The sequence below is a fragment of the Euphorbia lathyris genome, chromosome 3 (assembly GCF_963576675.1).
Source record: "Euphorbia lathyris chromosome 3, ddEupLath1.1, whole genome shotgun sequence".
NCBI lineage: Eukaryota > Viridiplantae > Streptophyta > Magnoliopsida > Malpighiales > Euphorbiaceae > Euphorbia > Euphorbia lathyris.
This window is the reverse complement of record NC_088912.1, coordinates 62,777,208-62,849,296: the sequence shown is the minus strand read 5'-3', so window position 1 is coordinate 62,849,296 and position 72,089 is coordinate 62,777,208. Positions and strand designations below refer to the sequence as shown.

Here is a 72,089-nt window from a genome sequence, read left to right as displayed (position 1 = left end):
TCGTTTCCCTCCAATGGTTATTTTGATTTTTGAAATGATTGAAGGCTAAAGGTGTCACTATAAATAGGCCTCTCATTTGCTTCAATCCATACAGATCTTCACCAAGTCGAATCGCTGACCAAATTCCTACTTGAAGTTTCTGTGCAAAAAGCAAAGCAATCTTACACCAACTCTCATCTTTGTGTAAACAATTAGAATAGATCTTACTAGTGTTCTTTGTTAATAGAACAAAAATCTTATCAATTCTTAAATTGTTAGGAGACTTTGAGTTGCTCAGTTTTAGCACTCAGAGGTAGATAGTGTTGAGTATAAGATATAGAGGAAGGTACTCTGTATACTCACTGACTATTGTAAGGGGTTTGTGCTCTACCAAAAAGAGCTCAGTAGTAGATTAAAGCTCGAAAGGATTCCGGGGACTAACATTCTCTAACGTTTAACTCTTTTATCTGCTTGCTTTTTATTGTGTCAGGTAAAACGCTTAACTGAACTAATAATGAGTTGTGTGAATTGGTGTTGAGCTCAGGAATAGACTTCCTAGTGCTATCTCCTGACTCAACGTTAGAAGCAGCCTTAGTCTTTGATTAACTAAAGCTGCCTCTGGCCTCACTCAATATCACTGTGCCAAGAATTAAGTAAAAAATCTTAAGTGATAAAAGAAACAAGTCAGCCTTTAAAGAGAAATTTTTTAAATAGTTCCTTAACCCCCCCATTAGGAACTAATTCTTATATCACAAGGGATCAACAAAAATTGTCCAAGTCGTGTCTCTCTCTCCCATATTTCTCTTTGAGAACCCGAACCCAAAAGTTTATGGTTCCACCAGTATTCGCCAGCCTAGTTTTTCTAAAACCGCCTCATTCATCTTCTTAACTCGTTGGACACCAAGCCCGCCGCGCTCTTTTAGTCAACAAATCTTATTCTAATTGACATAATGTATTCTCATTGTGGTTGTCGTGAAGCCCCATAAAAAAATCCCAATTACATGCTTCAAAACAAACTTTTATATATGTATAGATAATACTTTTATATATTTATTGTGAATAAAATGATTTAATCTGTGGATGTCTATAAGTATAACTATTGCAATTCCTTATTTCTTTATTGTTGTAACTCAAACCTTTATATTTCTTATGTAACTTATTGATATAAGGTGAATATAAACTCGTCATGTGGTATTTACAAAGCTCAAACTATCACCTGGGGAAAGAGAACATGTGGAATCTGAAGGAGAATAGGCTAACGTTTGGCAGCGGAAATATAAAAATTTTAACATTTTTCCATTAACCCAAGATCCGTTAATCGTTATTTCATATAAAGGGGGATAGAAGGAAATACCTTTCGAAGTTCTATCTACCATTGCAATTGATGTGCCCACAACTCTTACTCCGAGTTCCCGAGCACAAGATAAAAACACAAATCAAAATCAACTTAGAACTCAACCGTGTATAAGCAATCAAGAATAGATTGCCTCTAATTAATCAACACAAGATCAAGGAATAAGAGAAAGAGATGAAAATCGATCGAATCGGAAGGAAGCGGTGAATGATCTCGTCCTCAACAAGGGGGGTCGAAATTCTCTCTCTTCGGTAGACTAGGGCTTGGCCGAAATTCTACTATAAGGGGGGTATATATACTCTCTTGTATCTAAACCCTAGTTAGATAGAATTAGGTTACTGAATAAGAATTTAATTCGGAATAAAATTCTTATTAGTTATTATCCATAGTTATATCTAAATATAAAGATAATAATAATAACCTGACAGGATAATAATAGAAGCAATTTAATCTCATTAAACCTCCTAACTTATTTATCCTTTAATTAATTTAATTCACAATCATAATCTAATTAGAATTGTTAAAATCAAATTAATTATTTATGTATTTTACATACATAAAATCGCCCCCTATATACTGGGCCTTAGTGGACTCAGTTGGGCTTCCATCAATTAATTAACATCTGTTTCTCTTTTGGGCTCCAAGTCTTATGTATGACCCATTAGGTTCTTATTGCTTCTAGCCGTATGCAACTATTTAAATTAATTTTCACAGAATTATATTTAATCTTTGCATAACGGAATGAGTATGCAAAATGTGATTAGCAAATCCGAAACATTCTCCCAGAGCTATAAGAAGACAGGTTGATTCTGCCGTTGACCTTTCCGTATTAGTTACAGTATAATTCGATCCTTTATCAACTACATCCTTGAACTGAATCTTATGACTATGGATAATGTCAAGTCACATATAGCGAGACGTTCGTTTTACTTGTACAGGCCGAGTTAACTCCAATTAGATAGGTTAAGTGAAATCTGCATTTCAAGTCTTAAGCTATCACCTTGCAAGGATTTAGAGTCAAGTCTTCCACAAGCGATCCTTGGACGTGTCTCCCATTTATCGGGAGTGACAAATGCTCAATCCAATGTATAACTATCCTGCAATTACTTCCTGTGATACCCAACGTCTTCCGTTCACACCCCAGAGTCATCTCTGTTATGGATCGTGTTACAATAGGATCAAAGCATCACATTCCATAATCCAGAATCACTAATTAACATTCCTTTGAGTCTGAGGATTACTTATACCTATTAACACCAATGAGATGAACAAGTGACAAGGATAAATCTACCCATCCTGTTATCTCAAGTCGGGTCCCCAATCCTAATGAACTCCCTTTCATTGCATCCATGTAACTGTCCAAATATCTGCATATCTGAAGCTTGTGAGATCAGCTCTCTGTCTCGACAGAAGACATTGTTACATGCAAGTCTCAGCAGTGATATGTCAATCCTATTTCTAAACATATTACTTGACTTGGGGTGATTTTAAGTTTATTAGTTTATTATAAAGTTTTGTCTCACTTCATGCTTGTATGAACACTTTATAATCACTTTAAACAAACTTAGGGATTTCCTTTTATTAGACTTATTTAGTTCTTAAAAGAGGTTGCCTTTATATAGTTATGAAACCATATCTTATTAAAATAAATGATATAAAGAACACTTCATTTATATTAAGTTTATATCCTAGAAAAATTGTCTATAGGACACTAAACCCCAACAGAATCACCACGACAAAGCTACTTAATACGACTCCTTAAAGGCCTTGACTTGGGAATAGTTAGATGAGTCACTCATGCTATTTGAAACTTGTGGCAAAATGGTTGGGATTAATATTAAAACCTATTAGTTGCTAATGTGACTAATAACCCAACAACCTAAGAATTATATAGGAGATATGATCGATTACATGAATCTACTTATTAAATTATTGAGCCACTCAAGGTGAAACTTTATCTAGATAGGATCCTAACTCATTAAAGAGTTTACAAAAAAAAATTGAATTAATAGAGGGTTATTAATTTTATAAAATAGTGGGAGTAGTTTACACAATAAAAGTCATATGTTTAAATTGAATATGTAAATCAAATAAATAACATAAATCATTCTATCTCACTCTCAGGTTAAAGTAAATGTTCTATATCATCATGTCTAAAATGAATTTGCATAATATTTTGACAGATAACAAATTGACTAGTTCAAATTTCATCGATTGGTTTCCCAACCTCAAAATTGTTTTGAAGTTCAAAAAGATTAGGTGTGTATTAGATACGATGAGACCCAACATCCCTGCTGATGATGCTTCTATCAAGGAGATTAATGTTTACCAGAAGTAGGGCTGTAAATGAGTCGAGCCGCTCATGAGCGGCTTGGTGGTCGACTCGATAAAAGCTTGGCTCAACTCGACTCGATTTATAAATGAGCCGCTCGTGAGCATGATTTACTCGCTCGTATCATAAATGAGCCGAGATTGAGCAGACCAAAGCTTAGATTGAAAGCTCGCGAGCAGGCTCGATTAGAACATTTATAAACAAATTTTAGTTTTATAGAAAACTATATAGTTTTGTGTTAGTTCACAAATATCTAAACTTCATATTATCTGATTTGCTATTAGGTGAGTTTCTTCACAAACATAATAAATGAGTAATAGACAAACTATTTGTAAGCATCTTGTTTATTTATTCACGAACTTCGCTTATGAGCTTGTTTATGTATACAATTAAAGAGCTATTTGCTATCAAACTTCATAAACATAATTAACGATTTACTCACAAATAATTCATGGTTAGATAATTTTCTTAATGGACTAAGTTCAAAAAGGATTTTGGGCTCGAAACAAACTCGAAGCTCGGCTCGAGCTTGTTTATTTTATAATAAGATGAGCCGAGCTTGAGCAAGCCAAAGCTCGGCTCGGGCTCGAGCTCGTTAATTTTATAGCGAGCCAATGTTGAACAGGCCAAAACTCGGCTCGACTCGATTACAACCCTAACTAGAAGCACCAATCAGATGATGAACATGCAAAATGCATCCTACTTGCAGAAATGACTCCTGAGCTACAAAGACAACATGAGAGCATGGATGTGTACTCAATGGTTATGCACTTAAAGGAGCTGTTTAAGAAACAGACTCGATGCGAATATTATGAGATAATAAAGTTATTGTTTCACTCTAAGAAGCAAGAAAGATCTCCTATTGTGGCGCATTGCGTCAAGATGATTGGCTATATCACTAAACTTTCTAACATTGGTTTTTATCACGGACCATGAGTTAAGTGTCGACTTAATTCTACAGTCCCTCCTAGAAAGTTATTCATAATTCATCATGAATTATCAGATGAATAACTTAGAGACCTCTTTGGAAGAGCTCTTGAATATGCTTAAGTCTGTTGAGCCCAATGTGAAGAAAAAGAGGGTGACATCTGCACTTGTTATTGAGGGATCTAGCAAGAGAAAATGGAAGTTTCCCGATTCTCAGCACCCTAAGAAAAACAAGGGCAATAAGCTAAGTCAAGCTAAAGGAAAACAAGTCAAGAAAAGCAAGAAGCCCAATGGGGGGTGACACCATTATAGTAAAGAAGGGCGTTGGAGGAGGAAATGTAAGGAGTATATAGACTCTCTCAAGAAGAAGGGTCGGGATGGTTCTTCTACATCTGATATGTTGTATATTGAAATAAATTCAATTCAACAGCCCGATTCTTAGGTATTAGGATGCGGATCTCATATTTATACAAATATTTAAGAACTAAAGCAGACTACAACTTGAAGAAAGGAGAGGTAAATCTGTGAGTTGGAAATGGAGCAAAGGTTGATGTTCTCGAGATTGGAAATAATCTCTTGAGATTACCATCTGGACTTGTATTAGAATTAAGAAAACTATTTGTATGATCCAGATATGTCTTGAAACACTATTTTTATTAGTTTCCTGGTGAATGATGGTTTTAATATTTCAATTAAGAATTCAAGTTGTATTTTCCATAGAAATGGAATTTATTATTTCTCGGGAATTTCATTAAATGACATTTATATTTTAGATGATAATGTTTTTATTTACACAATTGATACCAAAAGATAAAGGATATATAATTCAACTTATTTGTGGTATTGTCGCCTAGGCCATATAAGAGAGAAACAAATGTCTAAGCTTTATCAAGATGGGCTTATAGACTTAGTTGATTTTGAATCATTAGGTACATATGAATCTTGTTTAAACTGTCAGATGACAAAGACATCCTTTAGCAGTAAATGGGAACGTGTATCAGACACTCTAGAACTAATACATTCAGATGTATGTGGTCCTATGTCAACACAAGCATCGAGAGGGTTTAGTTACTGCAATAGCTTAGTGGACAATCATACTAGATATGGATTTGTCTACTTGATGAATGATGCGCCTCACGGCGTTCGGTACCGCAAGGCTCACTAAGGGATAAGTGTACCCCGTCGTTATCAAGTAATAAAATATGGAAAGTCCAGGTATCGAATCCACAGGATTTATTTACTACAAGTATCGAGCTACTTGGTCTCAGGTGTTATCTAGGCTGTGTGGGTTTTGAGTTTGTTTTGATTAAGTTAATCTACCCCTAGTTGAATTATGCTACTCCTAGCTAAGTTATACTAATTCGATCTAAGTTATTCTACTCCTAATTAAGTTATTCTACTCCTAATTAAGTTAAACTACTCCTAGGTGATCTTTCACTAATGCAATTCCCTGAAGGAACATGGTATGCACGATAATAATGAAGTTAGGTTATTAGGTCAATAGATTAAAAACCTAATCTAAGTCACTTGTATTCAAGGCGATTAATCCTACTTACCCTCCTGAAGTCTCTAGTGCGTGATTCCCTTGTAAGGCCGAAACTAGGTCTAAGGCTCAGTAATTTGGGCAAAATCAACTAAGAGGTCGTCAACCTCCTAGGCTCTGACTAGGTCAGATTCAACTCACAATATGTGCCTACTAGATTTTGGGGCTTTTGAATGAGTTAAACCAATTGAATAAAGCGTAAGACAAAGATTAAATAAATGAATCATAGAACAAAACAAGAGCTAAAATATTATTAAAGGCAAAGAATATTGTCACAAGATACAATTAGCCTAGGATTCATAGACTGTATCAAAGGGTACAAACATGGTAAGATAAAAGGTGATAAGAAAATCCCTTTTAGGGAACCTGTCTACCCTGCAGCCGGCTTCCTAGGTCTTAAAGACGAACCTTGAACAATCCTCGGTGGATGGAGCTTCGGAAGTTCTTCAATGGAGGTTGAAGGAGATGGAGGAGGTGGAGAGGATTTTTCAAGAGGGAAAGCTAAGAAAATTACAATAATGAAACATGTCTAATTTACAATCGGAAATTCCTATTTATAGACGCGGTTCGGGCCCTCTTTCTAACCTAATTCGTATCCTTTTGCAGGTGGGAAGTCGTGGGGTCGATCGTGTCTTCGTGGGGCCGAGAATCAGTCTTTTGACTGATTCCCGCAGGGCAACTCGCCGAGCTGGCCTTGCGCAGGCCAGCTCGTCAGGAGCTGGCCTCCAGCTCGCCCGAGCAGGCCCCTAAGGGCCAGCTCGGTGAGCTGGCGAGCTGGCCCCTGTTAGACAAGGTGCCGAACGGCCTCGCCCAGGCGGACCGGGGGGTGGACACCTCATGGCGACGTAAGCGGTGATTGGCGCCGAAAGCAACCAATCGTGGAATCAAGCTGCTCGGTAGGACCGGAGCTCGGAGTATGGAAGAGTCGCCACCCACGAATGGGAAAATGAACACCGATCCCTTACGGGAGACCGGTGAGGGTTCGGGAAACTTAGGTACGAGCCGAGAAGGCTAGCTCCTTTCCGGAGAAAGGCTACTAGGCACCCCGACATCGCCCGGTTATGAACCACCGGCCTCCTACTCAGCGTGTTAGGCGATAACGGACTAATCGCATATTTCTTTAAGTTTAAAATTCATTTGAAACCTTTTCTTTCTCGCTTTGAAAACCGTTTTGAGCATATTATTGAAGCCATTTTAGTAAAGAATCACCCATTTTGCATAAATTTAAAGTATACAGGAGAGAGAGGGGGAGAAGAGAGAATTGATTTATTCACAGTGTGATTTTATGCTTTAGACTATACACTAACTCTAAGCTAATCTCACTCCCCGAAAAACGAGTTTATTTACATGGTTCGTACCTTAATCGCCGTTGGAACGATTTAGGTACGTTTCAAAACCCCGTTAATTTACATGACATCGACTCGAATCGCCGTTGGAACGACTCGAGCGTTTGAAAACGTTTGAACAAGAAGTTTTAACCAAAAACGTTATTAAGCATACAAGTTCATTTATTTTTGTACAAATCCATTTGAATAAGAAAACGATTCAAAACTCTATTATTTACAACAACACGATTTTAATTACAAGGTTCGCTTAATCCGTCGTTGGAACGAATTAAGGTTTCAACACGTGATATTTTGGAAATGGTTTAAAAATGACAAGAAAACGTTATTTACACTTTAGGAATATCTAGAAAAGCTTTAATTTAAACAAACAAATTAAACTCTCTTTTTTGTGGTTTATTTTCCCCTTTTTCACTCAATTATCCTTTATGTAAATAAAATGACAACAAGTAATGAATTAAATCTCAAATTCACCCACATCAAATACATTTGAAAGAGTATATATATATAAGTAGGAAAATAGAGTAAATATACATAGATATACATATGTACAAAAAGTGAGTAATAATACCTACTAAAATAAAATAGAGAAAATAATACACATTAATAAGTAAAAAAATAGTGATGAAAATACTACTAGGTATAATATGTTTTTTTATTCTAACTAAAAACATGTAAAGGAAATGAATAAGGTTCATAAACAAGAAAATAGAATTTAACCCCCAAAATGGTTTATGATGAATATGTATAGAAAATACCCCTAATAACCCCAAAATAACAAATAGGTATAGTTTAAATGAATTAAATGGCAAAATCTATATATATATACATATAATTTTATTAAATCAAATTAAATGAAAACAATATATAAACACATTGAGTAATATATATACAAAAGATTTACAAATAGCTTGAAAGTAAATATTACATAACTATACCTATATATATAAAGGACCTAATGCCTAAAAGTTGAGAAAGGATGACCAAAACAGCATTTTTTACATTCCAGCAGCTTTACCGACGGAAATCCATCGGTAAACAGCCTTTAGTGACAGAAAACGGGAAATTACAGAAACAGTCCAGAAGTTTCCAGATTTATTCCAAAGCTTTAAATTAGATCTATTCTATCGTTTTGGGTCCCCGAACTACCAAAATTGGATTATAGTCTACAACGGAGATCCCTAAAACGACGTTTTATTTTTAAAACAGTATTTAGAAATATTTCAAAAACTTATAATTACAACGTTTTTAATTCCCGAACTACCTTTGAATCGGATCACGGTTCGTATTGGGATATTAAAGCGAGGTTTTTATTTCAAAACAAAACCGAACGTTTATTTAACACGTGACGAAAATTAAATAAATACGGAATAATAAATAAAACGTGATAACTAAAAGACTAAATAAATAAAAAAACTATAACATAAAAATAAATAAAGAAAAATAATTTAAATAAAATAAAACGAGTCTAGTCCTCGGATAATACCTTAAGATCGGTATCTGACAGTCGAAGTCGTTTGATTCCACGAGTTATGATTTTCCGGCGTTTTTTGTGTTTTCGATAAAATATTCAACTTTGGAAAATTTGGATTTTTCTGGGAAAAAAAATATTTTCTCCAAAAAATTACCTCTCTCTCTAAAAATGTCTAGAGTGAGAAAGCTCCAAAAATTCCCTCTTTTCCTCTCCTCTCTTTTAAATGCATGGGGATCCGTGCCTTATATAGGCACGGATCCCGGAGACTTTGGGCGTCGCCTAAAGCAGGTTGGGCGGACGCCCAACTTACGTTAGGCGAACGCCCAACTTTCGTTGGGCGAACGCCCAACATGTGTTGGGCGAACGCCCAACTCTCGTTGGGCGCACGCCCAACTTTCGTTGGGCACGCACCCAACAGGCGTTGGGCGTTCGCCCAACGTCGTTGGGCGTCCGCCCAATGGACGTAGGGCGCTCGCCCCACCTACGCTGGGCGTTTGCCCCACGTCGTAGGGCTCTCACCCAACGGCCGTCGGGGGCGCGCGTCCAGCGGACGTCAAGCGTGCACCCCGCGCTGTCGGGCGCGCGTCCAACTGTCGTCGGATGCACGTCGGCTGCCGCTAGGCATTCGCACCACGTCGCTGAGCACTCGCGAGCCGTCCACTCGACAACCACGACTCCCACTAACTTCTTCTTTTTTTATTATATATTTTTGTTTTAAAACTTCCGGAACCAACCGCTTCGACCGTTTTGTTACAGGTTTTCGTCACAGGTCCTCCGACTCAGTGTCTACAGCCCCTTAAAGGTCTGCTCAACGGGCTGGCAATGCCAGCTCGCCGATCTAGCCCCAAAAAGGCCATTTCGACGAGCGGGATTGCCTAGAATGCCTTGCGCGACTACTGGATATCCCGAAACACAACTTTCACCCAAACTCGTTCCTGTTTTAGCCTGCACATGCACGAAAACTCCAAATAACATTAGTTCCGAGGCTAAATTGACCCGTCAATCGATCATTTTGAGTAAACACTCCGTTTGGTGTGACTTTTAGCGGACCAATTATCTATAAAAGGTAATGGAAATTTAACGTACATGCTATTTTGGCCATATTTGCCTAAAATAATCAGAAAACGAGCCTAAACAACGAAAAGTAAATAAAACATTTCTAATTTCTAACTAACTCACATAAAAGCATATAAATGCGAGAATTGCTCGCTTATTCATGAAAAAACGCTCAAACCCGTCCTAAAACCGTACCCAAAGATAGGGGTTTTTGACCCTTATCAATGAAGCATAAGTCAGAAGCTTTTGAGAAGTTCAAATGCTTTAAGAATGAAGTATAAAAACAAACAGGAAATCATATTAAAACATTTCAATCGAATCGAGGTGGAGAATATCTTTCAGATGATTTTATGAATTATCTAAACAAACATGGAATTTTCTCACAATGGACTCCTCCGTCTACACCACAACCATCTGAAAGGATAAATCACACTCTATTACATATGATACGATCCATGATGAGCATATGGTTAAATAAGAATGAGAGCGACTGAAGCTATTTGGAGAAAGCAGGAAGTAAAGTAAGCTCGAAAAGCTAATACCTCTCATTTTAGTCGAGCTACTTCATTCCTCTCTAATAGCTGACTTCTAAGCTCTTTACCTCGGGAAATACTAGTAAGCTAGGGTTAAAAAGGCAAGACGAGCCTCAGATCACGAAGCAGAGTCGACTCAATGGTGCTTAAGCTTTCTCTTACTACTTCTATCTTACCCCGGGTGAGAAGTCTACCTCTCCTTTAGGTCGAGCATCTTCGAACCTATGGAAAGAGATCCAATCTTAACCTACACGGCTTTAGACCCATAATTCTTTGCCTCTTACCTGAGACCCAATTTAGTGCCTATTATATAAGGTTTTTTCTATTTGTAATTTTCCATAGCGTAGCATACCCCGCTTTAGCCCCAACATTCAGTCTCCATTCTAAGAATGTTCTGGGGCTACACTCTTGCCCTAGTTACCTTAAATTGAGTACCTACCAAATCCACCCTTTCCACTCCATTTGAATTTTTCACTAGAAAGAAACCCAGTTTCTCTTTCATGAGAATTTAGGGATGTTCGACATATGTTAAACGCATAGTATCATATAAGTTGGACCCTAAATCTGATAAATGCTTCTTCATTGGATATAAAAAAAACAGTATGGTATTACTTCTATCATCAAGATGGTCAGAAAGTGATATATCTAAACACGCAGTATTTCTATAGAAAGAGTTTCTGCTAGAAACACAAGTAGGAAGCCTGATTGAACTTGATAAAGTTCAAGAAGAGGCATGAGCCGAAACATCAGAAGCGATGGTGGAACCCGAATCTGTCCCATATGTTGAGACACATGTGACACAACTACCTCGTAGGTTTGGCAAAATTCGTCAAGACCCAGAGAGATATGGATTTCTAGTGGGATACAACGAAGAGGTTCTCGTGTTAGACAATGAACCTATGCCTTATGGGGAGGCTCTTAAAATCCCAAACTCCAAGTCATGGCTAGAGGCTATGAATTCTGAAATGGACTCCATGTATACTAACCAATTGTGGACTTTAGTTGATCCACCAAAACGGATAAAACCCATAGGTTGTAGGTGGGTCTTCAAGAAGAAGACTGACATGGATGGAAATATTAGTACCTACAAGGCTAGGTTGGTAGCAAAAGGTTATCATTAGAAGCAAGGAGTTGACTATGACAAAACATTTTCTCCAGTAGCCATGTTTAAGTCAATCAAAATTTTACTTGCGATTGCCGCTCATTTTGATTATGAGATTTGGCAAATGGATATGGAAATAGATTTCCTAAATGGAAATCTACTTGAGGATGTATATATAATACAACCTAAAGGTTTCAAATCAAAGAATGCAAATAAGGTTTGCAAACTTCAGAAGTCCATATATGGACTTAAGCAAACATCTGGGAGCTAGAATAAACGTTTTTTTTATGAAACCATAAAAGAATTTGGGTTTGTGCAAAACGATGATAAGTCTTATGAATACAAGAAAACTAGTGGGAGGTTGGTCATTTTCTTAGTGCTGTATGTCGATGACATTCTAGTAATGGGAAATGATGTAGCTATGCTGCAATCGGTGAAAATGGTTATCTAGCAAGTTCTCCATAAAGGACTTAGGAGAAGCAGCTTATATCTTATGGATTAAGATTATGAAGATAGATCAAGAAGACTTCTTGCCATCTCCTAGTCCAGATACATCGACAAAGTGCTAAAAGAGTTTTACACTAGACCTGACATCGATTTTGCTTTAAGCATGACAACTCGGTCACAGGCCAATCCAGGTGATTGTCACTGGATTGTTGTCAAGAACATTCTTAAATAGATATGTTTTGAGTATATGGAGGTGATAATATGAAAGTTGGATACTCTCATATACAAGTCATTAATCTTAACCGGGAGTTGTAGAGCAGCACCTTATCTCCTATGTCAAATGATCACTGGAGGATCCGCTTATCATGCCATTTATTGGTTCTCTTTGTAGATCTTGGCATTCTCATAAGCTCTAAGTCAGAATTCCTCAAGCTGGCTGAGTTGAAGTAGACGGTGCACACATGTGGCTTTAACATCAAAATTAAGAAAATGAGTAGCCCACAAGGCTTTATGCTCAAGCTCAACCGGTAAGTGACATGATTTCCCAAAAAATAAGTCTATAAGGAGACATACCGATATGAGTTTTGTAGGCGATTCTGTAGGCCCATAATGCATCATCTAGCTTTAAAGACCAACCAATCTTTTCTAGATGCATCAATGGTCTTTTCAAGGATGATTTTCAATTTTCAATTAGAGATTTCAACTTGCTCATTTGTTTGTGGGTGGTAAGGTGTTGCTACCTTGAGAGAAACACTGTACTTTTGCAACAGCACATCGAATGGCGATTCCAAAAGTGTGATCCTCCATCACTATTAATGGCTCTTGGGGTGCCGAAGCGAGTAAAGATATTATTTTTCAAAGATGTGAAGACACCAACCTAATCTTAAATTGGGAGAAGTGTCAGTGTATGGTGCAAAAATGCATCATGTTGGGGCACAAAATATCACATAGGGGAATAGAGGTCGATCCCGCTAAGATCGAAGTGATGGATAAACTACCTCCCCCAGCTAGTATGAAAACAGTTAGGAGTTTCCTAGGGCACACTGGTTTTTATAGACATTTTATTAAAGATTTTTCTAAGATATCTAAACCGCTTACCCAACTCCTAATGAAAGATGTCCCCTTAAACTTCACTAAAGAGTGCATGGAAGCCTTCAATCTACTTAGAGATAAGTTAGTTAAGGCTTCTATTATGATTAGCCCGGATTGGGATCTCCCTTTCGAGCTAATATGTGATGCCAGTGATACCTCGGTAGGAGCATGTCTAAGTCAGAAACGAGGTAACATTTGTCAACCAATGTTTTATGCTAGTAAGACTCTAAATGGGGCACAACAAAATTACACTACTACAAAAAAAGAGCTTCTAGCGGTAGTGTTTGCATTTGATAAATTTTGCTCATATCTTGTTCTTTCAAAAGTAATCGTTTACACTGACCATTCTGCTTTAAAGTACTTGCTAACTAAATAGGATACCAAGCCACGCTTGAGTAGGTGGGTTCTTCTTCTCCTAGAATTCGACATAGAGATCCGAGATAAGAAAGGTGTAGAAAATCAAGTGGCTGACCACCTTTCACGTCTTGAACCAAAGGAGGGAGAAGCACTTTTCGAGAGCGAGATCCTTGAGACATTCTCGAATGAGTACCTCCTATCACTCTCTATCCATATATACCATGGTATGATGATTTTGCTAATTATGGCATCTTCCCAACAGATATAACATATCAGCAGAAATGAAAGTTTCTACATGACGTTAAGCAATACTTATGGGAAGAACCATACCTCTTTAAGATTTATGGCGATAACATCATCCGTTGGTGTATTACATAAGAGGAGGCAACATCCGTGCTAGAATTATGTCATTCTAAGGATCCGAGAGGGCATTGTGGGCGATAACATCATCCGTTGGTTTATCTATTGCTTTTGTAAGACCTCAAGCCAATCGTGTTGCTCATAGCTTAGCAAGGGCGTCACGCTCGAATGCTAATCCGTCCTTTTGGTCTCAAGGTCCGACATTTGTGCAAACCTTAGTGAATGTTGATGTAATTGTTTCGAGTGCCTAATAAAGTTCTTCTTTTTCTTAAAAAAACAGTTTTATCTTGTTGAACTCATTTGAAAAATAAAGTAATTTTATTATTGATTGTTGCTAATACATTTTTAATCCCTCAAATTGTCCAAAAACTGCAATTGACCTTTGAACTTCAAAACGTTACAACTAACCCCCTCAACGTGTTTATTTAGAACAAATAACACCTCAAATACCACGTGGTAGCGTATGATTGGTAGTGGAGGTTATTCGTAACCTTTTGAAGTTCCAATCACGTGTTGCCATATGACACGTGAGAGGTTATTTGTTCCAAATAAACAAGTTAAGAAGGTTAGTTGTAACGTTTTGAAGTTCAGGGGCTAGTTGAAGTTTTTGGACAACTTCGGGGTACTGGGGATGTATTGCGCTTTAATTGTTCTAAAATATGTATCATGATTATTTTAGTATGTTAATTCATTTTTACATGAGATCTTATAAAATAAAGATGTTTATTATATCTATTACATGTATCATCGTTGTAGTATTGATGAATCGTGTTTTTTTTGGGCACATGTAATGGAGAGTAGATACTCCATTAGTATATTGTTTTTTGACTTTTGGTGGAGATAAAATCTAATTATCATGTCATTGTTGATTGACATTGGTTGTTGTCGTTCCTATAGTTAGAATCTCAACTGAGTTTCTTCTTTTGTTTGATCAATTTGCACGTTATCTTTGATTGCTTCTTAAAAGCTTGTGAATGTGTAGTTCTCGGGAATCAGGATTCCGACGATCTTGTAGTTGATGAATTCGTTTTCTTCCGTTCATATATCTCTGTGATGTATGAGTATTGATGTTGCTTCCATTTTCCCAGTCTTTTGAGCTTTTTTTGAATTAATTGTTTTCTGAAAATGTTTTGATCCCTGTATTTTGAATTTGAATCAGGTCGACTAATGTAGATTATTGTCGAAATGTAAAGATGTGATTTAGAATGTAGAGATCGAAAATGAAAATGGTGCTTTTGTGTAACTTTTGTTAAGAGTTTATATGTAGATGAAATTCTTTGTAAGTGCTTATACAATGTTTGATATTTTAGAAAACAGTGGAAAATATATATTTTGAAAATGTTTTTTTTTTGTTAGTTTCTCATATTTTCCACTGTATTTATCATTTTAAGAATAAAATGTTATTTTTAAATGATTTTTTTTATTTTCTTTGCCTCTAATTTCGTTATATAATGTGGCCTTGAGACCGGGTTAAATGCATCGTTGTTACTGAATTTTCATACTTGTATCAAAATGGTCATTCAATTTTAATTTGTCTTAATAAAATTATATAACTCTACTTTTGTCTTGATCAAGTCACTTTAGCATTGGAGAGGAAAAAAACATCGAAAAATTGATATGGCTGCCACATCAGACGTAGTCAACTTTTACCGCAGACCAAAACGACATCCAGACAATTGAGTGAAACGACTCGTATCAGTTAAGTGATTACCACGTATCATTTTGGTTATTGGTGAAATTTGATGTGAAAGCCGCATCATATTCAAGTTGGATGAGTTTATTGATATAAAAGTTAAGGTGATTGACCATTTTAAAACAACATTCAAGTTGAGTGGCCAAGATGCATTTAACCCACCAAAACCATTCCGAACGGACGCTTACTTTACTTTTGTGGCGCCAATTAGCCTCACCCACTTCTCCCCGTACATCCACACCAGCAGACAAGGAACAGTTAGTCATCGCCATTGAAATGGCTGTATTTACCATTCCCTCTTCGTCTCTCTTCAAATCCCAAACTCTCCTTCCCAATATCCCCTCCAGTTCTTCCTCCTGCACTAGAAATTCACCCCTTCTCTTCTCTGCTTTCTGCTCAAAATCTAAATCCTCGTCCTCTGTTGATGATGATCAGAATTATAATGGAGATACCAAGCCCAAAAAGAGATTATCAGAGCAGTCATCCTGGGAAACCACGGACTCCGAGGGGAAGGACTATCTTTACAGGCTGGGGAAAGAGGCCGATAACATGAATATCGCTGTCGGAGCTAGGACTGGGGTCATCGATTCTCTTTTTGCCGGCAATTTTCTTGGCAAAGACTGTAATTATACTTTTCCTTCTCTTGTTCATATTACTTGTAGCAGTTTTGCACTTACCGCGTCTGATTATCTTAAGTTGTCTCATGAATCTGTTATATATTTTTTTTGAATAATTTCAGCGGATATTGTGTTTGATTACCGTCAGAAAGTGACAAGATCATTTGAATACCTTCAAGGCGATTATTATATCGCTCCAGTGTTCTTGGTAAATTTCTTCTTGCATGCTGATGCCTATTACTAGCGCAATGTGAACATTTTGTCATCTTTGAATAATTTCCTTTTATATATGACGTGTTCATTCATATTGAGGGATCAGTTTCTTCCGGTTGCCGTGGTGTTGTACATAACCTGTAGAGAAATGCCTTTTATCTGTAATTTTTGTATCATTTATTAGCTATAATTGAGTTTCTTTTTCTTTATATTTATTTTTCACTTGTATGTTATTGCTTAAACGCGTCGTGCTGCTAACAATGGGCATCATGGACTTAAAGTATTCATCGTATTCCAACTTTGTGCTTTTGTTTTTGACAGGATAAAGTTGGTAAGTCATAGGTTTGCACAAACGTGAAGAAACTATGATGAGTTCTGTTGGAGTAAGAAAAGTTGGTAGAAATAAAACTGCTATCTGGTCACTTAAATTTTAGTTATGCATATGACATTATCAATTTATTCTGATAATAAGGATGCAAAAAAATTGATCATATATTCTATGTTGAAACGCATCAGAGATATTAGGATATCCATGTTGTTTCATGCATGTGAAGCTCTTTCCCGAGCAATCCATGATCCGTCTTCTGTAATTAGACTGTGGATTGACTTCTGTTGTTGAACTAGTCAATTGGACATTTATCAGGTGTTTTCCTGTTCTGAATGTTTTAGCATTGCTAGTTTGAGCTGACATTTCATCTGATGGCACTTATAAGACTTAAGCTGTATTTGTTTTATAATTCCATTCAGAAAATCAAATTCTTTACTTGTTTCTTTGTTGCATATTCATGTTTAATTATATTGTCCAACTTAACATTTATCTTTACATAATACAATTTCTTTGCAGTCCACATCATGGACATAATTGATATTCTGATTTAAAAAGAACGTCAGTTTTATCCCAACCCACCAGAAAAAGTTTGCTGAAAATAATTTTCAGTGTAAGTTTCTGTGTTTTGCCTTTTGCTGTTGATTCTGATTGAAATTTGGCGTAGCAGAAAGTAGATAACATAAGTTTCAGGGCACAAGAAAATCTTTTGACTGCTTAGTTGTAACTTAGGGTTGACATTTGTTTGCATCATATGACCATCAGCATTTCCCAGATGAATTTAAATTATAGCAGAAATATTTATAGGTATGGAAAGTAGGCTGTACCATTATATATTATTAGCTTCGAAGATTTCAACTGGCATCATTGCATGCGCAAAAGCCTTACATCAGACTATTTTCAGGTTATTGTCGATACAGCTTTTGATCTCTATATATAATCGTCATAAGCAGGAATGGTTCTCTTTGTCTTTCCTTTTATGCTATGTTAGGTAAGAGGGGAGAGCGGAGGGGAGGGAAGGAAGGGAATTGTATTCTCAAGGCATGTATGTAGACAGTTTTTTTTATTAAAAGATCACCCCCAACCTTAACAACCATTATCAATCCCTCACTAGATTACTGTTGAACACTTATGGAACTTTTATATCGCAATGCATTATTGGATGAAATTAGAAGGAAAAGTATGTGTGTGTGTGTGTGTGTGTAGTGCATTGTACGTGGAAAGTTCACTAGGATCTTATGATTCTCCAATGGAAAGGCTGATATGGTAATGGCTTCTGAAAGCTGGGGCAATATTGTTTAACTACTGTAATGGCTGCATGGATTGCGGCTTACGTCTTCTGCATTTGTCTTGCTCTTAATGCAGTATGCCACATTGTGAAGAACTACATAGCTCATCTTCTCAATGTCAAAGTTCCTTTGATCCTAGGTATTGATTCACAACCTTTTCAATGTTGAGAAATTTTGGTTACAGATCCATGTTGACAATTCATGTTCTTTATCATTTATTCCTGGTTTACAACTATGTACCCTGTATGTAACCCTCAAGAGATATTTTTAAGAAAGTCCTTGGAGATTTATTTAATTTGTGGTCACACAGATTTTTGCTGCTTAATGTTTTTAACCTATTAATTCTGAGCATCAGTTTATTTGTGTTGACTGATGTGGCTGATAAAGCAGTTCTAGTCTAAGATATGTGACTTTGCATTCAGCCTCGTGAATAGGATGACAATTTACTTTCATGTGAGTGTAACATTATTGTTTCCTCTAATAGGTATTTGGGGAGGAAAGGGGCAAGGGAAATCGTTTCAAACAGAACTTATTTTTCAAGCTATGGGAATTGAACCGGTTATTATGTCTGCAGGAGAACTAGAATCAGAAAGAGCTGGTCAGGATTCCTAGATGCTTTTTACAGATAACATAAGCTGCAAGAATGTTTGCTTTGTTTGATGTATGTTAAATGTTAAAATATAACTGTTTTTAGTGTTTGTTTTTATTCCTTTACAGGAGAGCCAGGAAGATTGATTCGGGATCGCTACAGAGCAGCTTCTCAAGTGGTCCAGAACCAAGTTAGAAGCTTAACCACTCTCATTGTTGTCATATGTATGTCTAGGGTCATGAAGTTAATAATGTTGTTATGTGATTTATTCTGTAATATTCCTCTTTATGGTTTCTTACACTAGTTTTGGTGGCCTAGTGAATATGTAATAGAAAGTTAGAGCACTGGCATAACAAGCAACTTAGTATCCATGCTGGCATTTCATCTCAAAAGGGAACTACAAGAAACCTGGAAACTCATTAGAAGAATAGTGTCAAACAATTTGTTTCTTGAAAATCAAACATATGTTTTCATGGCAATTTGATAAGCAAAGTGTGATACATTTCATAAGATCTACTTGGATTTGATTTTCACAATCTTCTTTTAAGTCATTAATTCAATTTAGCAGATTCTCCTGAACAATGCAGGGGAAGATGAGCTGTTTGATGATTAATGATATTGATGCTGGCCTTGGTAGATTTGGTGAGCTAAAGAAAATGAAAAATTGTACTTGGGAATTTTAGTTGCAAGATATAATGATCCACCATAAATTGTTTCAGCCATGTAATTTCAATCTGTTGTTATGTGTGAAACTAATTTACCTTTAAACTTAACCACTTTTTTTTTCTTAAATTACATAGGAAATACTCAAATGACAGTCAACAATCAAATTGTTGTTGGCACTCTAATGAATTTGGCAGATAACCCCACAAGAGTGAGTATTGGACAAGACTGGCGAGAATCAGATACTACAAACAGAATTCCAATCATTGTGACAGGCAATGATTTCTCAACAATCTATGCTCCCTTAATTCGTGATGGAAGAATGGACAAATTTTTCTGGTACACACTTCATTGAAAATTTTATATTGCTTGATTTTTAGTTGTTCTTTTTTCCTTCTTTATTGGCACGTGAGCACCAATTAATAGTTGATTTTTAGCTAGTTCTAAATTTAATAGTTTCAAAGTAATTTAGGCCCCGTCTGGTTTATCTACTGTTTGTTGTTAAAGCAGTGGTTCCCTGATGTTTGAAAAAACTGCTTTTTATGTATAAAACAGCAACACCAAACACATAAAAAACTTTCATTTTTAATATGAAAGGAAAACATGAGGAGAAAATAGAGTAAACAAACACCCCTTAATTAGTTCAAGGAATGATGTGGAGAGAGATTGAGAGAAAGAAATTGATGAAAGTTTTTACCTTAAACTAACAAAAAATGATTTTCAAGCTAAAAAATAAAGAAGCTCAAAACGCCCAATTTGGAAATGTGTATAAACCCTAGCCTCCATGGGAGAAAGTTCGATTTGATTCATAAAAAGATTAAATTTCTTCCTTACAATTCATAATGGGGTATATATAACCACAAAACCCTAAAATAAAAATTACACAAAAGACCCTAACCGTTAACTAACTAATACATCATTAAAGGGGTACAGAAAGAAAATGAAAAGGTAAAGGGTCTAAGGAAGTTTGATGGAATAGTACAGAATCAAGAAAGGACCTGTATTTCTTACTATAGAGCATTCTGGTGGCCGTTGGAGAAGAAGTAGACCAATCAGATATATCAATCCAATTATGGACACACACTGTTGATAGAATCGTACGAGTCGACTCGACTCGTACGATTCGAGTTGATTCTGTATGATTTCGAGTCGTATCTATGGTATGGCTGGAATCCATATAGAATCGGACATGAATCGGCCGAATAGGTGGTGACTCAGCCAATCGGCCGAGTCCACCGATTCAGTCTATTCATGAACTCCACTAAAAAAAACTTTTTAATTTAAAAGGAGTAAAAAAACGTGTGCAAAACTAATTAAAAAGTCACGAAATAAAACTAGGAGACTCTACAAATTCCAAAACTCTTTCTTTCCTTCTCTTTCTCTGTTTCTTTTCGTTCTATTCAACTTTCCTTCTCTGGTTTTTTCGTTCTCTTCAACTTTCTTGAAGATGAGGAGATTGAAGATTTAACATTGTATAATAATGGAGAAGAGGAAGGAGAAAAAGAATTGGAAAGCGTGGTTATGGAAGAAGAAGATGATGATGATTCTTTCGATTATGAAGAATGGTTTGGCAATTAGTTTTATTAGGATTGCATTAGATTTATATTTTAACTTAAGTGCTTGGTTGATAACTTGATATATAATTTCTATAAATTGTACTTTTAAACTAATATTTAAAGTTAAACAAGGTTAATATTTTAGTTTTTATTATATTTTGAGTTTGATCCGAATCATGATGAGTCCCGATTCACAAAATGAGGATTTCGAGTCACGAGTCGAATCTCGATTTAACAACTATGAGGACATACTGAAGTGAACATGGTTGTGAGAATCCGAACCTGAGAATTAAAGTAAATTGCCTATATCCATTGGACTATATCGAGGATTTACTTTGAGTTTTCTTTTCACCTTAGTAATAGTCTAATAAATGAGTTGACAAAGCATATACAAGAGAAGGTGCTTTGGTAGATGCTGTCCGTAGATGACATAACTCATATAGATGAGACTGAGGAGATAGATAGTAAATAAGCAGTTGGAACTATGGAAATTTACTCTAGAAGAAAAAGGGTTCAAGTTGATTAGAGTGAAGATTGAGTACATGCATTATCTGTTTGGAAATATAAGGCTAATGTAGATGCTCAAACAACTCTTAGGAGTACTAGTACCTTCACGTAACCAATTCCACTACTTGGAATCTATTGTTCATAGTACAAGAGATATAGAACAGGATGTGAGATTAAAGCAGATGGTTGAAATTGAGAAGTTTAACTATTTATGTGATAGAAATATGCCGATAAAACTGACATGAAAATTTTATAGAAATATCTGATTGGAAATGCTGTGCAAAAGTACATGTTGGGGGTAAGAAAAGATATTGACAAAATCAAAAGATATTGACAAAATCAGTATAGTAGAAATAAGGATGTTTAGATGGATGGATGAATGGGTACACAGATATCAATGCGGTGATGAGTGAGTGTATTCAAGAAAACTTCGATAAAGGACACATGAGGTGGTTTGGACATGTTCTATGTCGGCTAATGTCCTGTGCATAATGTGAGAACAGAATTCGATAAAATTAACAAGGGTAGAGGAAGACTATGATTAACATAGATGAAGATTATTGAAATGATGTCCAATTATTAGGTCTTTTAGATCATACAGAGAGGATCTTACAATTATTACAGATGTACATCTAAAACCAATGAACAAGAATGAAAGGAAAAGGAACTTCATAAGGTTAAACCAACCCGAATTCATAGGGAATAAAATTAATGAGTCACACTATGAAACTTTGGGAGCGAGTGATCGAACAAAGGCTAAGGAGGACGGTGAAGATCTCGGAAAACCAGTTTGGCTTTATGCCGGGAAGATCAACTATGGAAGCCATCCATCTAATGAGACAATTAATGGAGCACTATCGAAATAAGAAGAAAGACTTGCATATGGTTTTCATTGACTTGGAGAAAGCATATGATAAGGTACCAAGGGAAGTACTTTGGTGGGCCTTGATAAGGAAAGGCATTTCGCGGAAATATATTGACATCATAAAGGACATGTATGAGGGAGTTTGCACGAGTGTACGTACTAGTGTTGGGAAGACTGAAGAGTTTCCTATTACGATTGGAGTGCATCAAGGTTCCGCACTAAGCCCATTTCTTTTTGCCATCGTTATGGATGAACTAACAAGTTCACTTCAAGATGGTATACCATGGTGCATGCTGTTTGCAGATGATATTGTGTTGGTTGATGAGACGAAAGAAGGAGTGGAGAGGAAGTTGGAACTATGGAGACAAACTCTAGAATCTAGAGGCTTTAAGTTGAGTCGAAGTAAGACAGAATATTTGGAGTGTAAGTTTAGCGGCCGTAGGAGCAGGGAGGCAGGGACAATCACCCTAGATGGGAGAGTTGTTCAGGCCTCGGATTGCTTCCGGTATTTAGGATCTATTATCCAAACGGATGGAGAAGTAGATGGAGATGTTGCTCATAGGATTAAAGCTGGTTGGTCGAAGTGGAAGAGTGCCACGGGTTTCCTTTGTGATCCCGGCATGCCTAATAGATTGAAGGGAAAATTCTACCGGACGGCAATTAGACCAGCATTGTTATATGGTACGGAGTGTTGGGCAGTGAAACACTGCCACATCCATAAGATGTCGGTGGCGGAGATGCGTATGTTGAGATGGATGTGTGGTCATACGAGAAAGGACCGGGTGCGTAATGAAATAATTAGGACAAAAGTAGGGGTCACATCTATTGAGAATAAAATGAGAGAAAACCGACTAAGGTGGTTTGGCCATGTGAGACGTAGAGCGCTTGATGCGCCGGTTAGGAGAACCGAAGAGTGGCAAAGGGATGTAGTGGTGAGGGATAGGGGAAGACCTAAGCAAACTTGGAAGAGGGTGATCGAGAGTGATATGAGTTTATTGGGAATTGAGGAAAATATGGTAGTGGATAGGACGGAGTGGAGGGAGCGAATCTGTGTCGCTGACACGACTTGATTTTCACGGTTTTATATGATGGTTCATGTTAGCCGACCCCGAATCATTTCGGGACTAAGGCTTTGTTGTTGTTGTTGTTGTCATTTTCATGCCTTTATGATATAGTCCTACAAATAACAGTCTAATTCTTTGTCTGTCCTACGTCAGATTATGACATAACATAAGCTTTAACGGTATTTCCTTATAATATTCACAATAATGATTGTACTGCTCAGGTTTAAAAGTTATATGAACAAGCTTTATATGATTTGAATAATTTCTTGTTTTTGAGCATTATAACATTTTATATTATGCTTGATCACAGAATAAGGTGTGGTCTTTTCTTTTTATTGTTTAAACTGACCATACAACCTCCTAAAGTCTAGTGAACTTGTATATATGATTGAGCTATATTGACATCTGAGACTGAGACATTGTCTTACAGGCAGCCAAACCATGAAGATATAGTGAACATTGTTTGCAGAATGTATGAGAAAGATGGCATATCTAGAGATGAGGTCATGAGCATTGTAGATACATTTCCCAATCAAGGTGTGTTTATCTACTCTGTTTCATGTTCCATCAGGCATTTAAGTGATTTGATATAGCATACAGACATTAGCTTTTACCCTTACAAACTTATAATGGTGTTTTACCTGCATTTTGAAGTGCTTGATTATCCTTTGGTTAACGAAAGTAGTTGGCATGAAAGTTATTATTTTTTTCTTCTAATTATGCAATGTAATTGCATTAGGTTGGTAGTTGTGTCCTAAATACTTTTTACATGGTTCCTTCCTATCATCTTTGTGTATTATATGTTGTATGATAATCTCTTCTGGCTATCTAAATTCTGTTTATGTGGTTTTTTAGATTTTCTCGTCAGTATTTATGCATGTGAAGTCATATGAAGAAGATAGGGGAAAAGAGAGATATAAATGTATTATCTCACAGAAAGGATACAGATAGAGAAGTAACCAGATGAATCAATAAAAAGATCCAAGAGGAGACTGCTTATATTGCTCTTCATTTTTTGTTTATATAAATGGAAACAAAAGTAGAGCCATTTGTCAGTCTTGGCATCGTTATAAACCAACCAGCTTGCACTGGTTTCATCTTATTTCAAGATTATCCCTTGTTAATCTTAACAGAAATTTTATTTGTCTAACATGTTTTCTTTTGAGGCTGTTACATGTCACACTTAGATTTTGAAACCATCCCAGGCGAGGCGCCTCTTAGGTGACTGCCTCAGCCCAGGTGCAAAAATACCTCTAACGTTTATATCTAGGAGCAATTTTGCCCCTAACGTCTAAAAATTGTGCAATTTTACCCGTTGGTAACCAATAGCAATTTTACCCCTGATGTTGACAAGTTGGGTCAATTGGAGAAATCATTCATCAAATTGTCTTCTCGGTCATGAATCTTGTCATCTACACTTCACATATGCGTCATTTTATCACTTAACCTGAAATTTTTTAAATTATTAAATCACAAAAAATATGAAATCTTTTTTTTAGAATCAACTTATGTGCAATTGCTGCAGAACAAGGAATAGAATATCGGTGTTTTATAATAATGTCTAAAATTGACCCAACTTGTCAACTTTAGGGGTAATTGCTCTTGGCTGCCAACGTTAGGGTAAAATTGCACCATTTTAGATGTTGAGGGTAAAGTTGCTCCAGCGTGTAAACATTAGGGGTATTTTTACACTTTATCCCTAATTTTTATTAGTTCTGATGTTGTTACCTTAGATTTAGCAAACTTTTAGAAGATTAATTGGGAAGAAACGTTAGTCTCTTCAATTTGAAAAAAAGATTTTATAGAGGAAGTGTTTCCAAAACAAATTAAATATAGAGGAAGAGTAAGAATAGGAACTTAAAGGAGACTGCAGAAATTCAGTTTCATGAGAACTAGAAAATACAATGAAAGAAAAAATAAAGAGCTTTATAACTTGAATGAGTCTATGTTTTCTTTTTATTATTTAACTTAGATTTTCTTTTGTTATATGTTTACTTTTTGCTTTATCTTTTATCCTTAAGCTGTGATTTTGCAACCTGCTTTAATCACAATAATATGTGAAACATGTGGTGGCATAATATATTCGTTCGTATGTATTTATGATAGAGAGGGAAAATAGAGGACTGGTATTGGCCCAACTTCTCACTCGGGATTTTATTACAAGCACCGGATCCTCACAAAGAGCCCCCAATACAAAGCACCACACTTATCGTTTTTGTATTGGGGTCCTCTACCTAAAATCCTGTCTCACTGGCCGAAAGTGTAGAGAGTATAGTCTAGGAGGAGACACTTGACTAAAATAGCTGAGCTGGAGTTAGTTACGTACTGGGGAAAGTGAGAGTATCAGAAAGGAAGGTTGCTGTAGCTATATAGGAGCATATCTCTTGTGATAGAGCAGTTTTGGGAATTTTTTCATTTGCTGTTGGTGTGTTTTTCCATTTCTTATTTAATCCATTTCAATAAAGGCCTTCCTTTTATTTCCAATTACTGTTTTTGTTTGTTTGACTGCATCTCACTGTTGTGTGAGTTGATTTTCTCATCAAATTATATCTGGGGATGATTTGGCAGCTTTGGATTTCTACGGAGCTCTCCGTTCCCGAACTTATGACAGGTCAATTTCTAAGGTGTGTAACTTATATTTGATTATTCAAGTGCGAGAGGTTTTTCACATTTTATAGTCAGTTGTTCTCAGGCAAATAAACTAAACCTACATTAAACACTTTAAAAAACCCTAAAAATATACATATGCCACAGTGGTGCCCCATGATCACTCTCCTTGTTGAAGATAAACTTAAATTTGAAGAATAAACAAAGTAAAATAACGGAGAAAATTGGATTGTTTATTAGTAATTTTTTCACCGTACTTGATGCGCCGGTTAGGAGGCCTGAAGAGTGGCAAAGGGATGTCGTGGTGAGGGGTAGGGGAAGACCTAAGCAAACTTGGAGGAGGGTGATCGAGAGTGATATGAGTTTATTGGGGATTGAGGAAAATATGGTAGTGGATAGGACAGAGTGGATGGAGAGAATTTGTGTCGCTGACACGACTTGATTTCACAATTTTATATGATGGTTCATGTTAGTCGACCCCTAATCATTTCGGGACTAAGGCTTTGTTGTTGTTGTTGTTCTTGTTGTACTTAACTGAATACAATGCAAATATTTATAGTCTAATGACTTTTCACTAAAATACACGACTATTCACTAAGCAATACGTCTCTTCACTAAAACACACGATTCTTCACTATGACTCTTCATTAAACAATACCACTTTTAATTAAAATACATGATTCTTCATTATACTTGTGTCCAATTTAATTTAATCTAGTGCCAACAATACCTCCTTTAGATTAAACTTGCTCCTTACTCCCAAGCTTTCTGCATTTTTCTCGAACAGTTATTTACTAAATGGCTTTGTGAAAATATGCTTAGGAAGTGATATTGAATGCGAATATGCTTTGTCCCAAGTTCACATGTACTCTCAGTCATAGCCATGCATTCGGATTATGCACTTGATCTATATATTACACTTGGCTTCTTACTCTTCCAAGATACAAGATTGTCTCCAACAAATATACTCTAACTAATGGTAGAGCATCTATCTGCAAGATTGCATAATTAGCATTTGTGAAACCTTCTAGAGTGACAGTCAGGGTTTTGATATAAGATACCGCATCCTGGAGTGCGTTTTAGATATCTCATAATATGAATGGCAATATCTCCATATGATGTCCTAGGAGAGGACATGAATTGGCTTACAACACATCTCAGTCTCATCATTTCCGGTAATTACTAGATTATCAACATACACTACTAGTAAAATGCGTCCAAAACGATGATGAGAGGATCACAAAATGACCAAATGCTTCTACATAAGACAATTTAATCAGCATTGAATCTCCTTAACCAGGCATGAGAAGATTGCTTTAAGCCGTACAAGAATCTTCATACCTGCACACCTTTGCGAACTCCCCCTGAGCAACAAATCTAGGTGATTGCTCCATATAAAGCTCCTCAAGTAAATCCCCATTTAAGAAGGCATTCTTAACATCTATGCCATATATTTGAGCATAACCTTTTGCAACCAAGCCAACTTTTAACCGGGCAACAAAATCATCAAGGTCCATTTTCATAGTGAGCACTCACTTGCATCTAATAGCTCATTTTTGTGAAGAAAAAGATCCAAGATCCCAAGTAATTTTGTTCAAGTGCTTGCAATTGTATGGAAAATAGGTAGCGGAAACAACAAGACCTAGAAAGCTTTGGGGACCTGCATATGAGACATTAATGCCTGAACAACTTCTAACAAGTGAAAATTCTTTCGCTCAGCTACATCATTTTGTTGAGGGGTAACAATACAAGAAGTCAAATGATTAATGCCATGATGGGCAAAAATTGATATGAAAGTGCAAGATAAATATTTATAGCATTATCACTCTTCAAAATACAAATGAATATGTTAAATTATGTTTGAATTTCAGCATGAAAAGTGCAAAAGATAGGAGCATATACATTAGTATCAACACATAAAAATAAGACTCGACTCATTTATTTATCTAGGAGAATAAGATACTCTATTGTGTGACAAGCTTCACACTCTAAGGTAGATTCTTGTTGAAGACTAGGACACAACTTTGCAAAACTCGAAGAGTCCAGTGGAGAAATTAATTGTGAAGTTGTAAAACAGAATAGCTTGTGCAGACCATTCATCTTGGCACTGACACAACAACAGTTAAGAGTTTTGCTGAGTTGGTTAACAGTTAATAAGTTAAAAGGGAATTGGGATAAACATTAAATATATGATAATGAAGGGCTCATGAGGAGTGTGCTGTCTCATGTCCAATTACACAAGTTGTATGATCCATTGGCCAAAGTAACAGAAGGTAAATTAGTAGAAGACTTGAAAGAGGAATAAAAACCTTGTGTTGCCTATCATATGATCTCAATAACCCAACTACAAGATGAGGTTGATAGGCAGGCAGCATGAGTACTTGTATCAGCCGAGGCATATGTCGAGGAACTTTATTGTATTGAAGCATAAGTGGCAGATTGTTATTGAAAACAAGCATACTCGTCTACTGAAATGGGGACAAATGGTGAGGATGATGGAGGAAGCTTTAGGATGCCATCTCTTGCTACCATATTTGCAAATTTCCTAGGATTATTCTGTCCTAATAATTGTGGAGGTTCACCATGCAATTTCCAGGAATTCTTCTTGATATATCTCTCGCCCCCAAAATGGTGACAAATATGAGAGGAACTACAGTTCCCAACGTTAGTGTTGTAGTTTCTCACTTTGCCACCCCAATTAGCATTATTCACCAATGCTTCTGTGTCATTGGATTCCATACCAGAAGCCATTTCACCATCCTTGCACCATTCTGCTCCTTTTGGTTTTGCATTTGCTTCACATTAGTAACAGTAGGAAACATAGCTTACTAATAGAGTTACTTTTAGGGCCTAATACATCAACAGCTCCTTGAACTTGTCCAAAATAGTTGAACTTTGCAAATGTCTCGTCAGCTCTCTAAACTTGCTTATTTCGTATCAACAGCTCCTTAAACTTGTCCATAAAATAGATTAGCTCCCTGAACTTTGCAAGTGTCTCACCAACTCCCCAAACTTGCTTATTCTGTAACAACTAAATACAAAAACCATAATACTAACTCTTGATCCTCATCCATTCAATCTCTCAAACATGCAACACTAACTCTTATAATAGGTTGAAAGGTAGGAGAAGCGAAAAATTACCTCTCGAATAGATGAAGACGTATTTTTAGAATTTAGGTTTAATAAGTTTTAGTATTTAGTTGTTACAGAATAATCAAGTTGGGGAGTTAGTGAGACACTTGCAAAGTTCAGGGAGCTAATCTAATTTTATAGACAAGTTTAGGGAGCTGGTGATACGAAATAAGCAAATTTAGGGAGCTGGTGAGACACTTGTAAAATTCAGGGAGCCAATCTACTATTTTGGACAAGTTCAGGGAGCTGGTAATGTATTAAGCCAACTCTTAGATCTGAAGATGTGTACTAATACACTTAAATGTATGTCTAATCCTCCTAATATATTAGCTTACTAAGCTGAGATTACTCACACATATAAATGCATAATAGCCTTGAGATTTTGTTAAGCCAGCAGGTTTTGCTAGCCTCTGGCATGATTTTGCAAATTGTGCAATTAGGAGTTCAATTATGGCTTTAAACTGAAGAAGCCATTTTCAAAATCTTGTAAGAGTTGTTTGCCAACTCAGCTTCATTGCATTTGGAACGTTTTCCTGAATGATTTAAAAATGTGTTATAGGCGTTTGCTCTTAGCAATCCATTTCCCCTGGAAGCTTTTCTTCAAATAAGAAAGGATATTATTATTATTATTATCGTGTAAATATATATCCTGGTGTTTAAACACAAGTTGATCGCCAACAATATTTCTATTCTAGTGGATTGATGAAATTGGAGGAATTGAAAATCTGGGTGACAAACTTGTCAAGCGAAGACAGAAGGAGAAACTTCCTGTTTTTACTCCACCAAAGGTAATAAAAATAAACCATTTTTGTGCTCATATTTCTTTTCCTATGTTTTGATGGAGTGTAAACTTTTGCTGCTCTGAAAATCAGCATGATGAAGAATGTTGCACTCCTCTCCTCCTCCACATTGCATTAATTGTTTTTCCCTTGTGTTTATTTGAGCAGCAAACAATAGAGGCTCTACTTGAATCAGGCTATTCTCTGATCAGAGAACAGCAGCTGATAATGGAGACTAAACTTTCTAAGGAATACATGAAGAACATTGACGACTAGAAAAGAGTATCAGCAGCATTCTAATTAACGTCATTAATTATGCACTATCCATCAGTTCTTTTATTGTTTCATGTTCATGAAAATTAAAGAATATGTCATTTTCTGATGATTACGAAGCTCATCTTTTATTTTTATTTTCAGTCACATTTAACCTCATGATAATTATATAAAAAAATTCAGTTTTTAACATAAAACTTATGTTAACAATAGTGTCATCATTTCACATGTGTTCGAAATTTGTATTTTTAATGGTTCAAAAATATTTTTTTGATGTGTAATGTAATTATAGAAAAACTATAAAAAAACATATAATTTCATGCACTGATCAAATTATTAATGCACTTTTAACTAAATTAGATAATCACTAATTTGGTAAATACGGGTTTAATATGACAAAATAAACGACCAGGAGTCTAATGTGCAGCAACGATGGAACTGATGTGGTGCTTCCTCTTTTTTTTATTGATTGAAAATAATATTATTAAGGGTTAATGTACATATTTGCTCATGTATTATTATGGAAAAACAGATATCTCCTTATCAGGATGGTTTGGATCGGGAGCGATCCCTTTCCTTTTTCTCGATCCTTCAATAGCAAGGGCCAACATTTCCTCGTTTTCTTTTATAATGGGCTCGACTGACTCGAGCATATGTGCAAGCTCTACAAGAGAGGTTTGCAAGCCACTCATCTGATAGTTCATGATGAACTGTGAGTAGCTCTCAGGGAGGGACTGTAGAAGTAAGTTTTCACTTAGTTCATAGTCCATCGCATCTCCAATACTAGAAAACTTGGTTATGAGGCTGATCATCTTGGCACAATGTACCATCACAGATGTGCCCTCCTGCATCTTGCTTTTATATAACTCTTTGGTTATTTCGAAGCGCTCGCACCGAGTTTCTATCACAAATAGCTCTTTAAGGTGTTTGATCATGGAAGAGGCATCCATATCTGAATGTAGTTGCCTTTTAACTTCCGGTGTCAATGATGCAAGTATGATGTCCCCCACTTGATCATCATCAGCTTTATGCTTCAAGTAAGCATAAACCTCTTGGTAGGGAGCATCATCCATTGGGTAAGGGGGTATCGGTGTATCAAGTACATACCTTTTCCTTTCGAACTTCAAAACAATTTTGAGGTTACGAAACCAGTCGGTGAAGTTTGAACCATTCAATTTGTTATCGGTAAGGATGTAACGCAGATCGGTGTTAGTCATGATTTTAAGAGTGTGTGTTTAAACAAAACCTGAGAGTGAGAAAGAGTAAACGTATGTCATTCATTTGCTTTAAAGTTTAACAATCTAAAATTATAGGCCTTTTAATTTATTTCAGATTGCTCCCACTATTTTGCCAAATTAATAACCCTCCATATTAATTCGAAGAATTTTACAAATCCTTTAGTGAGCTAGGATCCTAACTCCTGAGATTTCGCCTTGAGTTTACTCAACAAGCTAGTCTCATTCATTAGGTAGATTCATATAATCAATCACATCTCTAATGTGATTCCTAGGTTATTGGGTTACTAACCACATTAGTAACTAATATGCTACTCATATTAATCCCAACCGTTTTGCCCATTAGTTTATGACAACATGAGTTTACTCATCCAATTATCATAATCTAATTTAAGTATTACCCCATATTCATGAAAAATGATTTTCGATAATTCATGTGTTACCATAAGACCCCGAGCTTGAGTTTACTCAACAACCCAAAGGCCCCCAGTACTGCCGGCTGAATTATAATATTAGGGAGGGGCAACCGATTTTAATAACTTACTTATTTACTTAACTTTTTAATGAGGGATTTTATTTAAGTCTCATAATCTAACTTAGTCTTGATTTGCTTTAGCATACATCAGACATACATTCTCATACATTGGCGTTATGGACACATCATCTAAATTATTCCGTCGAGCCAGAGACGGAATAAAAGGCCAAACCTAAGGAAACACTAACTATTGCATATTTCTCTTTAGGTCCTCCGTCTTCTCCTTGGCGCCTTGAAATTACATTTTAATTTCTATACTACTATAAGAAAACTTCAATTGAATTGAAGGGAATCAGATGAGAGGAGAAATTATAATAGATAGTAGAAAGGCAGGACGCGCAGGCCCTATTTCAAAAATACCAAAAGACTAAAAGATGGTCCAAATATGTCCATAACTCCAAACATGCATAGACTCAATTAAATAAATTTAATTGGTTGATTACATAACCGGCTTATGTAATATTTAGGTTAATCACATTAACTCGTCAAATTAACTTTCATCCAATTTTACTTCTAATCGTTTTGTATCTTTATATTAATCCTTAGATTAATATAACCATATAAAACGTTGATTATGCTCGTCCCATTTATTTTGATTTTAATTCATTTAACACTTTGATTTACATATTGGTAAAAACAAACATTTAAACGAATTATTCATTCGATAATCAAAACAGAAAACTATTAATTTCTGAAACATATATATACATTTAACATAAAACGATTTTAAACCTATTTTAAAATCAAGTGGGTATCGGGCCGGGCCCGAGGGCGGGCTGCTGCTGATTGGCAGCAGCCCTTAGGGCACGCGGGGCGCTGCCGCCTTGCGGCAGCGGCGCCCCTGCGCCGCACGCGGCTGCTGCCGCGAGGCAGCAGCCGCGTGACAGCGGCCAGTCGCGCCGTGAGGCGCGACTCGGGCTGCTGTCATATATTTTTTTTATATTAAATATATATATATATATATATATATATATATATATATATATATATATATATATATATATATATATATATATATATATAAGTTCTAAAATAATTTTAAAACGGTTTTCAGAAATAGGATAATCTACAATAGATTTCCGTTTTATCATTTAGAATTAATAAAACTAATTTTATCAACCTAACTATAAAACTAATAGATTTTGTTGTAATGATTATCAACCGAAATAATTAGGAACATAAGCATAATCAGTTTTAATTAACAATTAATCAAAACTTTATTTATCTTTAGAATTAATTAACCAAACAATTTGTTAATTAATCCTAACCATAAATATTTATTCAATCATATTGAAAACTTCTATATTTTCATATATGAAATAACGGATTTAACGATGGCTCTGATACCACTGAAGGAAATTAGGGCTAAAGTATAACAGCGGAAATATAAATTTTTTAGCCTATTTCCTTTTAACCATAGGATCCGTTAATCGTTATTTCATATAAAGAGGGATAAGAAGGAATACCTTTCGATGAACAATCTACCGTTGTTAAAGAAGCGCCCACAATTCTTCTCCGAGGTTCCAACCGCAAAGTAGAACACGGTGAGGTTAAGATAAAATCAACCCTTATGAGATGCAATCAAAATAGATTGCCTCTAATTAACCAACACAAGATCAAGGAGAAAGAGGGATGAATAAGATTAATCAACCGATGGAATGCCGTATGAATTCTTGTCCACGAACTTGGGGAATAGAATTCTTTTCTCTCTCTCTCCAAGCAATTTCGAAAATCACAAGTGGGGAGGCTTAGGGCTTGGTCGAAATTCACTATAGGGAGGGGTATATATATTAGCTTGTATCTAAACCCTAGTTAGATAGGAATAGGTTACTTAATAGGAATCCAATTCGGAAAAGGATTCCTAATTATTATCTCACTATATATCTAATATATTTAGGATAATAATAAATAACCTAATTGGATAATAATAGGAGAATATTAATCTAATTAAAACTCCTAATTAAATTATCTCTTAATTAATTTAATTCATAATCCTAATCAAATTAGGATTAATGGAATAAAATCAATCCCTTACTAATACATACAAATTTCGGCCCCCTCCTTGTATTTGGGCCTTACTGGGCTCAATTGGGCTTCCATCTATTAATCATATCCATCTCTCTTTTGGTTCCAAGTCTTATGTGTGATCCATTAGGTCCTTACTACTTCTGGCCGTATGCAACCTATTAAATTAATTTCTTCAAGAATTATATTTAATCCCTTGCATAACGGAATGATGTACAGAGTATGTTATTGGCAAGTCTGTAATCATTCCCCCAGAGTCCGTTAAGAAGACAGGTTGATTCTGTCGTTAACCCTTCCGTATTAGTTACGGTATAATACGATCCTTTATCAACTACATCCTTGAACTGAATCTTATGACTATGGGTAATGTCAAGTCACATATAGCGAGACGTTCGTTTTACTTGTTATTGGCCGAGTCAACTCAAAAAGATAGGTTAAGTGAAATCTGTATTTCTACTCTTAAGCTATCACCTTGCAAGGGTTTAGAGTCAAGTCTTCCACAAGCGATCCTTGAATGTATCTCCCATTAATCGGGAGTGATAAATGCTCAATCCAATGTATAACTACCCTGAAATTACTTCCTGTGACACCCAACCTTTGCAGTTCACACCCCAGAGTCATCTCTGTTAAGGATCGTGGGACCACAGGATCAAAGTCTCACATTCAGTAATTCAGGATGACCAATTAACATTCCTTTGAGTCCACTACTGAGTTCACACTTCTTAGATACACTGATGCTGACTATGGACGAGACAAGCTGGAACTCAAGAGTACCTCAGGAGGATGTCACTTTCTCGGGAACAGTCTTGTGTCTTCTTTCAGCAAGAAGTAGTCATCAGTAGCCCTATCAACCACTGAAGCTGAGTACATTGCTGCTGGAAGCTGTGTTGCTCAAGTCCTCCGGATTAAGCAATAGCTGGATGACTATGGAGTAAAGACAAAAACCATTGAGGTCAAATGTGATAACAATAGCGCTATTGACCTATCCAAGAATCCAATTCAGCACAGCAGGATGAAACATGTCAGTTTAAGACATCACTTCATCAGAGACCATGTACTCAAGGGTGAAATCAAGCTGACCTACATTCCAACTGATGAGCAGCTCATGGACATCTTCACGAAGTCACTGGCTCGTGAGCAATTCTGCGCGCTGAGAGAAGCAATAGGTATGTTCAATCCTCTCCAATAACTCTAAGTATAAACTGTACTGAGTGATAAAGTGACTTGCATTCTATGCGTTAATACTGAGTAGATAATCTATCCTCTAGGGTTAGCACGCCTACTAAGATGACATCATCATCATCATAACTCTAGACACAATGCGCCATAAATAGCATTAATGTCAGAATTAAGGGCTCTGAGTGGTTCAAATTCTGACCGTTGAACTCTGACCCCTGACCTCCCCCATCTTCGGCTATAAATAGAGAAGAAAATTTCTCATTTCTCCTTACACTTGAAAATTTTGCACTCTCTCTCTCCCTCTCAATCTATATCTTCCTTTGCAATCTGTTTTTTAATCTTCAAGAACACCATATCTTCTTCTCATGATTACCGAACCTTGTCTAGTGGCTCGGAGGAATATGAGGACAGAGACTCTGATATTAATCCCTCCTCACAGGAGGAACAACAATTGGACTATGAAGAAACCTCTGAACATCAAACGAACACCGGACACAATGAACAACCTGAGACTGAAACCCAGGACATTGACCAACCAGAAACTCAGCAAACTGGTGAATTGAGCTTGAGCCTAAAGCTCAAACTGAACAAACTCAACACTACACTGAGCATCCTGCTGAGTCATCTCAGTCTAAACCTAAAAAGGCTGGAAAAGAACATGATAAGTCCAAAATATACCTAAAATAACATGCATAATTATGTCAATTTCGTGTGAAAAATATGCTAATTATATTCTTTTGGAAGGATTTTACGTTGGTATTTGTTACTATTGTGTAGGGTGTTAAATTATTTGGAAAAATGCAAATATGAGCTAAAATGGAGCAAAAATGAGTAAGAAATCAAGTTTTCAGTGAAAGACGCGTACAAGATTCAGAAGCCGCGTTTGGGATTCAGCAAACAAATAATAAGGAAGGCAGGATAACTCTCTGTCGCGACCGAGATTCTTAAAATCTCGATCGTGACACGCGTCTGGTAACACCAGAAATGCACGAATCACCCACTCCTCCTTACTTCCGAAAGCCGCGACAGAGATTTCAGGAATCTCTACAGAAACAGCAACTTTATTCGGCATATTTTACATGTTTTAATTTCCAAGTGACACATCCTTTCATCCAGATAGAGGCAACTCTTCACTAACGAACACGTCTCTTCAAGCAGACCTATTGGATAATTATAAATAGATGAAGAATTCAGAATTCAATGTGGTTGAGTGTTGTTCAATAGTTGATTAATCGTTGTTCAACTATTGTTCAAACACAAATAGTTAGAGATACAATGTATAGATTGTATAGTTTTCATTACAGTTTACTCAAGTCGAGTTTATGCTCTGTAGTGGCCGAATATGTGCTATTTCGAGGATTCAGTGAGGAACCAGTGTAGGAGGCACCCTAGGGTCCGACGAACCTACAGAGTTGAGTAATGGATTGACAACTCGGAACTCAATTAGTTAAAATTCTATCCAATCTTCTTCTTCTCTGTTAACTTGTGACGTTTCAATTCAAACTAATAAAATATCTTTTCAATACAATTCCATCTTTACTGTTGTTTATTTTTGAGTTTGATCTAAGTGATATTTTTAAGTAATTTAATTGGTGTTTTCATGCAAAAACATTTAAACAAATCTAATATTTTGCATGCAAACTTTGTTGAACACTTAAGCAAATTCGGATTTATATTTTATCACTGCGGGAATACCGAATAATCGGGTTTAGATTCCGAATTTTATTAAAGTTTTCAGTCTTAGGCCGAATAGGAAAGATTGATTACAGTTCAATTCCTATTAAATTGAATTAATTGATAATTTGTTACATCTTTCTAAACAAATCAAAGTTATAAGTTGTGGTTTTGCTTTAGTATAAACAAGCCTTGGAAATTAACTTTAATCTAAACATAATTTCTATAGTTTGTAATCTTAACTATAACGAAAATTAGAATTAGAAACCATTTAAACCATTAACGATTTTCTATGAACCTCAAGAAAACGAATTTAATCAAAACAATAATTTTTAATCAAATTATCAGACGTTCTCTGTGGGATCGATATCTTTTTATTACTACAAGCGAAACCATGCACTTGCGGAATTCGCCCAACAGAACCCAGACAACAAACATTCTATACTGCGTACGAAAGTCTGAAGAAAATCAAAGATCCACAAGTCCACATCTCCAGATTTTTCTCCCCAGACTTTATTAAGTCAACTCTGTTGGGGTTTGGTGTCCTATAGACAATTGTTCTAGGATACAATTGTGGTGAAGCTCTTAGCCTAGTGGTTGAGAGCTTACCTATGCCTTGGGAGGTCATGGGTTCGAATCACATCCGGGTCTGGTGGGGATTTTTCTTTCTTCTTTAATGTAAGCGCATTGCGCAAATTTTATAACTATATAAAGGCAATCCCTTTTAAGCACTAAATAAAGTCTAATAAAAGGAAATCCGTAAGTTTGTTTAAAGTGATTATAAAGTGTTCATACAAGCATGAAGTGAGACAAAACTTTATAATAAACTAATAAACTTAAAACCACCCCAAGTCAAGTGATATGTTTAGGATTGATATATCACTGTTGAGACTTGTATGTAACAATGTCTTCTGTCCGACAGAAAGCTGATCTCACGAGCTTCATATATATAGATATCTGGACAGTTACACATATCCGATGAAACGTTGTTCATTAGGATTGGGGATCCGATTTGAGATAACAGGATGGGTAGATTCATCCTTGTCACCTGTTCATCTCATTGGTATTAATAGGTATAACTAATCCTCAGACTCAAAGGAATGTTAATTGGTCATCCTGAATTACTGAATGTGAGACTTTGATCCTGCAGTCCCACGATCCTTAACAGAGATGACTCTGGGGTGTGAACTGCAAAGGTTGGGTGTCACAGGAGGTAATGTCAGGGTAGTTATACATTGGATTGAGCATTTATCACTCCCGATTAATGGGAGATACGTCCATGGCTCACTTGTGGAAGACTCGACTCTAAATCCTTGCAAGGTGATAGCTTAAGACTTCAAATGCGGATTTCACTTAACCTATCTATTTGATTTGACTCGGCCTGTACAAGAAAAACGAACGTCTCACTATATGTGACTTGACATCATCCATAGTCATAAGATTCAGTTCAAGGATGTAGTTGATAAAGGATCGAAGTATACTGTAACTAATACAGAAAGGTTAACGACGGAATCAACCTGTCTTCTTAACGGACTCTGGGGGAATGATTACAGACTTGCCAATAACATACTCAGTACATCATTCCATTATGCAAAGATTAAATATAATTCTTGAAGAAATTAATTTAATAGTTGCATACAGCCAGAAGTAGTAAGAACCTAATGGATCACACATAAGACTTGGAACCAAAAGAGAGATGGATGTTGTTAATTGATGGAAGCCCAAATGACCCTAGTAAGGTGTTGGGGTTTTGTGTCCTATAGTCAATTGTTGCAGGATACAAACTTATTGTAAATGAATTGTTCTTTATATCAATTGTTTTAATGAGATATATGTTTTATAACTATATAAAGGCAATCCCTTTTAAGCACTAAATAAAGTCTAATAAAAGGAAATCCGTAAGTTTGTTTAAAGTGATTATAAAGTGTTCATACAAGCATGAAGTGAGACAAAACTTTATAATAAACTAATAAACTTAAAACCACCCCAAGTCAAGTGATATGTTTAGGATTGATATATCACTGTTGAGACTTGTATGTAACAATGTCTTCTGTCCGACAGAAAGCTGATCTCACAAGCTTCATATATACAGATATCTGGACAGTTACATAGATCCGATGAAACGTTGTTCATTAGGATTGGGGATCCGATTTGAGATAACAGGATGGATAGATTCATCCTTGTCAACTGTTCATCTCATTGGTATTACTAGGTATAACTAATCCTCGATGTAATATTTAGGTTAATCGAATTAACATCTCAAATTAATTTTCATCCAATTTTAATTCCATTAATTTCGTATCCTTTATATTTAACCTAATTAAATTGTAACAATTACATATTAGATTAATATAACCTATACAAAATTAATATTAGGGTAAAGTTCAAATAAAACCCCTGTGGTTTCACTAATTTTCAGATAAAAGACTGTGGTTTACTTTTTGTCAAAACGAGGACTAAGGTTTTCAAATTTAGCAAAATAAGGACTTTTTCGAATGATACTATTAAAATCACCATTTACGACTTCAAAAATGACATATTTTAAAAACTACTAATATTCTAAGCAACTTTAATTATTCAACTTTTTTATTTCGAGATTATTTAGATGATATTTGGTAAAGAGAGAGAAAGTTAATGTTTAAAGAGAGAAAGTTCCAAAAAAGATGATTTTCTAAAATCGAAAATGTAGTTCCATAGAAAATATGGCATTGAACAACTTTAATTCTTGAAAATTTTCATTTTCAGGTCGTTAAAGATAGTTTTAATAGCATTATTAAAAGTGTGAAACCTCAATCCTCGTTTTGACAAAAAGTAAATCATAATCATTTATCTGAAAATTAGTGAAACCACAGGGGTTTTATTTGAACTTTACCCTTAATATTATGCATATCCCAATTAATTTGTATAATTCATTTAACATTTTGATTTACATATATAGAATATTAGGTAATATAAACTTTTAAACAAATTCATTTTATTTGATAACCAAAACAAAACTATTTTATTTTCTGAAAGCGTGTGTATATATATATATATATATATATAACCTTTTAATTTTAAAACACCTTTTAAAATACCATCAATCGGGCCGGACCGATAAACGACACGACCCTAAACTGCTGCTGCCGTTAGTCAGCAGCAAGCAGCAGGTCCGCCGCTGCCTTTGTGGCAGCAGCGACCTGCTGCCGCTGGTTGCTGCCGCGAGGCAGCAACCTGAGCTGCTGTTTTATTTTTTTTTATTTTAAATACATATAAATATATATATATATTTGTTTTAAAACAATTTCAAAATAATTTTCAGAATATCAGAAACTTTCAAAAAAATTCTGTTTTATCATTTAGAGTTAATAAAACAAAACTTTTATTAATTTAACTATAAAACTTTTAGTTTTGTTATAATGATTATCAACCAAATTAATTAGGAACTTTTGCATAATCAGTTTTAATTATCAGGTAATCAAAACTCATTTATCTTTAAATTAATTAAACAAACCAATTTATTAATTAACCTAACAATAAATATTTATTCAATCTGATTGAAACCCTTTTATTTTCATATATGAAATAACGGATTTAACACATGCTCTGATACCACTGAAGGAAAATAGGCAATCATAGGGCAGCGGAAATACAATTTTTTTTACCTATTTCCTTAAACCAAGATCCGTTAATCGTTATTTTATACAAAGAAGGATAGAAGGAAATACCTTATGTAACGTACTATTTACTGTTGCTAACGTAGTGCCCTCAACTCTAGTTCCGAGTTCACGAGCACAAAGAAAAACACAAGATCAAATCAGTCAAAATCTCAACCAAAAGAAAACAATCAATAAAGATTATCTCTAACAAATCAACACAAGATCAAAGAGAAAAAGGAAGAGATAGAATTAATCGGATGGAAGCAAGCGGAACAAATTTCTTCCTCTACTGTACTGGCCGAAATTTCTCTCTCCTCTGGGATTAGGGTTGGCCGAAATTTACAGTTAAGGGGGGCATAAATAGCCTCTTGTATCTAAAACCTAGTTAGATAGAATTAGGTTATTTAATTAGAGTTTTATTCTAAATCATACTCTATAAATATTATCTATAATTATATCTAAATATAAAGATATTATTTAGTTGTTTGGTAGAATAATATTTAGAAGAAACATAATCACATTAAACCTTCTAATTTAATTATCCTATAATTAATTTAACCACAATTATAATCTAATCATAATTGTCTAAATAAATTAATCCCCACATGTGTCAAACACATGTAATTTTTGCCCCGCCTACATATTGGGCCTTAAAAACCATTTTGGGCTTCCATCTATTAATTACTATCCATTCCTTTTTTTGGTTCTAAGGCTTATGTGTGATCCATTAGGTTCTTATTGCTACTAACCGTATACAACCATTAAATTATTTCCCAAAATTATATTTAATCTTTGTATAATGGAATGAGTGCGCAGACTGTGAATAGCAGAACCGTAAACATTCCCCCAGAGCTATAAGAAGACAGGTTGATTCCGTCGTTGACATTTCTGTATTAAGTAAAGTATTATTCGATCCTTTATCAACTATATCCTTGAACTGAATCTTATGACTATGGATTATGTCAAGTCACATATAGCGAGACGTTCATTTTACTTATACAGGCCGAGTTAACTCTGAATAGATAGATTAAGTGAAATCTTTATTTCAACCCTTAATCCATCACCTTGCAAGGATTTAGAGTCAAGTCTTCCACAAGTGATCCCTGGACATATCTCCCATTTATCAGGAGTGACAAATGATCAATCCAATATTAACTATTCTGCAATTACTTCATGTGACACCCAACGCCTGCCCGCACACACCCCAAGGTCATCCTTATTATGGATCGTGTTTGAACAGAGTCAAAGTATCACATTCCATAATCCAGAATCACTAATTAATATTCCTTTGAGTCTGAGGATTACTTATAACTACTAATACCAATGTGATGAATAGGTGACATAGGATAAATCCATCCATCCTGTTATCTTAAGTCGGGTCCCCAATCCTAATGAACTCATTCACTGGATCCATGTAACTGCCCAGATATCTAAATATCTGAAGCTTGTGAGATCAGCTATCTGTTCACAACAGAAGACATTGTCACATGCAAGTCTCAACAGTATTATGCCAATCCCTATTCAAACATATTACTTGACTCGGGGTGGTTTTAAGTTTATTAGTTTATTATAATGTTTTGTCTCACTTCATCCTTGTATGAACACTTTATAATCACTTTAAATAAACTTAAGGATTTTCTTTTATTTGACTTATTTAGTTCTTAAAAGTAATTGCCTTTATATAGTTGAAAACCATATCTTATTAAAACAAATGATATAAAAGAACAATTCATTTACAGCTGGTTTATATCCTAGAACAATTGACTATATGACACTAAACCCCAACAATTCCAAAGGACACTTGGTTGACACAATATTTTTACTTTGAAAAGATTTTCTTGTTTGTTTCCCATACTGACAAGCATTGCACAACTGATCATTTTCAAACTTAAGTTTTGGCAATCCCTCAACTAGTTGCTTTCTTGCTAATTTGGCCAAGAGGTCCATACTTACATGACTAAGTCTCTTGTGTCATAGTCAGGAATTTTTTTCCTTAGCGACTAAGCATATTTCTTTTGAAAACTTCTTTTCCAAGTTCAGCATAAAGACATTATCAATTCGAGGTGCAGTTATGATTAACTCATTAGTCTTGCTCTCAATCATTTGACATTTAGAGGCATCGAATATAACTTTTCTACTGCTGTCACACAGCTGAGCTACTCTCAATAGGTTATACTCAAGCCCTCTGACTAGGGAGACATTTTCAATAGTTGGGTTTCCACCTATGGTTTCTGACCCCACTATTTTACCTTTCTTGTTATCTCCAAAGCTTACACTTCCTCCACGTTTGTGCATAAGTGTGATGAACTGAGTTTCATCACTCGTCATATGTCTTTAGCATGTGCTGCCAATATACCACAGTTTTGACTTCTCGGCACACCTCAGGCCTACCTCAGCAGCTTGCTCATCATTCTCAGATGCATAGGAGGGTTCAGGCTGCTCAGAGGCACAGGACTCATCAATCTCATCATCCATGAAGCAAATATTTGATGTCTCAGTGGCACCAACTTCTGAGGAAGATGACTCATCACTGTCACTCCAAGTTGCCACCATTGCTTTCTTGCCATTCTTCTTATATTTCTTCGGAGTGGGGCAACTTGACTTAATGTGGCCAGGTTGATGACATTCAAAGCAAATGATTGGCTTTGAGTTCTCCTTTCTGACTTTGTTGTCACTGTACTCAACTTTGTACTTGTCATACTTCCATTGTGGCTTTTTTTCATATTTTTCATTCTTTCGAAACAACCTATTCATATTTCGAGTAAACATGGCCATTTCCTCATCATCTGAGGAGTTTTTGTTAGTGGAGTCTGCCTTCATGACAAGAGACTTTTGTTTCTTGTCCTCTGACTTCTCCTTGACCTTGAAACTCTTCATGGAGATCTCATGAGTCAGTAAAGATCTAATAAGCTCATCATATTTGTACGTGGTCAGGTCATGAGCTTCCTCAACAACAGTCTTTTTGGCTTGCCAACTCTTTGGAAGGCTCCTTAATATCTTCTTGACTTGCTCCACTTCAGAGAAGTTCTTTCCAAGTCTCTTGAGCTCGTTTATGATATTGGTGAATCTTGCATTCATCTCAGAGATTCCTTCACTGTCATTCATCTCAAACAGCTTATACAGCCTCATGTGTTGGTTCACTTTTGACTCTTTCACTTTCCTGGTTCTTCCATAGGTGACCTCGAGCTTCTTCCAGATTTCCTATGCTGACTCACATCCTGAAATCTTATTGTACTATACTACATCTAATGCACAGTGAAGCATATTGATAGCCGAAGTTTTATTTTGCAATTTTTTGAGGTCATCCTCAGTCCACTTAGCCTCATTTTTGACCACTTTTACATTGTCAACAGTTTCATAGGGAATGAACGGGCCTTGGACTATTGCTAACCATGCACTTATGTTTGTTGCCTGAATGAAGTTTTTCATCATGTTCTTCCAAAAGGTATGGTTTGACCCGAAGAACAGTGGAGGCCTAGTGATGGACAAGCCCTCAGGTAAAATCTGAGTTGTTTCATTTCTTGGGAGGAAACGAGTGCTATTTGCAGCCATATCAGGGATCAGCTCAAGATAGTGTTATCTTGTGAGTTGAGCTACTGGAGCACTGATACCACTTGTTGGTCCCTTGTGATATAAGAATTAGTTCCTATGGGGGGTTAAGGAACTATTTAAAATTTTTCTCTTTAAAGGCTGACTTGTTTCTTTTATCACTTAAGATTTTTTACTTAATTCTTGGCACAGTGATATTGAGTGAGGTCGGAGGCAACTTTAGTTAATCAAAGACTAAGGCTACTTCTAAGGTTGAGTCAAGAGATAGCACTAGGAAGTCTATTCCTGAGCTCAGCACCAATTCACACAACTCAATATGAGTTCAGTTAAGCGTTTTACTCGGCACAATAAAAAGCAAGCAGATAAAGGAGTAAAGGGTTAGAGAATGTTACTCAGCAGTTTTATCCTGGTTCGGCCTCCTGCCTATATCCAGTCCATGGAATCCTTCTGAGCTTTAATCCACTACTGAGCTCTTTTGGGTAGAGCATAAACCCCTTACAATAGTCAGTGATATATAAAGTACCTTCCTCTATATCCTATACTCAACACTATCTACCTCTGAGTGTTAAAACCGAGTAACTCAGAGTCTCCTAACAATTTAAGAATTGATAAGATTTTTGTTCTATTAACAAAGAACACTAGTAAGATCTATTCTAATCGTTTACACAAAGATGAGAGTTGGTGTAAGATTGCTTTGCTTTTTGCACAGAAACTCCAAGTAGGAATTTGGTCAACGATTCGACTTGGTGAAGATCTGCATGGATTGAAGCAAATGAGAGGCCTATTTATAGTGACACCTTAAGCCTTCGATCATTTCGAAATCAAAATAACGTTGGAGGGAAACGACTATACTGTCCCTTTCACTCCTTAGTGCTTAGTGTCTTCGGCCAATGAGAACGTTGTCTTTTCTGCGTTGATCAGTGCTTCAGTAGCTTTTGGTCAGTATGTGTCAGATTGTCTCTCCATTTATGGTAAAGATTCCTGGGCAGCTGAACGACAACTGTTCTAGCTCAACTAGGGCTTTCCTCATTTGGATAAACTTTGTCTCCAAGTTTGCTAAGTCAACTTCTTCCTTTTCTTGTTCGTCAAAACTCAGTGGCTTCGTTGTGAAGCAGTTAGCAAGTCTTATGTATCCTTCTTCTGGCTGGGCTGAGTTGGTTCTCAAGCTTTGGATCAGTTTGACTCTACTTGGGCCTTAACCTTGCTTAATGGGCTTTGAGCTTTGTTCTTAATGTCTTTTGAACTTGTGAATTAAATACTCAAACAACACTTGAACAAACATATTAGTAGCAATTAAATCAAAGCATTTAAATTTAATGTGTTGGAATATTTTATCTTAGGGATTTAATTCTAATTTAAATAATTTTGTCAAATCAAAATCATTATGGAAATGTGTTTCAACAATTTTCACTATTAGAATGACATCTCCTAGACCTGGAAAAGTATAGTGAAGGGGAGTTGTGTGTTGCAATAAGGACTGGGTAACCTGGTTTAATGGATAGGGAACCAAGTTCTGGTTAAACCGCTAGTGTGGGGAGGATCCGTTGCACTAGCATATGACCTCACATTCACCCTACATGACTATTCAGAGCTCAGTTGCGAACTATTAGAACTCGGAGGGTGGTTGAAAGTAGAATGAGGTAGCTTCGCTGCTGCCTCATTAATGCATTTTCCGTATGGCGACATATGTCCTATTTCCAGACAGTGATGAATCAGATTCAATTTTTTGGATGAAATCTGCTTCAGGTTCGTATACGGTTGCGTCAAGATATGAGTTGCTCTTATCGGAACAGCTTGGTGCTTCCCAGAAGATTTGGTCCACCATCTGGAAACTCAAAGTGCCTGAATGAATTCGGTTTTTTCTTTGGTTAGCAAATCATAATAGGATCTTTTGAAACGAATTAAGGGTTGCACGTTATTTGAGCAATTCAGCAACATGTGTCGTATATGGAGGGGTTGAATCAATCTCTTATATTCTCCATGACTGTCAAAACACAGTGCAAGTGTGGTATCAGATTATCGCTTAAACTTTCCAACAACCTTTCTTTACCATGAACTAGGATCTTTGGATCGACAGTAACCTATGCTGGCTTCAGGTATAATAGTTTTGATTGGACACTTTGTTTTGCCATTATGTTGTGGTGGATATAGAAATGGCGGAATGACATCGTATTCAACGACATTCGATTTGGTAGGGATAAAGTGTTGTTCCTTCGATAAAAGTTTATGGCGTGTCACAACGCCTTTAACAATCCACATACTAATTCTCTCGCCTTGAAGCAAGTTATCAAGGTTAGTTGGAAGCCGCTGGATTCGGGGTGGGTTAAACTTAACTCGGATGGAGAGTGTAAAAGGAACCCTGGCAGAGCATGTGCAGGGGGCTTGATCCCGGATGAGAGAGGACGATGGATTACAGGCTTTTTAGTGAATATTGGTATATGTATTGTGACTGTTCCCGAGCTTTGGGGGCTATATTTTAGCTTGCAAGTTGCATGGAGAAAAGGGATTCGTCGTATTATTGTGGAGTTGGATTCTCATGTTGTCATGTTGTCTTAAACTTTATGCTGAGTGCAGTCCCTATTCAACATCCATGTTATTGGATTATTGGAAAGTGTCAAAAATTACGTGATAAAGATTGGATCTTGTCTTTTGTCCACACATACAGAGAGGGGAATCATGTTGCTGACTGGTTGGCGAACTTCACAAGGACTATGTCTTTGGATAATCATGAGTTTGATGCACCTCTTGTAGGCCTTCGGAACACCCTGTTTGATGATCAAATATGAGTTGCTCTAAGTCAGGTTGTGTAGCTTGTTTTCTCCTCTTTCTCCTTTCGGACTTCTGCCCTCTACCTCACCAAAAAATATATTTAAATAATAGCATTATTAAGAGTAAAATTAAATTTTAGATACGAATTGATACCGATAATGATATTTTTAAAATAATAGCATTTTAATATTTTATTATTATATATTAAAATAGTTTAATTATATTTTTTTATTAAAATTAGATATGATGGAGATGAGAGGAGAGAGAAAGAATTGCCGCGAATATTTTTTTTTTACAAAAAACAAGTGTATTTATAGTATTTAAAATAATAGTTTTTTAAATGTAAAAATAAATTTCAAGTATCAAAGTGTAAACATGTTAAAATTCAAATATAAAAATGTGATTTGTCGTTAATAAGCAAAATACAAATCACTCATTTAAATGGACGAGTAACAATGTATGAGCTAATAAACTATTTATCCTAAACTTAAAAGATACTGGTTCCATGACATGATGATCTTAGGTAGTTGCTCGGTTAACAAACTCTCTTTGCTCTTTTTATGGACTAAATTATTATCACTAGGAGCAATTTCAAGAGACTCTTAGCGCACATTCTAAAAATAATATAATAGTTTCTTTAAAAATATATATATAAATAGTTGCCTTTTAGCCATTTAAGAGTGACTCGGAAGGGGACTGGATCTGGTCAAAGTTTGATACTTTCTTTAGCCTTGAGACTCTCCTTAGAATGCGGGGAGTGAAGGTGAGTAATCAAGAGGAAGACTTGGATAGGCACTGTTGGGCGCTGACTAACAATGGAGTTTATTCTTGCAAATCGGCCTTTGAAGCTTTCTCTCTCTTTAGATCTGATCCTCCCTCGGATGTGTGGAAGTCGATTTGGACCCTTAAAGTTCCTTTCCGTATTAGGAGTTTCCTGTGGCTGGGCGTTAAGGACAGGCTTCTTACTAATTCGGATAGGCACAGAAGGCACTTGGCTGATTCTGGAGCTTGCAGTAGATGCAGAGGCCATGTTGAGACTTTGTGCCATGCTCTTAGAGATTGCTCTAATAGTAAAGAGGTTTGGAGGAAAATTCTCCCACACCATATTTTCTCTTCCTTCATGGCACATTCTGAGGTCGACTGGTTCTCTGATGGTGTTAGAGGAAAGTTGCTTCCATACATGGAGCATGGTGACATTTTCTTTGCTATTATCTGTCACCAAGTTTGGAAATGGAGAAACGAGGAGATTTTTGGAGATAAAACTGTTTTTATGACAAACTTAGCTGATTTCTTCTCAAAAAAACTTTTCTCTATTATCGATAGTTTCAAAGGAGAGTCCCTTGCCAGAGCCTCTCAATGTTGTGATGTCCATCTCGTGGGATGGAGCAGGCCAAGAGAGGGGGTTGTGAAGCTGAATACTGATGGTTCCTACCTCAGTAACGGTAAGATTGCGGCTGGAGGTGTGCTTAGAGATGTAGGGGGCGTCTGGCTTTCTGGGTTCTCCCAGAATTTAGGGTTGGGTTCTTCCTTTTCTGCGGAGCTCTGGGCTATTCTTACTGGAATCAATCTTGCTAAAAGGCTGGGTGTTAAGAGGCTCTCTGTGGAGTCTGATAATTTGGAAGCAATCAAAATGATTTCTGAGAATCATTCTATGGGTCTTAACAGTCGCAACCTCATCAAAGCTATTATAAGGCTTTGCTCCTCCTTTGAGTTCGTAGAGTTCAGACACATTTTTAGAGAGCAGAATCGTGTTGCTGATCGCTTGGCGGCGGCGGGCCATGAAGGGACGTTAGGCGTTACTACCCTTCCTGTTTCCCCTAGTTTCATCTCCCATCTTCTCTTAGAAGATAGGATTGGGGTTAGCTTCCCTAGGCTAATTCCTGGGTAGTTTGTTGTTATTCGTTTTTCTTTTCCTTTTCTACCAAAAAAAAAAGAGTTAAAATACATGTCATCTCTAACAATACTCGTCATCTTCATTCTTTATTTGATTTTTGAAAAAGGATTGCATTAATGAGCTGTTAAACGATAAAAGTTTAATACAGGTAACTGAATAAAGCTCGGAATAACATCAAAATCAGACTAGCATGTTGCGAAGCTGCTCTCGCAAGTGCATGAGCGAACCTATTTGCTTGTCTTTTAATAAAATTGACTGAGAAGTCGTTGTTGTTTTCCAGTAAGGACCAATAGTGAGTAATGAGATCGCCAAACTTGGAGAAATCTGGCTGTGACGATTGGATGGCCAAAGACGTATTCTGAGAATCCGTTTCAAAGATGACAGAAGTTAGTCCCAGCCTGATTACCCATTGAATTGCTTGCAAAAGAGCCCATGCATCTCCCACTCGGACCTCCATCAATCCCTCAGTTGTCACAGACCTTGCCGCCACAAATGAACCTGTCGAATCCCTTAGTACATCACCGTACCCCAATCGTCTGAGCAGGGTGAATAAACTGAAGTCAGTGCAACACAAGGTGACGTTCGACGGGGGGCGATGCCACATTTTATCACACGAGACCTGCAGCGATCCATCTCTAAGGATATGATACCGAAGTTGAGTTGCCTGCCAGTCCGAGAGGAGTTGTAGTTCGCCTATTACAATTTCAGTACCAGTTTTGTTTGTCTGCCTCCACAGCAGCTTGTTCCTTGCGCACCACCAATTCCAGATGATGACCATGAATTTCTCAGCTCTCCCATTGCTGCCCAACCTGCAAAAATTGAAAAAAAGATCTGCAAAATTCCCAGCATCAACTGCAATTTGATAAAAGTGAGCGCCACAATCCTGCCTCCCTCCAAACTTCTTGCACACATGGACACAACCAAAAGAGGTGCCATACGCCTTCGATATCAAGTGAGCACATCACACAGGCATCTCCTATATCAACCCCCTGTCTCGCAGTCTCACTCGAGTGGGAATACAATTTCTTACAAGTCTCCAACAGAAGTAGCGGACCTTGTGTAGGATAGTTGTAGACCAAATAACACTCCAATCTCATTCCACATTTAATTTATTGGTCAAAGTTGGGAGAGATCGTGATATATTATGCTTTAAGAAAAAACAAGAAATTGCTAAGAAAAAAGATAAAGAAAGTGAGCTGCTATATACTGTAACTTTTTTTTCATCCACCGCACCCTTTTGACATTTATGCCTTTCTCATTTTATTTTTTTCAAAAACTCAAATTTTTTTTTCTCTCTTTCTCTCCCAAGCCTAAAAACCCGAATTTGACGAAAATGGACCCGAGTATTCCCGAAGACCATGATTTCGAACACGAAGTAATCTTACAATATAAATTTAAATTAAAAATTTGTTTTTTAAATTTTGAATTTTTTATTGGAAAAAGTACAAAAATAAACCTTGTGGTTTGGCCCATTTTCGAAGTGCACCCCTGTGGTTTAAAAGTTTGCAAGTCGGTGCCTTGAACTTCATTCCGTTAGCAAAGAGGGGTAAAATTGACTAACGGTGTTAAAAGTCAAATGGAAAATAGTTAATTTGGTCCTTATATTTAATAATTTTATAAATTAAGCATCCTTATTATCTAACTATCACAAACAAACCCCAAAATAAAAATTCAATTATACCATCTTCTCCATTACTCTTTAATTTTTTTCTTTCTCTCTCATCTTTTTTAATTTTTCTCTCTCTAAAATCAAGTTTCTCTCTCTAGAATCACAGTTCAATAATTTCTTCCCATTAAACAATGATAATAAAACAACTTACCAATAATTGATAAAACCACATTTATGCTATTTGATATATCAAATTGATATTGAAGATAAGGGAAAATTTAGCTTTCTCCTCGGTGGTATCAATGTTGTACCAGGCTTAAGAAGAGGCTGAAAGACTTGAAATAATTTCTCAGACCTTTCTGGCAGAGTGCAACAAGCTAAATTGAAGTTGGAGAATATTCCGAAGTCAGTACAGCGTCATCCCTCTGATTCCAATCTATGGAAGGATGTTGCAATGTAACGGAATTCTTCTTCAGAGCTCTGAGAAGTCACCACGGGAGGAATAGGAGAGTGTCTGTCAGTGGAGATGATGGCACAAGGATTAATGAACCGAGAGAGGTGAGCGGAGTGAGCGAAGTATACGTAACGAGCAGGGGACGACGACGAAGACTTTTTTGGAAGAGGAAAGGAAATCGAGAATGGAGCGGTTCTTGCCACATTGCTGCTCTGTTTTGGAGATTTGAATTAAGATTACAAAATAATTGTTTATTGTTTAGTTGGTTCTAGCTTACATTTTTGGAGGGACTTGAGAGATATGGTTTGGCTTTTCAGTGTTCGAATATATATATATATATATAGAGAAATTATTATCATTGTTTAATGGGAAGAAATTATTGAACTGTGATTCTAGAGAGAGAAACTTGATTTTAGAGAGAGAAAAATTAAAAAAGATGAGAGAGAAAGAAAAAAATTAAAGAGTAATGGAGAAGATGGTATAATTGAATTTTTATTTTTTATTTTGGGGTTTGTTTGTGATAGTTAGATAATAAGGATGCTTAATTTATAAAATTATTAAATAAGGACCAAATTAACTATTTTCCCTTTGACTTTTAACACCGTTAGTCAATTTTACCCCTCTTTGCTAACGGAATGAAGTTCAAGGCACCGACTTGCAAACTTTTAAACCACAGGGGTGCACTTCGAAAATGGACCAAACCACAAGGTTTATTTTTGTACTTTTCCCTTTTTTATTTTAAGGAATAACCCAAAACGGATGCGCCACCCGTTCCACCATCAGGTGGAACGAGCGCGAAACCCAGTTCCAACTTACGGTGGAACGGGTGCGTCATACTTTCCACGATGGAAAGTATGGCCGACGTCGTTGCCACCACGGGCGGAACGAACAGTTTGTCCGTTCCGCCCGTGGTGGCAACGGCGTCGGAGTTCCGTTTAGGCAAAAAAAAACGGGTTCCGCCTTCGGACATATTTAAAAAAAAAACTTATCAGAAGATTCATTAAGCCTTTTCTCCTTCCTTCCTTTGGCGGCATGTCGTTTTAGGTCGGGTTTTATGAAAAGCTTCAAAAACTAGAGAGGATTTGAGAGTTTTTTTGTTATTGGTTTGAAATTGTGAAGAGAGTATAAATGTCAAAAGGTGCGGTGGAAAGTATAACCTTTGCGGTATATAATAATACCGTGAAGAAAAGGTATAGTACAAAAATAAAAAAAAGACAATAATATAATATAATATTTTGCACCCAATTACATATCCTATCAAAAAAAACGAATTGGTGCAGGTACTGTGAGAGACAATAGAAAAACGAAATCAGAATAATGGGTGGGAAAGAAATTAAATGCATTTTTGTTTTCTCCTTCCTAAAAACTTTCATCATCTCAAGGCTACGTTCTCTCGCAACCCCCGTGATTTGAAGTCCACTCCGATCCACATCCGTAGCAGAATTGGAATTTACACCTACATTTTCAATTACAAACCATAAATCTTACCGTTGCAAACAAATTATGTATTCATTTCGAAATTGATCGTTCATGTCAAATAAATTCTATCTCATTATAATTCCTAAAATCCATTTCTCCATATATGATAAAACCTCTATAAATTAATAATGTTGGGACCATTGAATTTTATTAATTTATAAAGTTATTAATTAATCGATAAATTATTAATTATTAATTTATAGAGTGATTTTAATTTTTTTTAAAATAAAATTTAAATTATTAATTGTTTCAATAGCAATTTGTTTCAAACATTGCTAAATTCGTATAGGGGATAAATCTGTCACAACGAATTTAGAGGAAGCAATCACTGAAGAAGATATTCATGAACTTGAGGGAATGATTGGTTAGCTTGGTTACCGAAATCAAATGAATGTCAATCAAATACATATTGGATTATCCAGGTGAAAACAATGAATGCTCACAAGTCCAAGTTTAGAAGAAATTGTGTCGAACGTTATGCAAAATTCAATTGAGGATGAAGCTGAGGATGATTCGATACCTTTGAAACCAGTCACAAGAAAGGAAGCAATTATAGCATCAACCACTCTTTACAATTTTTTTATTACAATTTGACAATGATACACTGTAACTTTTGAATTCACTAAGAATAGTTAGAGATAAAATTCAACTAGATTTAAATTTCAAGAAAAAAAAATACTGTAAATTCATATTTTTGTTAAATTATGCTAAGTATGTATATCTATATATATTTCTCGTATGTATTTGAGAAATTATTAATTTATTAAAATTGATCATTTTTTGAACTGGCCCAAGTCGGGATTAGAAGATTTTAAAGAATTTATTAATTTATCGAGTATTAATTTATAGAGGTTTTACTGTAAAACGAATCGGTAGATGAAAAGTAAAATACTAACCTGCAAGTGATATGAGGGCAGCCTTCAGTTCTTTCAACGTAGAATTTACACTGCGGACATCTGCTCCACTTGTGAGCATTAGCAAGTTGCATAACCATCAAATCTTCCTTTCCTCTTTCATCTTCATTCAGCCCCTGAAACGCCTCACAATTAACCCCAGAATGCCAAGGGACATGGCACTGAGCACAGAACAATCTATGGCATAATGGGCATTCCGATTCCCTAATTACTTCTCCTCCTTCATTATCATCCACCAACATCGCCGAACAATCCTTGAACGGGCAGTAGAATCTATGCGCCGCACTTATCATCTCCTCGCAGAGCACTTTCTCCCACAGATCAATCACTCCTTCAGGAAGCGTTGGCCGGCAAGAATCCAATTCCAGAACCGCCTCGCAACCTAATCCGGGGCAAGTAACTATTCTAGAGCCACCTTGGATTCTGACCGCCACATGTTTGCTAATACAATCGGAGCAGATGGAGTGGATGCATCTTTCAATTGCAAACATTTCGTCTTTTTCTTTCCGTTCAGCGCAAATTTCACAGAAAGCTTTTGAGGACTCACCAGATTCTAAAACTTCGATTGATTTTAGGGTTGGAATTAGAGGTGGTTCCAGGACCAAAATGGAAGATGAAATGCTGGTTTTGTTTAACTGAGAAATGATTACGGAGCCCATTAGAGCCTCTTGAAACTGTAAACCGTAGGCGTATTTGGCGTCTGAAACTTGGAATTCTGCTCCATTGTTGGGTTGTTCTTGCTGTTCATTTTCTTCGTCGAGAAGTGCAGAGAAATATGCATCGTCGACGAAATCAAGATCGGAAAATGTTCGTTTCGCCATAGGGAAATGATGATTGAGAGTTGAATGAAGGAAATCGGTGAGAGTAATAGATAAACGAGCGCTGTGGTTGGAGTAATGGGGTTTGGGAAAAAGGAACTTGGAGAGTTGGATTAGAGAGGTTTATTCAATTAATAAATTATTCTAAATATAGTAATTTTATATTAAACAATTAATGCATTAAATTGTAGTTATACTAAAAAACATGCATATTTTCTGGGATACTGAAAAGGTAGATTGATGATTCATATATACATGAAATGCAGAGATTAAATGAAAATTAGATACTCCATTTGTAGATACTAGGACTAGATAAATGTTTTTAGAATATGGAGTAGAAAATGACAGGATTCCAAGTCACTATCTCCTTTCATATGCATATTTAGTTCGTTACATTGGTCATTATATCAATTTTTATTTAATGAAAAACATAACTTAAAATCTCCACATTTTCCTTACCGATGAGGTAGTAGCCTAATGCTAAGATAATTAGGATTTCAATTTTACTCCATGAGATTTCCCCACTTTGATGTAGGGGCATATATGTGAGTTTGTCTTGTATAATAAATTTATTTGGACTGAAAATTTGCTGATGTAAATCAGCGTGCTTCCCTAGTCCTAGCCATATTTAGCTACATTTGTTTTACCTACCAATTATTGTTACGGTTTGCTATTTGAGAAAATGGACACATTGTGAGCGACAAATATGTGAAGCTTCCGACCACGACGGGAATAACTCGTGTTTTCCCCAGAGGTGAGCTTCTTATTCGCGTTCCCTTTATTCTTTTTGGGATGTTGGGAGCGCATGGGTTTTTTGAGTTCGGTTTTAACGGAACGAACGTCTGTTTTCGAAGAGTAATAAAAGTTGTCACTTGGTATTTTCACTGTATACCGAGAAAATTTGGTAAGCCGGATGCCACAATGGGACTACATACCCTTCAGAGAAAAACTATGTGGACTTTCTATCTACTTTACCATAATTCAGAATATCTTAAATAGTATAAAAGATAGTCAGTGTGTCGCGTAAGGATGGGATGAGGGTGGGAGATTAAGTTCAGGTACAATAGAGAAAAGAATTAGCCCAGGTTCACATGACGGTAGTAATAAATAAGCTGCATCGTAACAAGAGTAAGATGACAGTATGCAAATAGGCTAATGCTATATGTCGTGCCTTCACATGACAGAAGCTAACCGTCGTCTGAAGGTGCAATAGACGGCAGCGAGTCCCGTGACAGAGAAATGTTCATGATATTTACCTTCGCAGACTTCGAGTAATTTGTTTTCGCGAAGTAAAATCGTCACATTTCTTCTCGCAGACTTCGTGAAATCCTCTTTTCGTGAAGTAAAAGCGTCCTCTTTCTTGCATATTTCTCTTTGCAACCTTCGTGAAATCCTCTTTTCGAGAAGCCAAGTCGTCATTTTTCTTCCTAACATGATTAAATTTTTCTGAAGGTGGTTTAATACATAATATCCCTTTCAAGAAGACGGTGTACTGGGATGCAGAGCAGAATTTTTTCTTGGATTCTCTTTTGATATATGGAGAAATTTCCGTCAAGATTCGTCATATTGACTTTGAAATGATTTGAATGTTGTTATTGCTGCAATCTTGTTGTAAATTTTGACAATGTTATGATTTTAATATTGTTATTGATGCAATCTTGTTGTAAATTTTGATAATGTTATGATTTTAATGTTAGACTCCATTGTTATGCTTTTTTTTTTTTGTTATATACCACTTCGCAGATTTCGCAATATACGAAGATAAAAATGCTTAAAAACACATCTTTTATCTTCGCAGATTCCGCAGATTGCAAACTCTGCGAATTAAAATCATCTAATGAACCAAACATTATCTTCGCAGACTTCGTATATTGCGAAATCTGTGAAGTCAGGTGGAAGGGAGAAAGAAGAAAGACTAAAAAAATTCTAAGTGTTATATATATATATTAAGGGTATTTTGGAGAAGTCACACAAAAATAGTCTAGATATTTAGTACGTTGAATAAATGGATTAAATATGTAGGTGTCTTCTATGCTTACTTTGTTTTTAACAAACTAAGCTTTACTTTGTTTTTTTATACCATTGGATGAGCTTACTTTGTCAAAGTTCATTGCCATCCAATGGTGGAAAAAACAAAGTAAGACTTACTTTGTCAAAAACAAAGTAAGCATAGCCTAACCCTAAATTATGTAAATAGGTCTCCAATACAATTTTGTAATTTTTCCAACTTCTTTTTGTGAAATCCACCCAGGGAAGTAGGAGAATGGTGTACAATGAGCTCTCCCGCACAGGGCCCCAAATTTCAGAGGGCCCAATTTTTTTATTATACGTCTAAGTTATTAATTATTATGTGAAAATTTAAGTGAATGTTAACTTATCCAAAAAATTAACGCTCTAAGAATCTTAAGAGGTCCAATTTTTTATTATTATTATTATTATATAAAATCCAATTTAATTATTTTATTATATTTATTATGTTAAAAATCAAGTTAAAAGTATTTTGGTATTTTATTTTGTAGAAACATCATTATTATATGAAAGTATTAATTTTTTTAATAAATATGATCCAATATTTTTTCATGTAGCACAGGGCTCCAAAAATGTTTAAAACGCCCTGAATCCACCCTATTAGCCATCATCACTAGAACTTTTGACTTGTGCTAGAAAGACCAAAATATTTCTCCTGTTAGCCATATATTTTTGTAAATCTTGACACGAACCATTAGCTCTAGTCATGAAATGGGGAAAATTTGACTAGTTGAACTTCCAACATATGTCCACGATAGCCCAAGGTAGGGAAACCTCATTCCCACTTCATATGAAGCTCAAAAACATGCAAGTGCTTGCGACTTTTTGTATTGTCAATAATGTCTGAAATTGATCCCACTTATCAATATTAGGGGTAAAATTGTTCTTGGTTGCCAACATTAAAGATAAAATCGCATTATTTTATACATTAAAAATAAAATTGTTTCTGGTTGTAAACGTTAAAAGTATTTTTACACTTTATCCCATAATAAAATTACTAATTTAACCTTAAATCCATTTTATAAAATGAACATTCACCGAAAACTTACTTAAATTCAAAAAAATAAACATTTTAATTCCTTTAAGCCAAGTGGGCAGCAAAACGAGGACATGTGCTAACCATTCACAGAAATCCTAGATTGATTAAAGGGTAAATTCCAAAAACAACCCTTGTGGTTTCATGTAATTAAAAAAAAACCTCTGTGGTTTGTTTTTACAAAAAAAAAAAAAAGGATCGTGTCTTACGCCGTTACAAGAATTACGGAAATGGAGAAAACGCCGTTTAACTTGGTGACGTGGCAAAGGGTAGATTTGTCCGAAATTATTGGAAGATGTATATAAGCTCCAGAACTTGTTCTAACAACGTTTATCTTTAGTGACTTTTCATATTTCAGTTGCATTGATCGCTTTCCAAAATCGGAATACGAAGTGGCAGCCAACCAAGAACTCATTCATAACCACTTCGATCATCGTTTCTACTACTGAAGGTGTGTGTTTTCTGAAGCAACAAAGTTAGATAGACGTTGGAATCGCTTGTTTGAAGTGGGTAGGGCAACCACAGTTTAAGGTTTTCCAAGGGGTTACGTGTCAGCCAAGGTAAGTGCACCATATCCATGGAAATTTCGATTTTTTCTTCTGTTACATGTGTTCTTGGTTTCGGGTTTTGTTTGAGTAAGCTAGGGTTTTCTGTTTTTACGATTAATAATCGGATTTGTGGTTTTTTTGTTAGGTATATTAATCATCAACAGTTATATTGCATGTAATAGTGTTTTAGTTCAATTGAGTCGTGTATATTATCGACTTGTCATTTTATGCATCTCTCTGTTTCTAGTTATCGATTAATGTTGTCTTTTGGTTTTTGTTGGTTTGATATATAAGTCGAGTTATGGTTTTGTTGGTCATTAAATAGCTATTTATTATTGTTTTGTTTGTTTTTGCTGGTATGTTGAATGAATGGGTGCAGATGGCTGGATATGTGACCCTGGTATTTCACCACGGAGGCAAATGGTCCTCATTTGATGACTCCATGAAGTATTTAGGGGTAGATGAAGCTGAGATTACATTAGACAAAGATTATTTAGGCTATTATATATTATTGGAATATTATAGTCAGTTAAAGTATACAGGTGGGTGTAGGATGTGGATGCATGTGATATGACTTAGAGGTGAATGGAGTTATTGGGAGATCGTAGATGATAAATCATGTCTTAGTGTGGCAGATGCGAATAGCAATTGGGATACTTGGGATGTATATTTTGAAGCTCTACCTAAACCCGTGTCAATGATTAGGGATGATGTTTTTGTCAATCTAGTTGATGGTGATGAACATTCACCAGCTGAGTCCAATGCATCCAACTCAAATAATAGCCTATGCTCTAGAGTTGGTGGTCTTGAGTTGGTGATGGTAGGGGAGATAGAGGATTTAACTCTAGTTGAGGGAACCCAAATCTACCATCTACCCTACTATCATTATCTATACTGGCAATCATCATCACAATCAACCCAATTATCACTACAATCACAATAACAATTAATTTCTTCTTTAAACACCCATTTTCTGATTTCAATCTTCTATTTTCTTCGTTCTCCTGCAACAGTTCCTTTCTCAGTCTTCCATTTTCTTCCTTCTCCTGCAACAGTTCCATCTCTACCTTTTTCTTACCCTCAGAAATGGACCGTAACTCCATCTCGAGTTCATCCACACGAGCACGACAAACTTCTAAATCATTAGGACCAATCCACTCAAAATAACGACAAGCAGCTCGATCAGGATATTTCGCACAGCCTCCTTCCATTGTTTAACTTTGTTGATGCTCGACGGATTGGAGCTCTAATCCCACAGAAGCAGTTTGATGCATGCCACTAACCCAATGAAATTTGAGAATTCGATGAACTCATCTCTTCAAGCTTTTAGGGTTCAGTAAATTCTACACGAATTAGGCGAAATTGGAACTCCAAATCTTGGGGCTTACATTCGAAACTTCAAGAGAATCACGAACATGTTAATTACTCAACATGATTTTAAGGAATTTGGATTTTAGATTTTCGGTCGAAAGAAAAAATTGAGAAGAAGTAGAAAATTGGGGAAAGAAGAACAAGGTCTGGAGCTTATATAGGTCTCCCAATAATTTCGGACAAATCTACCCTTTGACACGTCACCAAGTTAAATAGCGTTTTCTCCATTTCCGTAATTTTTGTAACGGCGTAAAACACAATCTTTTTTTTTGGTAAAAACAAACCACATGGTTTTTTTTTAAATTACATGAAACCACATGGGTTGTTTTTGGAATTAACCCTTGATTAAAATCATCCATACATAGCACATGTCATGCTTAATCTTAAATCATACTTTATTTTAGGTTTCACCTCTCTCGGTCACTTGTCGTCAATTTTTTATGCACATCATCAACACTAAAATTTGATCTTATTTAAAAATGTTACCATGAAATTTATACTGTTTCATATACTAGAATGGTAGAGTAAATCTAAGGGTCCGTTCGTTTTATCTGCTGTTTGCTGTTGCTGTTTCCTGTTTCATGTGTTTGCTGTTTGAAAAGGCTGTTGTTCCAAAAAGCAGGGATTCCCTGCTTTTATAAAAAGCTACTTTGCGGCTACAAAAGGCAAACAGGAGGTGTCTAACCAAACACCTTAAACTCTCCTTTTCAAAGTGAAAAGGCAAACAGGAGGTGGAAAAGCAGCTACCAAACACCCCCTAAATCTAAAATGCATATCAATACGTGACTGAAGACATAAAACTAGGGAAGCATAGTAGAGTTGATTCCGAGAATGATTGCACGTTTTGAAACCGAAAAAAAAGCAAGTCGTCTCACTTGTCAAAGAAGTTGCTCTAAGTGAAGATAGATTAATGAGTACGCAGGAATCACCTTCCATGCCAAGTTCTTCACCGATTAGAAGATGAAATTGAAACAGTGACCAAACTATCCATCTATAAAAAGCTTTTCTTTCTACTATGGCAATCTCATCTCATCTTCTTCCTTTAACTGATACCCACTTCTTCAACCAAGTTAAAGAAGATGAACATGAGCTTCAGCAATTCTTAGACTCTACATTTGCAGAGAAACTCCAGCTTGAAGAAGCTCTCAAGGCCTGTCTTTTCACTTCTCAAATCCCCGTGGAAATGACAGCTGAATCGTCTCTTAGTTTCTGTGATTTCTGCAAGGAAAGAAAGGAAAATCATCACCTGAAAATGAGTGGTAAATGTGCTCACTCACTTTGCTTCGACTGTTCAAACCTCAAAAAGGGAATTTGCCCACTTCTCAATTGTGATTATGCCCACAAATCCGATACGTTTAAGCAATTTCTCCCTAAAGATTTGGTTTTTCTGTGGGAAAAAGCACCTTCCACAAATCCCATTTCAAATTTTAATTGCAGGTCAGTAGCATTACTCGAATTCTTTTAGTTTATGTGGTAATTTGTTTTTGTTTTAATACATTACTTAATCTTGCACTTTTACTAATACCTTTTTAGCATTTAATCCATATTCTTAAAAACTTAAATATCTCACTGTTGTTTCTAGATTTAAATTTTCTTCAAGCGGTGTGTTCTTTGGGAGGTCAAATGAGGGATTTTGTTTGATATTCTGCTGTGAATTAAAATTTTCATTTGAGTTGCAGACAAAATTGTGTGCTTCATTCTTAAATGATTTCTCATATGTGGTGATCTTAAATATCGACATATAGAATACATTTTAGTACATAGCTCATTAAGATCACAACTTAATTGTAAATTCTTCCAATTTTACTAGAAATCATGAGATTGTGAATCATATAGTTGGTTATTCAATCAACAAGTTCATTTAAAAGATTATCGTGCATTCTTTTGCTCTGTTTAAATGTCTATTGTATATCTGAAATTCACTTAAGTTTCATTCAAAACAATGATACAGGGAAGAATCACATGCCAAAATGGATGCAAAAAGTACCAGGCTGATAATTCCTAGAGGGAAGTACAAGGAAGCAATCGCAAGCGGTGTTTCGAATCAAAACATGGACAGAAGAAAAAACAAAGGACCTAAACAAGTTTATAAGCGTGTCAAGAATACACCTCCACTAGTTACTTCTTCAAGTGCATGGGAAGATGAATGGCCTGCTTTTTCTGCTGCTGCTTATGTTGATGATAGTAACAACTCCGACAAATGGCCTGATACTGATGATTATGACTCGAATGCCAGTCCAATAAGCCCTGAGAGATGCAGGACGAGTAAATGGTTCGAGAAATTTGATAGGGAATTGGAATTTCTAATCAATCAGGGGGAGATGAATGACCCAGCCAGGCATTGGTATTGTCCAGCATGCCAAGGCAGTCCCCATGCTTCTAAACAGTACGTAGGCCTACAGACCCTAACACAACATGTTAACAGGAAACATTTGACCCGGGTGAGGCTCCATCAAGAGCTTGCCCAATTGCTTGTAGAGAGGTTAAAAAGTGAATCCGCGTCTTCTAATCCTGCTGCTAAACCACGTCCTAAATGGAAAGGACTTGAAGAAGATAAGGGAGATGATGAGATAGTTTGGCCTCCTATGGTTGTTATTTCCTACACAATGCACACAATGGATGAGAACGACAAGGTGAAAACTTCATTTTCATACTTCTCTAGTCGAATATTTGATTGATTTAATTTTGAACCTAATATGAAACTGCAAATTTCAGGGGATTGGCATGAATCAAGAAGTGATGAAGATGTTCAGCTCATATGATGCAATTGTGAAGGCTGAACAATGTTACAATATGGATGGACATTGCGGAATGAGTGTTTTGGTCTTTGAGAGCTCGGTGATGGGTTATTTAGAAGCAGAGCGCCTGCATAAGCATTTCGTAGCCCAAGGAAGTGATAGAAATGCTTGGGATGCTAAGTCTGTCTACTTTGTATCAAGCGAAGAGCAACAACTTTATGGTTACTTGGCACTGAAAAAAGATGTTGATATCTTCAACAATCATATGTCAGGTTTAATACTTACTTGGCTATTTCAATGCACATTACATTACATATGTATGTTTTGTTCAATCTTGAGTATATAATTTGACAGTCAAGCATCAGCTCAAATATGAAATGAGATCGTATAAAGAAACAGTTGTGAAGGGAGTGAAGCAGATGTGCGAAGACAAGGATGAAGTTGTTTGGTTGAGAAATAGAGTAGCTGAACAAGAAAAAGAAGCAAAGGAATCTGAAGAATGTTATGGTATATTAAAGGAGAAGCTGAAAATAGCAAAGAAGGAATTGGATGTTATGAGATGTAAAGTGAAAGAGCAGCATGAGCAGCATATGGGAGAGGTATTAGGCCACAAACTAATTGGAGAAATTAGGAGCAACCATATAAATAAGTATAATATGATATCTCTCTTATTTTGATAGGTGGAATGTCAAGAGCAGTTTTATAAGGAACAGATCAGAAACATTCTTGAATCAAGAAAAGAGAATGATGGAGATTTGGATGAGTATGAATACATGTAAGTTATTATTAGAATGAATTTATTGTGCAGATGAGTATAGAATATAACATTGTAATTTGGATGCAGAAGGGAAGAAATCACAAAACCCATAAAGAATGAAGGAAGGAGTAACACAAGATGTATGCTGGCAATGGCATGCAATGTTAGGGAGAGACTCAGACTTGGACTTCTCTAATCTCTCTTCTCTTCTCTTCTCTTCTATTTTAAGTTGAAGAGATAGTGCAGAAATGTCAAGTCCTATTCCAACCAACCTTTTCATCTTCTACTTGTTTATTTAATCATCTACCAAACTGGACTTGTCCTATGCTACGTAACTTTTATCATGTGGAATTGTCTATGTAATATTTGTTGGAATATTCACAAATTTGTGGTGCTTTTAAAAGTATTTACATTTTAAGTTCAACACCCCAGTCTCACTGCTATTCACAAATGCCATAGGATATCTGTAGTAGATAATGTTATTTTAGTACTCTTACTTATTTATTATGGGTAAATTACACCCAATGGCTACTGAACTTTATCCATTTTCACATTATGGCAATTGAACTTTATTTCTTTCCAGTATGGCCACTGAATTTTACATTTTTTAACACCTGTGACCACTCAATTTTAACTAACTTCTCAAAATGACCGTTAACTTCTCAAAATGAAAATATTCAAGAATTAAAGTTGTTCAAAATGAAATTTACCATGAAACCACGTTTTTTATTTTCAAAAATCACATTTTTTGGAGTTTTCTCTCTCTAAAAATTCACTCTCTCCTAACCAAACAACACCTAAATGACCTCAAAACGAAAATTTTCAAGAATTAAAGTTAGAATACTATTAACGCTTTGAATTTTTTATTTTTAGCCGTCAACGGTTGTTTTGAGGCGTTGAGTGACCACCAGTGTTAAAAAGTGTAAAGTTCAGTAGCCATACCGAGAAGAAATGAAGTTCAGTGGCCATAATGTGAAAATTGGTAAAGTTAAGTAGCCATGGGTATAATTTACCCTATTTATTATTGGAATTATTTATTCGGTTTACATTCTAAAGCACACTCTCCTTTCATATAATTCGCAAAGTTCTAACTCACATCTCGTTTATAATAAAAATTAGAATTTTTTTTTTTATTATTTACAATATAAATGGTTAGAAATCAAAATAAAAGGTTAACTGATCAAAATAATTGATTAATCGATTAGTGGTTAACCGAATTTAGTGGAATAGTAAGATTAGTGTTTTTTTAAAACTGATCGAATTAATATTAATGAACTGGAAGTTTTTGAAATTCACTAATTTATTTCTATAATTAAAGGAAGTGAGTAATTTATTTGGTGGCACTTAGGCCATGTTCTTTATTATTTAATTTCAGTAACAATCAATTCAGTTCAATTCAGTATTCAGTTTCAGCATTCAGTACAACAACAACAACAAAGCCTTAGTCCCGAAATGATTCGGGGTCGGCTAACATGAACCATCATATAAAACCGTGAAATCAAGTCGTGTCAGCAATACAAATTTTCTCCCTCCACTCTATCCTACTACCATATTTTCTTCAATCCCCAATAAACTCATATCACTCTCGATCACCATCCTCCAAGTTTGCTTAGGTCTTCCCCTACCCCTCACCACTACATCCCTTTGCCACTCTTCAGTCCTCCTAATCGGCGCATCAAGCGCTCTTCGTCTTACATGGCCAAACCACCTTAGTCGGTTTTCCCTCATTTTATTCGTAATAGATGTAACCCCTACCCTTGTCCTAATTATTTCATTACTCACTCGATCCTTTCTCGTATGACCACACATCCATCTCAACATACGCATCTCCGCCACCGACACCTTATGAATGTGACAGTGTTTCACTGTCCAACACTCCGTACCATATAACAATGCTGGTCTAATTGCCGTGCGGTAGAATTTTTCCTTCAATCTATTAGACATGTCGGGGTCACAAAGAAAACCCGTAGCACTCTTCCACTTCGCCCACCCAGATTTAATCCTATGAGCAACATCTCCATCTACTTCTCCATTCGTTTGGATAATAGATCCTAAATACCGGAAGCAATCCAATGCCTGAACAACTCTCTCATCTAGGGTGATTGTCTCTGCCTCCCTGCTCCTATCGCCGCTAAACTTACACTCCAAATATTCCGTCTTAATTCGGCTCAGCTTAAAACCTCTAGATTCTAAAGTTTGTCTCCATAGTTCCAACTTCCTCTCCACGCCTTCTTTCGTCTCATCAACCAACATAATATCATCTGCAAACAACATGCACCATGGTATACCATCTTGAAGTGAACTCGTTATTTCATCTATAACGACGGCAAAAAGAAATGGGCTTAGTGCAGAACCTTGATGCACTTCAATCGTAATATGGAACTCTTCAGTTTCAGCATTCAGTAATTTATCATTATTTATTATAATTATTTATATATAATTTATTATCATTATTATTATTATTATTTATATATAATTTATTGTTACTAGTCGAAAACTCGTGCGATGCACGGGATATGAAACTTTTATATAACTTTTGAGTAATTTTATATTATACTATAAAAAAGATTTATATTATGTATATTTCATTAATATATATTTTTTTATTGATAATTCAAATCATATTAAATTAATTTTGAAAATAAAAAATTGATTAATTTTTTTTATAGAATTATAATTAAAGATGAATTTTTTTTTTAAAAAAAAAATTTTACATTAAAGAATAAAGAAAAATCCTCACCAGACCTGGATGTGATTCGAACCCATGACCTCCCAAGGCATAGGTAAACTCTCAACCACTAGATGAATTGTTTATTTATTTTTCAAAATTTAATGATTTGTACTTTTTAGTAATTTTAATACATTTTCATATTTTTTTAAACTGGAATTTTGTGGAACAATAATAATAAAATAGGAGATTAATTAAGAAATATATTAGAATACGATGAAAAATAAAAAAAAATTGAATTAAACAACAATTAAAAGTAAATATTATATCTACGATACAAAAGAATTATATATATATATATATATATATATTAAAATGGAAGCAGCGTCAGTATATTATGCTATAAACTATTACAATCAGTACTTTTCTAATGGTACACATGAAAAGACTATCAGTTCAAGATGTTACATATATACATTTAGTCTTTGCCTTAAAAAACTTACATCTAAGAAAAATGCATAAGAATTAGTCACAAATTCATCTTAATGATAATCATTTTGCTTGATGAAATTTCATGATTCACAGGTATTCGAATTCAATTATTCATTAGCCTACCCAATATATCCAATTGAATCAGCTTAAGATGGTGATTTCTCATATCTTCATCTCGTAAGAAGACATTCAATCAATTTATTCTTCATTCTTTCACTGATAGAATATCAGTCACGCTCGCAGATATCACTTCTTTCACTTCATTAATATTTTCTAATAATTATATATTCTTGAATTTCGTAAGCAAGAACATGAAATAAACAAAGGAATAGAAAACAAAAATGAAGGGACGAAAAGGACAATTAGGAGAGAATTATCTTTCTCTCGTTTTTTTATTTCGAAAATAAGAAATAATGTCAAAATATAAACATATAAAGAGGAAAATAGAAATATTTTTTGCCCATTAATTAAAAAATTTATTTTTTCTTAATAAAGTATTAAGTCCATAAATTAATTTTAGTTAAATATAATTAAATCATAATTGTAACCACTCAGTACCAAAAAAAATATTTTATAATTAATATGCAAAATTAATTCTATTAGTTTGAATCATTATGCTCAACATTCGAGAAATTGAAGAGTTCAAATAATAATATTTTTAATTAATATTTTCTAACAACTTGTCTGATGATCATGTTTTATTTTCATATGTTAAAAACTCTTGAAATATTAACAATTTTGCACAAACCACAATATAATGGTTAAAAACTATATAGGTCAATGTTGCAAAAAACAATTGTCGCAATCTTAATCTTAAGTGTATTGAACGCTCACAATCTCTCTATCTAGATGATTGGGGAAAAAAATAACTTCTTAATGATATAATAACAATAATAATGATATAACATAATTTATAATTGAAATAAACATCATTGAGTATAATATTTCGATACCTCTTTAATTATTTTCTTTAATATGTCTCCAACTTCAGTGAAGAACTATTGTATAAAACTTTATATCTATTCGTACCAAAATGTATAAAATAAAAAATATAATCCATATAAGTTAGATAAATTCAAATTAAAAAAAAATAATAGACTTCACCAGATTCTGAATTTGAATTAAACCTAACAATTGAGTTTATATAAAGCCAAAAATCTAAATTTTAGTTAGAGTTAACAATTGAAACGATTCCACCTTGCAACATATACAAAAAAATGCAAATGTACAAAATCTTTATTTTAGTCATTAAAAAAATAAATAGAAAAGAAAATACGGATAAGATAGCAAGAGGTATGTGTTGGTCCCTTATAACGTGATAAGGTTAGTTCCAATGGGGGGGGGGGATAGGAACTATTTAAAATTTTGTCCGTTAAGGCTGACTTCTTTTCTTAAGAAAAAGTTTACACAGCGGCGCTAAGTAATTCTAAGACACAAGCTTAGTCAACTTGTGACTAAGTCTGTTTCTTTCCTTGAGTCAGGAGATAACACTTAGAGTCTATTCCTGAACTCAGCTTCTTAGTGCACTCAACTCAGCATGAGTTCGTTACTTAGTCAGTTTTATAGCAAGCAATATATAAAGGAGTTTAAGGGTTAGAAATATATTACTCAGCAGACATATCCTGGTTCGACCTCTCCGCCTACGTCCAGTCCCCGGAACTCGTTCCGAGCTTTTTGAATTCTCTACTGAGCTCTTTAAAGGTAGAGCACGAAACCTTTTACAATAGAAGCTGAGTATACAAGAGTACCTTCCTCTATACCTCTACTCACTCCTATAACTACCGCTGAGTACTATAACCGAGTACTCAGCCTCTCCTTTTTATTTTTCTAGAAATGATAAAGTGTTTGTCCTAAACAACAATTGCTAAGACACTTTAGATGATTGAAATCACTCTAGACTTTTACACAATAATTGGAAATTGGTGTAAGGTTTTTGCTTTGCTTTTCTCACAGAACTTCGAGTATAAATTTGGTCAGCGTTTCGACTAATTGAAGATCTGGATCGAATGAAGCAAATGAGAGGCCTTTATATAGTGACACTTCAAGCACCGGTAATTTCGAATTTTGAAATAACCGTTGGAGGCAAACGACTTCCTGTCGTTGTCACTCTAGACGTGCTCAGTGTCGTTGGCCAATGAGATTCTTGCATCTTCTATCCACGGCAGTTCTCGGCAGTTTTTCGTCCGATAAACAGAATGTTTCGACATATTTGGCAAAGTCTTCCAGACAGCTCCTGCGCCTTCTGAACTTTACCCAAAGTAGAAATACTTTGTCTAGAAGTTGGTTCTTATCTGCCGCTGACTTGTACTTCTTGTCGTTCCACTCAGCAGCTTCATCTCTAAGCAATTGAGAGAAGGCTTCTCGATCCTTCTTCAAGCTGAGCTTGTGCTTTGTACAAAACGACCGCGTTTTGAAATCTTGGGCCAGGAGGTCTTGATGTGTTGACTTGGGCTTGACTCCCACTTATGGACTTTTAGACTTTATATCTTAATGTCTTATAAATCAATAAACTCAACATTGAACAAACACATTGGTGTGAATAACTCAAAGCATTTAAATTTAATGTGTTAGAATATTTTTTATCAATTACTTAAATAATTTTGTCAAATCAAAATCATGTGGAAAGGTGTTTCAACAAACTCCCCCATTTTGATGTTGGCAAAAATATTCAGTGAAGAACTCAGTGTTGAGCTCCCCCATGATAGTTGACCTTATATTACTCAGGATACTCCCCCGTAAGGGTTGAGCTGCTGACTTAGTTTTACTTTAAACATTTCAAGGTTTAATCAAGTAAGTCTAAGGTCAGTTTTCAGAATTAGGTCAGCTTATGGAACATATTCTTTTTAACTCAGTTTATGCGGAAGATTTAGATATCAGAGAGCGCTGAGTATTTCTTTGTTCAATGTGTTTAAGAAGACATATAAAAGAGGTCAACTTATAGATCAACACAGCATACAATCATAACGCAATGTAGACAGTTTACACAGTTGATTTAATGAAGATGCGTTAAAGTTTATCACAAAACATACGTAAGCATCACACAAGATTGGTCGATTTTGAAAAAGATAGATGCATGCGTAGTTTTGTATTCAGGGTCAGCACAACAAAATGCATAAGGGAAAGACTACAAGTTTAACAAAATTGAATCTAGTCAATCCTAGTCAAGCTATTTTTTCTTGTAGTTGAGTTGGGCTTCATGCTCTTTAGCTTTTCCTTTTCCCTTGAATTCTGAAGCTTCCTCTGATTGTTGAGTTCTTTGAGTTTGAGCTTGTTCTTTCTCCCCCGTTTTGCCACCATCGGGAGGAGGAGGAATGAAAGTGTCGTCAATGGCAGCATGAGTTAAGCGTTTAGAGAATGCCTTAAGCCTGCGTGTGCTTTCATTAATGCCATCAAAAACTGGAACACCCTCATCCAAGACAGAACGTGGAATTCTGATAGCCGCGGCACTAAGCATACTCAGGATATATGCTTGAGACTTTCCAACCCAGTGTATACTGTTAGTGAGCATGGCAAAGGCTTGATGAAACATCTTCAGCAAGGATGTGTCAAAATACTGACGTTGAGCATTTGAGTGGCGCACGTGGTTGAAAGTAACTCGAGAGTACTTCAGGATTTCGTTCGTCTTGAGCTGGTCAGTTTCCATCTCTTCCTTGCTTAAGTTTAGCAGACGTACAACCTCACTAATTTGCTCAATGGAAGTTGGTGATTGGTTTTCTCTTGCTCAGTGTGAAGCTGGTTGAAGAGTTGATGAACTTCGGCAGAAGTTGCATACATTGAGTTCGCAGCTGACAGTGAATGAAATTGACCCTGAAGAGAGTTCAAGTGATTGACCATTATCAGCTGGAGTTCAGCCAGCTTCGTTATTGATTCCTGCCTGGGCTGTTGAGACTGAAATGAAGTCATGACGCTCAGAAGATCCTTAAGACCTTTGATCTCTGTAAGAAGCTGAGTGACAGACGAATGTTGAGTTGGCTCAACAGGAACTGACCCAGCGGCATCGATATTTGTTTGATGGAGGTCCTGGAGCAAAGCTTGAGCTGAGTCAATAATTCTTCGACCAGACTCAGAGGCATTCAGATATGAGAAGGATCCATCATTATTTGGCTCATCTGTCGGAATACGAGTAGAACTGGATTGTGGAGGTGTTTGGTTCTGCTCAATATTAGAAGTGTCAGCATGATCAGCTGCTGGCCTTGAGTTGAGATTTCCAGTAGAAGCTGACTGGATTATTTTTGCACTTGTATTTGTGGAAGAGGATGATCGGCAGAATGTGTTACTTGCTCAGAGTCAGGCTGAAGCTGACTGGATTTGGGAATAGCTGAGGAAGTTTAGTATTATCCTGAGCAGGTATTTCCTTAGCTTGCTCAACATGTTGAGGAGCAGGAACATCGAGCACTTGCTCGAGATCATCTTGGTTTAGAGAAGCAGTTAAGTCGACATGTTCCTTAGGCTGAGAAACAGAGGCTTGCTTTTCCTGTTGCTCTGGTGGAGACTCAATAGGATTAGAGAAGAACCTAAACTGCACATCTGATAGGTCAGTGATCTCATCCCTCAGAGGTGAGTCACTCATTAGATCAATGACGGGGGATCTATAAGCCTTCTTCTTAAGTCTTCTCAGTCTCTTTGTCTTTGGAGGAGAGGGGTCAGCAGGAATGGACTCAATAGAGTCAGTAGGTGAAGTTTCCCTTTAAACAGTGTGTTCCTTTGCTATTGGCTCAGCTTCTTCTTCTTCAACCTGCTCAGTGTAGGTTGTTTCATGTTGTTCAACATCTGATGGCTCATGTTGCTCATCATCCACTATTTCCTCATTATCGAACTGACCACCCAGTTCTTCTTCATCTTGTTCATCATGTGGTTTCTCAACGTCAACGCCAAGACTTTGTGCATAGTGTGAGTCAGCAGGAATAACGAAGTCAGTGGGAGGTGCATTGATGGGACTTAACTTAGAAGAGATTTTCTTCTTCTTCCTCAGTGGTTGCTCATCATTGTCCTCTTTCTCTTCTACCTCAGGCTCAGCTTGCCTTTTGAGGTTTTCCGTTGACTTAGGTCCAACCTGACCTTGTTGAATTTGAGGCTTAGTTCCTCTAGACACGAACTTAAGCTTTTTAGGTGGAGAAACAGCGTCTCTAGAGGGGCTTTGAACAGCTTTCCTCTTTCTTTCCTTCTTTCCTTTACGGGTCTGCATCCCCTCAGTTTCCTGGACAGCGACTGCTTTCCCTTTCTTGGGCACAATTGGTTGATCGTAGAATAGACCAAATAGTGCAGCTGTAGTGATCTCTGTGCCCCAAGTGTGGATTGTTGAAACACCTTTCCACAAGATTTTGATTTGACAAAATCATCCATGATTAAGGGATAACTAAATTTAAGTGCTTTGATTTTATTATACTAATCTGTGTGTTCAATATTGAGTACAAATATATATATAAAGATAAGGACAGGACAAAGTCAGCAGGAGATGAACAGAATAAGCTAAGTGAAATGAAGGTCAGCATGGAAGCCTAAAATATCAAGCTGAGTGAAATTAACCTTAGCACCAAAAGACCAAGTCATAACAACCCAACACAAAGAGAATAAAGCTCAGCATAAGAAGCCGCGTTAACGTTCGTCTAACAAAGCTGAGTGTATCTTCAGGGCAGCATGAAAGAGTCGTTTGCTAAAGGACAATGATTACCGCCCCTCTACACCAATAATTGAAATCTTGGAAATACACAGAAGACAGATTCTGAGATGTATGGGTCAATGGATTATTGGTAAAAGACAACTGGCACAAAAAGACAAGTCTGACGCAAGAAGACAAAGCCTGACGCCTGAAGAAAACAGAGGAAGGAAATGGCCTGAACAGTCTGAAGCTGACCAGAAGATGTTCCCCAAAAGAGCCGTTTTGGTGTTAACGGCTAAAACAATTCAAATGATCCATCTGCAGATTTCCATCTATAAAAGGACAATCAAGAACCTTGGATCATTGCCGATTAACAAAAAGAAAAACACAAGAGAGAATGAAACAATTCAAAGCACTCAAATACAAGAAAGATCTTACACCAAACTTTCTATTCCCTGTGTAAATGCTAGAGTGATTCTTTGTAATCTTCTAAAGTGTTCTTTACTGAAAAGAGAACAAGTGCTTATCAATTGTAATATTGAGAGTGTCGTGCTGAGTGCTTGGTTGTAAGCATTCAGTGGTAGAGAAATCTAGGTGCTGGGTTGTAGCACTTAGTAGGAGTTGAGTAGACGAATAGAGGAAGGTACTCTTGCATATTCAACTGCCTTGTAATCGGTTTGTGCTCTACCGTTAAAGAGCTCAGTATTGGATTCAAAAAGCCCGGAGGACTCTGGGGACTGGACGTAGGCAGAGAGGCCAAACCAGGATAAGTGATACTGAGTAATCTCTAAACTCTCTCTTAATATATATATATATATAAATTGAATGTGTTGTTTGTTTTATTTACTCAGCATATGAATTGCCTAAGCTGACCCTGAGTAAATAAGTGGTGCTGAGTTAGAAGCTGACCTCCAAGAGTGTCAATTCCTAACTTACAAGAAAACAACCTTAGTCAACATCTGACTAAAGCTGTCTTGAAACATATCTCACTAAGCTGACCAAAAGCTGA

At 36.0% G+C, this 72,089-nt stretch overlaps 3 protein-coding genes across 3 annotated transcripts; 2 read left to right on the top strand and 1 right to left on the bottom strand.

The window, feature by feature from the left end:
• The first annotated feature begins 15,737 nt into the window (after nucleotides 1-15,737).
• On the top strand, nucleotides 15,738-30,208 carry LOC136221746 (ribulose bisphosphate carboxylase/oxygenase activase, chloroplastic). The gene is made up of 12 exons (XM_066009183.1): nucleotides 15,738-16,214; nucleotides 16,332-16,417; nucleotides 16,744-16,753; nucleotides 18,113-18,175; nucleotides 18,521-18,634; nucleotides 18,754-18,815; nucleotides 19,213-19,267; nucleotides 19,426-19,627; nucleotides 23,711-23,817; nucleotides 25,849-25,904; nucleotides 29,715-29,807; nucleotides 29,967-30,208. The coding sequence occupies exons 1-12, from the start codon at nucleotides 15,740-15,742 to the stop codon at nucleotides 30,072-30,074; spliced, it is 1,431 nt and encodes a 476-aa protein (XP_065865255.1). The 5' UTR covers nucleotides 15,738-15,739; the 3' UTR covers nucleotides 30,075-30,208.
• Nucleotides 30,209-51,911: 21,703 nt separating this feature from the next.
• Nucleotides 51,912-53,917, bottom strand: LOC136224463 (E3 ubiquitin-protein ligase RSL1-like). The gene is made up of 2 exons (XM_066012810.1): nucleotides 53,008-53,917; nucleotides 51,912-52,088 (listed from the first exon to the last, which is right to left on the bottom strand). Exons 1-2 carry the CDS (start codon nucleotides 53,844-53,846, stop codon nucleotides 52,016-52,018), a joined length of 912 nt encoding a protein of 303 aa, XP_065868882.1. The 5' UTR covers nucleotides 53,847-53,917; the 3' UTR covers nucleotides 51,912-52,015.
• Nucleotides 53,918-59,649: 5,732 nt separating this feature from the next.
• LOC136221689 (protein SUPPRESSOR OF GENE SILENCING 3 homolog) lies at nucleotides 59,650-62,819 on the top strand. Its single transcript, XM_066009104.1, has 6 exons — nucleotides 59,650-60,263; nucleotides 60,778-61,459; nucleotides 61,542-61,836; nucleotides 61,919-62,163; nucleotides 62,245-62,339; nucleotides 62,409-62,819. Exons 1-6 carry the CDS (start codon nucleotides 59,842-59,844, stop codon nucleotides 62,515-62,517), a joined length of 1,848 nt encoding a protein of 615 aa, XP_065865176.1. The 5' UTR covers nucleotides 59,650-59,841; the 3' UTR covers nucleotides 62,518-62,819.
• Nucleotides 62,820-72,089: the final 9,270 nt, after the last annotated feature.

Excerpts from the sequence above, each read along its gene's own strand:
- LOC136221746 (XM_066009183.1), top strand. The coding sequence starts at position 15,740 with ATGCATTTAACCCACCAAAACCATTCCGAACGGACGCTTACTTTACTT. Across the intron at positions 18,816-19,212 it reads CTCAAGTGGTCCAGAACCAA|GGGAAGATGAGCTGTTTGAT; the intron begins GTTAGAAGCTTA and ends TGAACAATGCAG. Across the intron at positions 19,268-19,425 it reads TGCTGGCCTTGGTAGATTTG|GAAATACTCAAATGACAGTC; the intron begins GTGAGCTAAAGA and ends TAAATTACATAG.
- LOC136224463 (XM_066012810.1), bottom strand. The coding sequence starts at position 53,846 with ATGGCGAAACGAACATTTTCCGATCTTGATTTCGTCGACGATGCATAT. Across the intron at positions 52,089-53,007 it reads TGCCCTCATATCACTTGCAG|GTGTAAATTCCAATTCTGCT; the intron begins GTTAGTATTTTA and ends TTGAAAATGTAG.
- LOC136221689 (XM_066009104.1), top strand. The coding sequence starts at position 59,842 with ATGGCAATCTCATCTCATCTTCTTCCTTTAACTGATACCCACTTCTTC. Across the intron at positions 61,460-61,541 it reads CAATGGATGAGAACGACAAG|GGGATTGGCATGAATCAAGA; the intron begins GTGAAAACTTCA and ends TGCAAATTTCAG. Across the intron at positions 61,837-61,918 it reads CTTCAACAATCATATGTCAG|TCAAGCATCAGCTCAAATAT; the intron begins GTTTAATACTTA and ends ATAATTTGACAG.